At 57.3% G+C, this 60,948-nt stretch overlaps 4 protein-coding genes and 1 long non-coding RNA gene across 13 annotated transcripts; 2 read left to right on the forward strand and 3 right to left on the reverse strand.

Moving 5' to 3' along the window:
• Nucleotides 1-13,601: 13,601 nt before the first annotated feature.
• On the forward strand, nt 13,602-22,566 carry RUNDC3A (RUN domain containing 3A). Of its 5 annotated transcripts, none has more exons than XM_045836618.1 (11): nt 13,602-13,968; nt 17,406-17,521; nt 17,879-18,027; nt 18,221-18,306; nt 19,085-19,174; nt 19,258-19,338; nt 19,513-19,678; nt 19,801-19,958; nt 20,656-20,793; nt 20,902-21,008; nt 21,981-22,566. In XM_045836618.1, the coding sequence occupies exons 1-11, from the start codon at nt 13,862-13,864 to the stop codon at nt 22,121-22,123; spliced, it is 1,341 nt and encodes a 446-aa protein (XP_045692574.1). In that variant the 5' UTR covers nt 13,602-13,861; the 3' UTR covers nt 22,124-22,566. The 5 variants fall into 5 exon arrangements, with proteins under 5 accessions (XP_045692574.1, XP_045692575.1, XP_045692576.1 ...); XM_045836619.1 differs by having other exon boundaries at nt 17,891-18,027; XM_045836620.1 differs by having other exon boundaries at nt 17,894-18,027.
• A 670-nt stretch (nt 22,567-23,236) lies between these two features.
• Nucleotides 23,237-27,516, reverse strand: SLC25A39 (solute carrier family 25 member 39). Of its 4 annotated transcripts, none has more exons than XM_045836625.1 (12): nt 27,358-27,516; nt 26,352-26,451; nt 26,182-26,241; nt 26,018-26,062; nt 25,653-25,762; nt 25,221-25,288; nt 24,961-25,085; nt 24,612-24,785; nt 24,159-24,268; nt 23,904-23,985; nt 23,746-23,826; nt 23,237-23,658 (listed from the first exon to the last, which is right to left on the reverse strand). In XM_045836625.1, exons 2-12 carry the CDS (start codon nt 26,434-26,436, stop codon nt 23,543-23,545), a joined length of 1,056 nt encoding a protein of 351 aa, XP_045692581.1. In that variant the 5' UTR covers nt 26,437-26,451; nt 27,358-27,516; the 3' UTR covers nt 23,237-23,542. The 4 variants fall into 4 exon arrangements, with proteins under 4 accessions (XP_045692581.1, XP_045692579.1, XP_045692582.1 ...); XM_045836623.1 differs by having other exon boundaries at nt 25,653-25,786; XM_045836626.1 differs by lacking the exons at nt 26,018-26,062; nt 26,182-26,241.
• Nucleotides 27,517-31,745: 4,229 nt separating this feature from the next.
• On the reverse strand, nt 31,746-41,667 carry LOC123817445. Of its 2 annotated transcripts, none has more exons than XR_006785423.1 (3): nt 41,459-41,667; nt 35,520-35,657; nt 31,746-31,961 (listed from the first exon to the last, which is right to left on the reverse strand). It is a non-coding gene; the product is annotated as an uncharacterized LOC123817445 (long non-coding RNA). The 2 variants fall into 2 exon arrangements; XR_006785424.1 differs by lacking the exon at nt 31,746-31,961 and adding an exon at nt 32,738-33,552.
• A 201-nt stretch (nt 41,668-41,868) lies between these two features.
• Nucleotides 41,869-48,437, forward strand: GRN (granulin precursor). The gene is made up of 13 exons (XM_045837551.1): nt 41,869-41,979; nt 44,440-44,584; nt 44,704-44,829; nt 44,945-45,029; nt 45,498-45,610; nt 45,697-45,832; nt 45,947-46,041; nt 46,279-46,402; nt 46,676-46,773; nt 46,864-47,109; nt 47,334-47,567; nt 47,661-47,891; nt 47,978-48,437. Exons 2-13 carry the CDS (start codon nt 44,447-44,449, stop codon nt 48,113-48,115), a joined length of 1,764 nt encoding a protein of 587 aa, XP_045693507.1. The 5' UTR covers nt 41,869-41,979; nt 44,440-44,446; the 3' UTR covers nt 48,116-48,437.
• A 101-nt stretch (nt 48,438-48,538) lies between these two features.
• On the reverse strand, nt 48,539-58,664 carry FAM171A2 (family with sequence similarity 171 member A2). Its single transcript, XM_045836705.1, has 8 exons — nt 58,423-58,664; nt 54,598-54,825; nt 54,299-54,391; nt 51,882-52,040; nt 51,624-51,803; nt 51,409-51,525; nt 51,156-51,282; nt 48,539-50,557 (listed from the first exon to the last, which is right to left on the reverse strand). Exons 1-8 carry the CDS (start codon nt 58,538-58,540, stop codon nt 49,072-49,074), a joined length of 2,508 nt encoding a protein of 835 aa, XP_045692661.1. The 5' UTR covers nt 58,541-58,664; the 3' UTR covers nt 48,539-49,071.
• Nucleotides 58,665-60,948: the final 2,284 nt, after the last annotated feature.

Below are 60,948 nucleotides of genomic sequence, written 5' to 3' on the forward strand. Positions count from 1 at the left end.
ATCAGGAGCTGGAGCCTCAGCTCTGCCCCAGCACTAGCTCATTTCAACTGGTGCCTGGCCTGTGGTGCCAAGGGGCCTGGCCTGTGGTGCTGGGGGGCCCCGGGTGGGGTGGGGTGGGGAGTAGGGAGCAGTTTCTGCAGGGCCCAGACCCTTATCTCAGGATCCAGGGCTGTCAGCTGGGAGACTTGGAAGGGAACAACATTAACCCATCTCGCCTTGGAGAAAACCACTGGGTCTGCTATCTTTTGGATAACTGGAGGAAACGGGGTTTCTTAAGGCTCAACTTGGAGACGAAGGGGAAGTTAGTCCATGTGCTCATTCAAGTAGCTCCACGACATTTATTCTGCACCTGCTGATGTGTCAGGCAGGCACTGAGCTGGGTGCTTGGGGATACAGAAGCCCAAACCCCAGGCCAAAGGGCCTGAGAGCCTCCGAGTCTGGGGCAGAGCGCACAGCGGAGTCCTGGGACTGCGCGGAGGAAGGCAGTAGCCCACAACCTGGGGGAGCTTCACGTGCACCAAGTCACGCATCACCCTGGCCAGTGAACCCCAGAGTGAGCGGGGATTCCCTCCCGTGATTGAGCAAAGAAGTGCACAGGTGCTCTCGCGGCACCGTACGTAGGAGGTGTATCCGTGAAGAGGATGGAGCCGGCAGCTCGGTGGACCCCGCCAACCCTCCTCCATCTGAGACGAGTCGGCCTGCAGGGCAGACGCCAAGGACCGCCAGCACCTGTAACACACAGGCCCCTCCTCCTGCGGCCTCATCTGTGCGGCAAACCCCCAACCTTGCACGACCTCAGCGCGAGCGTGTCTCCTCACACCTGGGACTCCGCTGCTGAAGGACATTGCTTAGGTCAAAGGAAATAAGGTTCCCAGGATGACAGTGGCTTCTGTGTCCTGGGGTAGCAAAGAAAACCAGCAAAGGCGTCAGGGGCGTGCTCCCGTCCTTCCGTCCAGCGGGACAGTCGGAGCATCGGGAAGAGAAGGGTGATTAGGCGGACCTGATGTAAGACAGGTGTGGAAAGCGGGAGGGGGACGCAGGAGGGAATGTCCGGAGGGTCACAGGTGATTCTGACCAGGCACAGGCCTCTGCATACAAAGTGGCATCCTTGTGCCCGAGGGGGCAGAAAACGAAGGTAAAAATCTGGGCCGGGACAGGAGTGATCCCTCCACACGGTGGCTGTATGTTCTCCCTCCTCGTTGCAAGGAAGCCTCCGTCTGCCCGATGCCCAGACACAGTACGTTTGCAACCCATTTTATTTGGGGATGTTTTGCTCATTGGTTAAGGTGTTTAAAGTGTTCAGAGAAATCAGCCCTGTTTTCACCGTGGTGTGTAACTGTAGCGGCGTCTTCCTGGCCCAGGTGACTGAGTTCAACACTTAACCAAAGGCGTGACCTCAGCAGGCAAGCTGCAACACCTCTCGGCTTCAGTCTTCTCATGCAAAATAGGAACCAGGTGATAATAATAGCAGCCCCTTCTCGACGTGGAGAGGATTAGTGAAGGGATGCTCGGAAGCTCAGCGCAGAGTAACCACAACATTGAATGTTACCTCTTTTCACTGTCATTGTTTTGGTAATTCATGTTAAAAATGTTTGGAGGAATTCAATGTCTCAGTGTCTTATTTGGGTGCATATTAGATGTTTATTTTTTAAAGTAATATCAGTTATTGAATAGATGCAGGAGGCTGATCAACTGAACAGGAAAGCAAGCACAGTTAGAGGGGGAGGATTCCTCTCCATCAGCCAAGGCCTCTGCACTTGGAAAACTTGAATAAATCGCCTCTCCTCCCCCAGCTCCTGTTGTCTGCAGTGACGCCACCCGACCTCCAGGGGGCCCAGGCTGTTCCAGGCAAAGCCCTACCTGCCTTGAGCGCCCCGCCCCGCCCCGCCCCGCCCCGCACCAGGACTGCACACACCACTTCCGGTCTGCCTGCGGGTTTTCCCCAATTCCCTCCCTCTCCCTCTACTTGCTCCTCCCCCACAGCCCTGAGGAGCTACCCCATTAAAATAATCAATCTGCACCAAACCTGAGTGACGACCCTGCTCTCCTCCTCACAGCTCAGCTCCTCAGTGGGCAGTGCTCTCTCCTCTTTCCCACCTTCCATTCTCTCCTCTGCGCAAGACAACCCCGCTCTCCCCCGTCTCCCCTTGCCACCGATAACCCATCAGTTGCCAAATTTTTTGGACACTCCCCAGATCCTCAGCTGGATGTCTCTGTTGCCTTTGACACAGGCAGCCTCTCCCTTCTTGGAACCGTCTGCTCTGGCTCCACGGCTAATCTCTCCGAAGGTTTCTTCTCTATCTTCTTGGCTGGCTCGTCTTCCTGCTATCGCCTCCCCCCAGGTCGCTGCTCCCCCAAGTGTGTCTTTTCTCAGCTATCTTCTCCCTCCAGTCCGCAGACTCTCATAACTTGGCCCTCTTCCAAGGTGCCCTATCTGAGCCCATGACGCCCCGGTCCACCCCCATTGCTCGAGCCAGAAACGGGGAGTGACCGAAAAACTTCCACCTTATCTGGCCAACCACCAAGACGCTGTCCACTCACTTCCCTGTAACTGAGGACCTTTCTAAAGCCCAAATCAGAGCCCGTCACTCCTTGCTAATGTTCCAATCCCATAGCTCTGTCTGATTTTGAGTTTCGTTTTTTTCTCTTCACTCCCTCCACTTACATACTAACCTACATGTATGATTTGTATGATTTGCACAGGACATGGTGCATAGTAGGTGTTCAGTAAGTGTTTTGACTGCGTAAGCTGAAAGGTAAAAGTTAGAAGATGAGGAAATATGCATCGGACTGTTGCAGCTCCAATGGCCAAAGCAAAGGGCAATCCTGAAAAGGGAGTCACGTGGAGAAAAAGCTCCAGAAATAGGTGTCACAGTGAGCTCCAGGCTGTGGTTGGATACTGAGCCACACATGCGAGGGGGTGCCCGCGTCTGAGAGAGTCAGTGGCGTGCTGTGAGCTGAAGAACTGCCGGCGCTCACTGAGGGCTGGTACATAGTCAAGTTTTGACGACCCAGAGTGGAGAATCTTTGTTAAAAAATACCCAGGGCCCTCAGTAATGGCCTCAGAAAGTAACACATTAGTAGCAGGACTATTATAGCCTTAAAGGCAAAGACCTTCCCTAACACCTAAGAAATGAGCCTCATGTGAATTAAGTTTGTTGTGAATAAGTTGAGCAATCGCCTGTTAGACCAAAGTCTAGCATTTTGGAAAACGGCCGAATCCAGCACCTTGAGTCTTACGGCAAGTCACGGGCTGGGAGAAAAGTCTGCAACCCACACTGCCCCAGAATGTTTTACTTTGTTATGTTTCATAAAAGACTTGTATTTAGAATATATAAAGAACTCCTACAACTCAGTGATCAAAAAGACAAACAGCACAATAAAAAAAAATTGGCAAAAGACTTGAACACACACTTCACCAAAGAAAATATACAAATGGTTAATAAGCTCACAAAAAACTCAACATTAACCTGGCTGGCGTAGCTCAGTGGATTGAGCGCGGGATGCGAACCAAAACATCGCAGGTTTGATTCCCAGTCAGGGCACATGCCTGGGTTGCAGGCCACGGCCCCCAGCAACTGCAGATTGATGTTTCTCTCTCTCTTTCTCCCTCCATTCCCTCTCTAAAAATAAATAAATAAAATCTTAAAATATATATATATATTTCTAAAAAAAACCCCTCAACATTACTAGTCATCAAAGAAGTGCATGCTAAGTCTTCAGTGACTTATCATCACATGCTTGTGAAATGGCTAGGATGCAAAAAGATTGAGAACACCAAGTGTTGGCAAGGAGGTGGGGCATTGGAAATCTGACCCATTTGTACACTGGGCAAACGGTACAAGCACTTTGGAAAGTGGTTTGGCAGTTTCTGGAAAGTTAATCATATACTTGCCCTGACCGTCATGGCTCAGTTGGTCGAGGGCCATTCCACACAGTGAAAGGTCTCAGGTTTGACCCTCTGGCAGGATGCATGCCTGGGTAGCAGCCGGTCCCCGGCTGGGGCACACTGGAGAGGTTGCTGATCCATGTTTCTCTCCCTCTCTTTCTCCCTCCTGTCCCCTTTCTCTAAAAATGAATAAATAAAATCTTAAAAAAAATAAAATTAATCGTATACTTGTCCTATGACTCATGGATTCACTCCTAGGTATTTATCTAAGGGAAATGAAATATACATTCACAAAAACACTGAATGAGAATGTTCATGGACATTTTTTTCATAATAGCCCCAAACTGGTAACAGCTCAAATGTCTATAAACAGGAGAATGAACAGACAAATAATGGCATACTTCTCATCGATAAAAATAAACAAATTACTTATACATGCTACAATATCAATGAATCTCAAAAATACTATGCTGAATGAAAAAACGCCACAGAGCATTTATTGTACAATGCCACTGATATGTAGTTTTTGAATAGAAAAAGTAATCTATAGTTGTAAAAATCAGGTCACTGGTTGCCTCTGGGGCAGTGGGGACTGGTTAGGAAGAGGCGTAGGAGAGCTTCCTGGGGGGTGGGGGGTGGAAATGTCTCACTTCACGGGTGGGATACTCGAGTGCATATATGTGTTAAATTATTGAACAGCACACTTAAAATTAAAAAAAAATTGCTCTATGTAGGCCCTGGCTGGTGTAGCTCAGTGGATTGAGCACAGGCTGCAAACCAAAGCATCGCAGGTTCGATTCTCAGTCAGGGTACATGCCTGGGTTGCGGGCCAGGTCCCCAGTGGGGGCCACGTGAGAGGCAACCACACATTGATGTTTCTCTCCTTCCCTTTTTCCCTCCCTTACTGTCTCTAAAAATAAATAAATAAAATATTTTTAAAGATTGCTCTATGCAAACTGTATCTCAAGGAGGAAGAACTATACTGAGGTAGCACCACATACCCACTGGAACGGCTAAAATTGAAAAGAATAAAAATCCTGAATGTCGGCTAGCACGGGAAGCAATGGGGCCTCTCGTGCAGGGACGGTGGGGGTGTAAAACGGCACGGCCACTTTGGAAGCTTGGAAGTTTCTTATAAACTTAAACACATACTTCTCGTATTCCACTGCTAGGTATTAACAGCAATTCTAGTTCTAGGCAGTTACCCACAAGAAATGAAAATATTTGATTACACAAAAATGTGTATAATAACACTGATAGGAGCTGTAGCCATGACAGCGAACAGAGTGTGAAAAACAAACAGGACGCCCATCAGACAGGACTGGACAGACAGAACGTGGCCCGTCCACACGATGGACTACGACGCGGCAGTAACGAGTGATGATGACTCAGCAGCACGTGGGACAACAGGGAGGAGTTTCCAAGATGTTGTGCAGACTAAAAGAAGCCAGACACCAGATAATATGATTCCATTTCCATGAAATTCTTAAAAAGGCGAGTCCCCAGGGACAGAAAATAGACACATGGTGGCCTGGGGTCAGAGGTGGGGCTGGGATGGATAGGGAAGAGACACAAAGGACCTTTTCTGGTGACGGGGAATGCCCCGTCTTGACTGCAGGTGGATGCACTCGTCAAAACCCATTGACTTGCACAACTAACATGGATGTGTTTGTCGTGTGTACATTGTACTTCAATAATGTTGATTTTTCAAAATGGAGGAGCCAATGAACAGAATAAAAAACATGGGAATAAAAGTAAATAGAAGAGCCTTCGCTGATGTGGCTCAGTGGACTGAGCACGGGTCTGCGAACCAAAGGGTCTCCAGTTTGATTCCCAGCCAGGGCACATGTCAGAGGCAACCACACATTGATGTTTCTCTCCCTCTCTTTCTCCTTGCATTCCCCTTTCTCTAAATAAATAAATAAAATCTTAAAAATAAATAGAATACCTGAATTGTCTAAAACTATAAAAGAAATTGTCCCCTGGCTGGCGTAGCTCAGTGGATTGAGCGCGGGCTGGGAACCAAAGTGTCCCAGGTTCGATTCCCAGCCAGGGTACATTCCTGGGTTGCAGGCCAGAACCCCCAGCAACCGCACATTGATGTTTCTCTCTCTCTCTCTCTCTATCTCTCTATCTCCCTCCCTTCCCTCTCTAAAAAATAAATAAATAAAAAATCTTAAAAAAAAAGATATTCAAGTTTCTAAAAAAAAAAAAAAAAAAGAAATTGCATCAGTAGTCCAAGATATTCCCACAAAGCAAGTTCCATGACCAGAGAGCTTCATCATTAAATTCAATCACACATTCAAGGAACAAATACTTGCAAATATTCACAAATTATTCCAGGGTACAGAAAAAGAGGGGATACTCCTTTACTCACTTAACACCAAACCTGGCATAAATGGTACAGGAAAGAGAAATAACAGATCGATCTCACTCACAAACATACATTTTAAAATCCTGAGTAAGTGAAACATCAGCAAACTGAAATCAGTAAGGGTTGAATGATAGAGTACATCATGACCCAGCTGGATTTTCCCAGAAACGGAGCTTGATCGAAACAGAAAGATCAAGTCATGTGATCCTCCACTTGAACATGAATGAAGAATAATAATCAGCCCTGGCTGGCATAGCTCAGTGGATTGAGTGAGGGCTTCGAACCAAAGATCGCGAGTTCGATTCCCAGTCAGGGCACATGCCTGGGTTGCAGGCCATGGCCCCCAGTAACCACACATTGATGTTTCTCTCTCTCTCTTTCTCCCTCCCTTCCCTCTCTAAAAATATATAAATAAAATATTTTTTAAAAGATAGATTTCTTTAAAAAAAGAATAATAATCATATATTGATCTCCAAAACAAACAAACAAAAAAGCATTTGATAAAATTAACACTTAGAGCAAACTAAGAACAGAAGAGGACTTCTATAGCCTGATAAGGGATATCTGTAAAACACCTCTAGCAAACATCACACTTAATATTGAAATCTTTTCTTCTCAGGACAGACACAGGACAAGGATGCTTGATTTGGTGAGGAGGAAACAAACCTGTTATTTGCAAATGAACTAATTGTATAGCAAGAAAAAACAAAAGAAGATACGGATAAATTATTTCAATTTATAAAAGTGTTTAATGCATGAGTAAAATGAACTTAAAATTAATTGCACAAACAACCCAATTTGAAAAAAAAATGGTTAAAGGACTTGAATAGACATTTCTGCAAAGGTTTGCAAGTGGTCAATGAACACATGAAAAAATGCTCAGTATCATTAGTCGTTGGAGAAATGCAAATCAAAACCACAAAGAGATGCCACTTTGCATGTTCTGGGATGGCTGTTATAAAAAATAGAAAATTCCAAGTGGTGCTGAGGCTGTGGAGGAATCAGAACACTTGTGAATTACTGATAGGCATGCAAAATGGTTCAGCCACTGCAGAAACAGTCTGTTCCTTCAAATGTTAAACACAGAATGACCCCATGACACAGCGATTCCAAAGAACTGAAAACATGGATTTAAACAGATCCCTGTACACAAGGCTTCACAGCAGTGTGCTGAAGGGTGATGAGAATGTTTTTGAAAAAGACAGTGGTGAGGGTTGCATAACACTGGGAATGCAATTAATGTCACTGAGTTGTACACTTTAAAATGGTTAAAATGGTAAATTTTGCCCTGGCGGGCGTAGCTCAGTGGATTCAGCGCTGGCTGCGAGCCAGGCATCGCAGGTGCGATTCCCAGTCAGGGCACATGCCTGGGTTGCAGGCCACGGCCCCCAGAAACCACACATTGATGTTTCTCTCTCTCTCTCTCCCTTCCCTCTCTAAAAATAAATAAATAAAATTTTTAAAAAGGTAAATTTTATGTTCCGTAAGTTTAAACACAACATCAATTGCTTAACTATATCAGCAACAATTAGACAATTTTTTTGAACAAGACACCTTTTAAAATTGCACAAAATGTATAAATAACCGAGGCTAAATCCAACAAAACATGTATAAGACTTCTCTGGAGAAAATGATAAAATTATGGCAAATTTTAAAGACAAGGTAAAAAAAGAGAGAGAGAGATGTATTGTATTAAAAGATTGGAAGACTCAGAATTATAAAGATGTCAAATCTATCCAAATTAAGCTCTAAATTCAATGTAATCATAATTCCAATATAAATCCTATTAAAGTTAGTTTGTTTTTGTTGCACTTGTGAAGCGAATTCTAAAATTATTATGGAAATGCAAGGGGCCAAGAAAAAAAAAGACACCGGTAAAGAAGACAAGATGGGAGGACTCGCCCCTACCAGTCAGCAAGGCATTACAAATTTTTTTTAAGATTTTATTTATTTATTTTTAGAGAGGGAAAGAAGGGAGAAAGAGAGAGAGAGAGAAAAACATCAATGTGCAGTTGCTGGGGGCCGTGGCCTGCAACCCAGGCATGTGCCCTGACTGGGAATCGAACCTGTGATGCTTTGGTTCCCAGCCCGCGCTCCATCCACTGAACTGCGCCAGCCAGGGCGAATTACAGACTTTAAAGTAAAATAACATTATAAAACCCTTGCAAGGTAATATAAGAAAATACACCATAACCTCAAGCTAGGAAAATTTTCTTTTTTAAAAAATTTTTTCATTGATTGATTTTGAGAGAGAGAAAGAGATGGCTTCGTTGCTCCACGTACTAATGCGTTCGTGGGTTGATTCTTGCGTGTGCCCCGACCAAAGGTTGAACCCACAACCTTGGAGAGTTTGGACGACACTCCAACCATCTGAGCCAGCCAGCCCTGGCAGGAAAGATTTCTTGAAGAAGAGACAAAAACAGTGATATGTCACTACATTAAGATTAAGAATTTTTGTTCATGAAAAGATACCATAAAGAGGACCCAATGGCAAGCCACAGAATGTGAGAAGATAATTTGTAGCACATATAAGTGACAAAAGATACAAAGCAACGAAAAACCAATGCGAGAGCCCTGGCGGGGTAGCTGGGTTGAAGCATCATCCGGTATCCCAAAAGGCTGCGGGTCTGAACCCTGGGTTTGAACCTGGGCTTCGTTTGGATCCCCAACTGACGGGGGCATGGGAGGCAACTAATCCATTTCCCTCTCCCTCTCTCTCTCTTTCTCCCTCTCTCTACCCAATCGATGAACATATCCTCAGGTGAGTTTTTTAAAAAGTCCAAGAGAAAAGAAGCAAAGTGCTCTGGACAGGAACTGCATCGCAGAGAAAACCCCAGTGACCAACAGGCACGTGAAAATGCTCAGCTTCATGGACGAGCACGGAAATGCCAACTAGAATGCGGTGCGGAACAGCAATACTCACGGTCAGGGACCGAGGAGGTGGAAGCGTAGCTCTGTAAGATTCTAACCCTTTTTTCTTCACCGAATGAATGGCCACAGATGAGATGTCAGGGGGGTGTCCATCTGTTCTAGGAAAACTGCTGCATCACCTGGCACAGCAGCTAAAGCGGGGCTTTCGCTTGCTCAGGTCCACACCGTCTGGTTTCCGCCAAGGGTCGGACTGATGAGTGGAATGGAGACGTAACCGAGACCCCGACTGCTGTGTCCTTTGTGGGTGCCTATATTAACTATATTCCACCTGGGAAGGGGATGCCTTCTGAGTCACTGTCTTGGCAAGGGTAGGGACAGTTTCCACTCCTCCATTCCTACTCTAATAGCTCTTTTATCCTCACCCAAGGATATGTTCAGTGGAGAGAGAGAGAGAGAGGGAGAGAGAGAGATCAGTTGCCTCCCATACACGCCCTGACTGGGGATTGAACCCACAACCTAGGCATGTGCCCTGACCAGGACGACACTCTAAGCAGCTGAGCAGCCTGGCCAGAGCTAACGGCTCTTATTTTAGGAAATAAAATAACCAAGGTGAGCGTACTGCTGACCGTTCTGCAATAGTACTACCGGTCTATTGCAATTATGAACCCAGGGACCAGGGAAACACCTACCAGGTGGGTATGTGGGCCTCTCACGCCCACTGTGGGGTGGACTTGGGCCAGTCTCTTTTCATCACCTGGCCCCATTCTGATACATGTTCTTTTTTTTAATGAAAATCACTTTATTTTGTTTATTTTTTAAAAAAGATTTTATTTATTTATTTTTAGAGAGGGAAGGGAGGGAGATAGATAGAGAGAGAGAGAGAGAAACATCAATGTGCGGTTGCTGGGGGTTATGGCCTGCAACCCAGGCATGTACCCCGGCTGGGAATCGAACCTGGGACACTTTGGTTCCCAGCCTGCGCTCAATCCACTGAGCTATGCCAGCCAGGCTGATACATGTTCTTAATGGAATCGCTGGTCCCCTAGGATCAGCGTCAGCTCAGACCCTGCATCCAAAGCCTTGAAACATCCGAGCATCCCCCTTCCTCCGTGCACAGCTGCTCTGACAAAGGCTGTGAGTACCTATGGGGAAGGAGCAAAATAATCACTGTGACATAAGCTTTGCAACTTTTTCCTGAAGGCAACTGGCCTCCCCTTCAATCAATGGGCTTTGCAGCCAAAAAAAAAAAAAAAAAGTTTGGCCTGGATACTGGATGAAGGACCATGATTTTCCTTTGCAGTGGTGACATCAGTCCGCTGCTCACTCATTCTCGCTCCTTTTTTCCTGCTCTGTAAGTCAAGAAATGCCCTCACTGTCGGTCCACCGACCTAGAAAGCCATGGTCTGTTGGCCGTCACACCACATCCCAGCTTGCCCTTTGGTCTTCCTCCCATTACAGGGGCTACGTCCAGCATGGCTGTGGCGACTGAGTGGTGGCTGAGGCTGGACCTGGCCTCTGCCCTGAGCTCCTGTCACCCCCACTGACTCTTGGAAGTCCGGTTCCGCAGCAGCTTCTGCCCCACCGATCCGGGGCAGCAGAGAAGGGCCGCTAAGGAGCTGCAAATGGGGCCGGGGGGCTCCGACAAACTAGTTTCTTATCACTTTCTTGAAGGAGTTGCCCCTGGGCCCGCATGAGAAACACAGTCGGCTGGAGGGTCCCCTGCTCCTCTGTAGTAATAATTTCATCCTGGTGTGCCCACCCCTCGGAGCCTGTGGACCCCTTTCCCAGGGCTCTGCCGAGGAAGTTCCGGTATCTCCACCTCATTGGCTCTAGTGCGTACTTTTTTCCTAAACTTTGAAGATCTATTTGTATTGAAATGTCACACGCTGTACACGAGGTCTGTCCGGAAAGTATCCAGCCATGCATCAGACAAAGAGACATTTACTGAGGGAGATACAAGAAACACGGCACGCAGGACAGTGACGCCTCAGTCCCCTTCACAGTAGGCACCTTGGGACCTCGCACAGTTCTCCCAGTTGCCATCAGCTGCCCTGTCGTATTTTCCTGAGTCTCACTGATGGTGTGAAATCTCTTCCCTTTCAAAGGTGATTTTAGTTTTGGGAAAAGTCAGAAGTCAAAGGGCACCGAGCCTGGGCTGGAGGGTGGCTGAGTCACCTGGGTGATTTGATGTTTTGTCAAAGAACTGCACAAGACGTGATGCATGAGCCGGTGCCTTGTTGTGATGAAGCTGCCCATCACCAGCTGCCCGTAGCTGTGGCCTTCTGACTCACCCGAACAGTTTCCATGGAGGAGTGTTCAAGCTTAATGCAAAACTTGATGCAGATTTGTTGCTCTACTTGCTCAGTCATTTTTAATGCAACAGCCACACAGTACACATGCTCACTCAACAGTGTCTACCGCTCCCACTGACTAGTACAGTGAAGTCATCATTGTTCACGCATGTGCATTCCAGTCCGCTCTCCTTGGCTGCCAGGTTATATGATGTCGGGCAAACCATTCTCCTTATATTAATAATGCCTGGACCTTTCCCAGACTACACACACACACACACACACACACACACACACCCCTCACCCGATGACATGTTTTCATTGCCTTTAGGACAAGAGGAAGGGAGAGAGAGAAACATCAATGCTAGAGAGAAACATCAATTGGCTGCCTCCTGCGTGTGCTCAGACCTCAGATCATCCGTGCCTGGGAACGGGACTGAACCCGAGACCTAGGCATAATCCTGTCCAGGAATTGAACTTGCAGCCCTTTAGTTATGGGACCATACTCCAACCAACTGAGCCACATCAGCCAGGGCTAAACTATATTTTTATTCCTGGTCATGCAGATGATAAAACTATAAAGAAAGTCAAGGAAATGATTATCACGAAAGCCAGGACAGTGGTTATCTGTTGGCAGATGAATTAAGATGAGATCTGGGGGTTACATAGGGAGGTCCTGGGTGTTGACAATGTTCTTTTCTCGATCTCTGAGGTGACGACACAAGTGTTTGCTTTGTCAATGTTCTTTAAACCGCACATTAGTGTTTTGTGTGTTCTTTTGTGCATAAGATAAATCTTGCGATTGAAAAGCCAAAGAACATCATGATTGCCACGGGCCGAGAGTCTGGAGGCAGGAGGATGCTAGGAAGGGCTTCTAGAGATGAGGCAAGAGGGAAAAGGCAACCGAGGGACAGGGAAAACCAAGCCCGAGGCCCCGGAAGCCAAGAACTGAGGTTGAAGCTCAGTGAACATAAGAGAAGGGCCAGGATCCAGGACCTTCTCCCCAGCACCCAGGGAGTCAGACAACAGCTGGGAAGTTCTCTGTAGGCCTTGCATCTCCATCTCCTCTGTCTGTGCTGACAGAGGGCCGCTGCCTGCTGGGCGTGTTCAGATGCGGGTGCCCATCTGAACCAACGTGGGGATGTTGCCCATCCATGAGCAGAGTAGCCTGAATCCTCGTTGGGCAGAGTTGGCGAGTGGTTGAGAGCTGAGCGCTGGGACGGACATTCCTGAGGCCAGCCGGAGAGGAGTGGAGCCCCTTTAATCAACACGAAAAGGCTTTCCGTGGAAGCCCGGGCTGTCCGCAGGTGACAGAGAACAGGCGGATCGGGGAACGGGGCACGATGGAGCAGGGAAGCCAGGCTGCGCCTCCATGCCCCGCCCCCTCCCGTGAAAGATGCAACCACTTCTGCGGGAACCTCCTCAGCTTCCCAGAGAGGGTTGATGGCACCGCGCAGCAACGTTGTCGGCGGGGAGCTTAACCAGAAGCCAGACGCCCCTAGGGTGGGGTGAGCGTGTGAGACTCCGAGGGGAAGCAGTCTTGACACTGCTGGGAACCCGCGCAGAGCCCGGGCCCTTAGCTGTCTGTGTACGCCCCACTCACTGTCCTGAGAGGTTCCGGGCGCTCGGCTCCCACGGCTGACTCTGGATTCCCATCCCCCACCCCCGGAGCCGTAGACTCCACTGGCTGCCGCAGCCAGGTCGATCCTGAGCCCAGACAGATACGCAGTTTCTCTGACAGCTCCTTGGCCTCCTGAGTCAGCAGTGCAGGGCCCCCTGCCCTCTCTGGACACAGACCTGGCCCCGGTCTTGCTAAGAAGGTGGGGGTTGTGCCGGGGTGAGGGTACAGGAGATGAGGACCTCCATTCCTCAGGCAGCCGGGGGAGAAATCTGAGCTAGACACCGCTGAGCACAGGTCAGAAACAGGACAGGAGAGGTGCCGGAGCTCGGAGATGCAAGGCGGGGGGTCCCGGGCTCTGGGTGTGGGGGTAGAGCACAGTCCAGACGCTCCCTCTCACTCCTTCCAATCCCTGCCTCTTGTAGGGTCCCCCTCCGCCCTCCCTGGGGCCCTAGTCTTCTTCCCTCCCCTCCAAATCCTGAACCCTCTGCGGATTGGTCCCCGACTTTCTGGGGGCGGGGCCCCAGGGCCCTGACGTCACTGGCTGAGGTGGGGCGGGCGACTAGGGGAGGGGGTGACGGCCTCGGCTCAGCACCTCGGAGAGCTCCCTCCCCGGCCTTGTTTTGCTCCGGAATCACCGCCTGGGGAGGGAGCCAAGGGGCCGGGCACCCCGGTGCAGTGGCAGTGGGGATGGCCGTAGAGGGGACGAGGGGCCCCGACGGGCAAAGGGCCCAGCTGTGACCCGGCGGGGGCTGGGGGCCCGGGCACCAGGAGGGGCAAGGGGCAGCTGGCAGCGGCAGCAGTGGCTGCACATCTGGATGGAAGCGAGCTTTGTCCAGACCATCATGGCTCTGGGGCTGTCCTCAAAGAAAGCGTCTTCCCGCAATGTGGCCGTGGAGCGTAGGAACCTGATTACCGTGTGCAGGTGGGCTCCGTGGGCGGGAGGGGGTGGGGTGGTCGGGGAGAAGCGTGGGGTCGGGCTTTGGAAGCCGGGATGTGCGTGCCGGCGGGAGGATGCACAGCAGCCTTGGAGAAAAGGGAGGCGGCGTAGGGTTAAGAGGAGCTGGTGCAAAGGGCCAGGCCGGGGATGGGTTTGAAGGTCTGTTCTCTACCCTTCTAGGCCAGGCCAGGCCCATGGCCAGCCCGAGGCCTGGAAGGTGAGGGGTGTTTAATTGGTACTGCAGCTTCCTGTGAGAACCAGGAAGTGACATTGTGCGTGCGGGGGAGGGGCGGTGATGGCTGGCTCCCGTGCGGGGGGCGGGCAGGCAGTGGGCCTAGGAGAACTGATGGGGCAGGGGCATGATCACCCCCTAGCATACCCTCGCTCCTCCTCGACAGCCCAGCCTGTCTGGAGTGGGGCTTTTCTGGAAGGCTTGCCAATGCTCAAACCCTGAAGCAGGAATGGTGCCCTCCCTCTGTATGTGACAGAGTCAACCGGGCTGGTGGGCAAGGACCCTGATCTCATCCAGTGCAGGGTGAGGGGCGCTGCCCCTGCCGTGGGGAGGACTGAGGGCCTGGCCAAAGAAACCTGGGTCTCCTTGGTCCCAGGGGGAGGAGACTGGGAGGGCAGGCCCATGCCCCTGTGGGTGGGGCTGTTGCAGTGTTGGGAAGATTCCCCTGCTTTCTTGGGGCCCCCCAAGGTAATGTTCCCACCTCAGCCCTGCAGAGACTCACCCTCCCTTCCCTGCTCTGAAGCCAGGAACGGTCACTTGCTCAGCCTCTACTTCAGCCCCCACTATACTCCTCTCTCCCTCTAGGGGCCCCGTGCCAGCTGCCTTCTCCACCTGCAATCCCCCCCCCACACACACACACCACCTCTGAGGGCAGGGAGCTCCCAGTACGCATCTCAGTTGTCTTCCCTTGCCAGCCCCGCCTGCCTGCACCCCGCAATCCATGCCCACCTGATGCCCTGCCTACTGGGTCTTATGGCTCCTTCCAGGTTCCTGGGCACACACCCAGCCACACTCGAGTGGTGCCTGCCTCCCACCACTGTGCCCCGAGTGCCTAGCACAGTGCGGTGCACATCCGTAAAAATGCCCGAAATGTTACAGAAGGGATGAGTGCCGAGGGCCGGCCACCACCTCCGCCCTCACGCCCCAACTGCCAGTGCGGTGTAGACCAAAGATTGCTGCCTTGGGCCCAGATGGCCCTAGGTTCAAGCTCTTACTTCCCCAGTTATCAGCTGGGCAACCTTGGCGAAGTTTCCTCCTCATTCCCGGCCTTGGGTGCCTCATCATCCCCATTACAGATGTACCAGCCGCGCCAAGGAGTGGTAATGATCTAATCCACGCGGGAGCCTGGCCCAGGGCCTGGCTCACAACATACTCTGCCCCGATGATGCCCCTCCTGCCCCTCTCCTCCCCCTTGACCTCCGAGCTTCCTCTTCTTTCTCTGGCCAGCCAGGGCAGCTGGGCCGCTCATGCATGTGGGGAAGGAGGGAACGCCCCTTGGCCTGGGCTGCAGGAGCAGAGGTGCTGGTGCGTGGAAAGTGAACTGAGAGCCGCAGTGTGAGAGATAGGTTTGCGGGGGTTCAGGGGGCATCACAAAGGCTCAGAAACCCCTTGGGTTTCGGCTGCCTCATCATTGTCACATGGTTCGCTCCAGCTCCCAGAACAGTTCCCTTCAGCAGGTTGAAGGCTCCCCTGGGCCATGGCCTGCCTGTCTCCATGGTAACCTGCAGCAGTCGCTGCGCCTCCTACCAGGGAGCACACCATGGGGCTCCCCGGGGCGATGCCCAGCTCGGCAGCACCCCTGAGGACAAATGGCAGATGGCAGCCGCTCCGAAACCAGCCCCAGGCTCCCACTGCGGTCTGACCCAGATGACCAGAACCAGTCGTCAGGGTGGGAGCCGGGGAGCCGCATAGTGAAGCCCAGATAACGTCCCAACCTCCCCGTTCACGGCCCAGCTCCTCCCCGCCCCGGCCTGTGCGCACTCGCCTTCTCCCAGTCCTGCCTGGGATCTGAACCGGAGTTTAACGGGGCGTGTACTATTATTCCTGTTTGTGCCTCAGACAACGGGCCTCTGAGGGATTAAATGACTTGTCCGAAGCCACACAGGTGTCACAAGGAAAGAGGACGGAGTCCACCAGGCTGCCGCCCCCTCGTGCGGTCCCAACTCTGGCCCGGCTCGGATCCCAGGCCAGACCAACTCTAAGCCCAGAGGGAAGGGAGGGAGGCCCTTGGACTTAGCTGTGCCAGGGGCCTGAGAGCCAGGGAGGCCAGTGCCCCAGGGCTGGAGCCTGCAGAGTGGAGGCCAGAGGGGGCAGGGGCTGCTCAAGTCCTTGGGAATTTGACAACCGCCAGGAGGCCACAAGGTGCAGTAGAAGGAGCAAGGGCTTTGGAATCAGACATATCTGCTTGCATCCTGACAAGCTGCAGTGACGTGACTCTGAGCAAATCCGTCCACCCCTTATCTGGGAAATGAGGGTGCTGGTGATAATAGGAGGAACTACCTCCCGCCCGGGGCTGTCGTAAGGATGGGCGAGACCATACCTGCTGGGCACACTACAGGGCTCGATAAGCTTGGGGGGGAAAGGCAGTTCCAAGCAACCCCCGCATCTGCTCTGCCACCCACGATAGGGCAATCATGGGACACTGGGCGCCTGCTCCCTTTGTCTCTGAGAAGCCGGATGTCAGGGCCCCCAAGGCCCCTTTCCCAGATCTGCCGCCAGTGCTCGCCCCCACCCAGCGCGTCTGTCAGACCCACACCCCGCACTCCCCCAGCCCAGCTCTGCACCGCCTGGCTCCGGGCAGCTGGTGTGTAGGCGGCCAAGCTGGGAAGGAGACGGGGGAAGGGGGGCCGCCGGTGTGCTGAGAGCCCACCTGGCCACCACGCATGCCCACGCCCCATGTGCTTGCTGCCAGCTCACAGGCCCTGGCACAGGTGACCCTCCACCCCAGGAGGGACTGCAGGTTGTTCCAGCAAGAGCAGAAGATGGCTCAGGGCATGGGTGCAAACCAGCTTCTAACTCCTGCCAAGCCCCAACCCACACGCAGAGAGGATGCGGCTCAGAGGGTGGGCCAGGAGGGGCGGCTCTGGGCGCCGGGACTTTCTGCCTGTTGTTTCATGCCCTCTAGTGCTTGGTTCCCGAGGCTTCCTTTCTCTGGCTGTTGCATTTCCTGCCACCCACTTTGTCAGTTTCCCACCTGCCACCCTAGCGCTCCCCCCTCACAGCGCCTCTGTGGTCGCTATATTCTCACCTGTCCCCAACCTGTTTGCCCCTGCCACCCCGCCACCAACCATGTCCTTCATGACTTCTCTGCCCTCTGTCCCTTTCTCTGCCTGGCGCCCTTCCCCTGCCATCATCTCCCCACAACCTGCCTTCTCCCCTGACACCCCACTGCCCCCCGCCCGCCCCCCAGGTTCTCTGTGAAAACCCTGCTGGAGAAGTACACGGCGGAGCCCATTGACGACTCGTCTGAGGAGTTTGTGAACTTTGCAGCCATCTTGGAGCAGATCCTCAGCCACCGTTTCAAAGGTGGGCCCAGATTCCTGCCCCTCACCACACGGCCCTCCCAGCACCCACCTTCAGCTCCCAGCCACCCCGCTCTGATCTACTCTGTGGCTTTCTGAACCCCAATACTGACCCCGGTCCCAATTCTGGTTCACTCACAGAAGCTCACACACAGAGCTGGGAAGAGGGGAAGGGGTCTTCTGGACATGCGGTTATATGCTGGCGTGCCCTTTGTGCACGTGTGTGTGTGTGTACACGTTTGGGGTAGGCTGTATGTACATATGTATGTATGTGGCTTATACATATGCATGTATGTGCCCTATTACACGGACCCTCTCCAAACTCCCTTGTTTGCTGAGCCCCCTCCCTGCCCTGGCTCAGCCTGTGCCCCAGCAGGTCCGGTGAGCTGGTTCAGCTCGGACGGGCAGCGGGGCTTCTGGGACTACATCCGGCTGGCCTGCAGCAAAGTGCCCAACAACTGCGTGGGCAGCATCGAGAACATGGAGAACATCAGCACAGCCCGCGCCAAGGTGGGTGGCCCGCAGGGGGCGGGGCAGCGCCCCCCCATCCCCTCCCCCCGCTCTGGGCGCAGGGGAACTGCCTGCTTCTCGGCCCTCACCCTTGCCACGGGGACTGGGGAGAAGAGCCACAGGAGGTTCGGACCCCATAGTGTGCACCTGGGTCCCTTTCAGGGCGGCAGGTAAAGGTGAGTGTGCTTTCCAGGGCCGGGCGTGGATCCGGGTGGCACTGATGGAGAAGCGCATGTCCGAGTACATCACCACGGCTCTGCGGGACACCCGGACCACCAGGTCAGGCCCCCTCAGTCGGCTCAGGCCCCAGGCGCCAGGGTACCTGTTCACTGCCTAAGCATACTCCACCCTTAAGTTCCTGCAGCAACCTCCCCTAGCTGGACTACAATTCCCAGCATGCACCACTAGCTTTCCTTTCCTCCAGACAGTCCAGTCCAGACCATGGTCCTCAAGCACACCTTTGGCACCACCATCACCTGTTCCAGGTCAAACTCATTATCTGCCATCATTTCCCAGTACCAGTCTCACTCCCAGCTCTGCATTCAGACACACACCTGGACACGACGACGCACCATTTTACGTGACGTGCTGGCCCTGTTCCAGGACTCCAGCACGCAGCCCCGCCCGCCCCCAGAGAGCGGCAGCAGCGAGTGCGCGCCTGCGGCCCACCCGCACAGCCCCCACGTGCAGCCTCATTCCCGCACTCTGTCCGCAGGCAGGGCCACAGCCAGGAGGGGCCCCGGGGCGGGGGGACCAGTGTGTTTCTGGGTTTCAAGGATCGGGTGACCCAGTACTGGGGGGAAGGGGTGGTTCAGAGGATTGAGGAGAGTCTAGTCTCCGGGGGAACATTCTAGCAGGTGGGAGACACAGGTGCTGTTCCCAGCGGGCCCCAGGCCAAGGGAGACACAGGACCCACACCTGAGGGGCGAGCAAGAAGCAGATACCTCTTCCCTCTGGGAAACATGTGTCATAAGCCAACAAGACAGGCCCTGAGGGATGGGGGCCTCTGGGAGGACGCTGCACCATCAGTACCCCCCTCCCACCCCGGCCCCTACAGACGCTTCTATGACTCCGGCGCCATCATGCTGAGGGAGGAAGCCACGGTCCTCACCGGGATGCTGATAGGACTGAGCGCCATAGACTTCAGGTGGGGTCTGGGTGTCCCCCCGCGAATGTCCTCACCCCCATCCCCTCATGCCCACCCTAACCCTGTGGGCTCTCTGCCCCCAGCTTCTGCCTAAAGGGCGAGGTGCTGGACGGGAAGACCCCCGTGGTCATCGATTACACGCCCTACCTAAAGTTCACCCAGAGGTAAGAAGCCCGATTTTTTTTGCGGCGGGTGCGGGCAGGCTCCCGCTCGGAGGGGCGTGGATGGCGGCAGGGAACTGGCTGGGCAGGCGCGGTGGGGGGCGGGGGCAGCCCGGGGGGGGGGGCCGCGTGGGACGCCGCGCGAGGCGGCCGGTGCCCACTGCTCCCTCCCGCCAGCTACGACTACCTGACCGACGAGGAGGAGCGGCACAGCGCGGAGAGCAGCACGAGCGAGGACAACTCGCCGGAGCACCCGTACTTGCCGCTCGTCACCGACGAGGACAGTTGGTACAGCAAGTGGCACAAGATGGAACAGAAGTTCCGCATCGTCTACGCGCAGAAGGTGTGCGCCGCGCGGCGCGGGGGACCGGCCGCCGGGAGGGCAAACGGGGGGGCGGGGCGGGCCGGCCCGGCCGGCTGCCGGGACCCTCCTCCCGCCGCCTGGGCTGAGCCCCCGCTCCGCAGGGCTACCTGGAGGAGCTCGTGCGTCTGCGCGAGTCGCAGCTGAAGGACCTGGAGGCGGAGAACCGGAGGCTGCAGCTGCAACTGGAGGAGGCGGCCGCGCAGAACCAGCGCGAGAAGCGGGAGCTGGAAGGCGTGATTCTGGAGCTGCAGGAGCAGCTGTGAGCGCGCCCTGACCCCCGCCACCCCCGACGGCTTCGCCCCCGCTGACTGTAACCTCGCCTTTCCTGATACCCGCACCCAACTCAACCGGCCGCCAGTGCCAAACCACTGACCCCATCACCTCTACCCTGAGATCCCACCGGTGACCTTCAATCTGTAACATTATCCTCAACTAACATTCTGGGATCCCTCCCAAACCCACTCCCCACTTCCTCCTCAACTATCCACCATCAGCTAGAACAGCCATCCAGCATTACTCCAGGGACCCCAACATTCTCACAAGGACCTCTGTTACTCGGAGATGATCAACGTGATTGAATTATTTCCCTGATCTGCTACTTATGCCGACTGACTGTCATCACCCATGGTGACCCCTGACCTTTCCCCACCAATTTTTCCATCAGCCAATGACCTCCCAGCATGATGCCCCAAGCACTGCCCCCCATTACATTTCTGGGGTCCTACACTATTCTCTACTGGCACCCACATCCTCTGACTCCCTCTGGCCCCAACGTGAGCGCACCAATCCCCGTCACCTCCCTGACCCCCAGAATCTGCCCCACTGATCCTCCACACTGTCCCCCTTTCTGCTACCCAGGTTTCAATCCTAACCCCTCCCCTCCCCCCTTGCTGAGATCCCCTTCCCTACTTCCGCTCCCTCCTCTAGCCAGCCTGACCCCACCGTCCCCATCCCAGGACAGGTCTGATCCCTGGTGACCACGCTCCCCTGGCCCAGGGTTCCAAGGAGATCACCACCCCCCTGGTCAACCAATGGCCCTCCCTGGGGACGCTCCATAGGGCGGAGGGTGTCAGCGACCCCAAGCGCTACCGCAGGTAAGCACATCCAGGCCCGTCTGGGCCTGAGCGAGGGCTCCTCCTAGGGGAGGGGGGCTGGGGGGCGGTGAGCCTCTGCCTGTACCCCTGCTCTCCGCTCTGCCGCAGACACAGTTTCATGAGCACGGAGCCGCTGTCAGCCGAAGCCAGTCTGAGCTCCGACTCCCAGCGCCTGGGAGAGGGCAAGCAGGACGAGGAGCCCTGGGGCCCCATCGGTGAGCCCCCAATCCAGCACCCAGCCTCCCTGCAGGAAGGGCTCTGGCCAGGCCCTGGACATTGCCCTCGGCCCTCCTAGAGAGGCCGGCGCAGCAGTGAAGAGCGTGGCTGGGGTGTCAGGCAGACCCTGGTGCAAACCCCAGCTGGGCCTCCTCTGGCCCTCCTCACCTGTGGAACGGGGGTGTTGATTCAAGTGTCCGCCGGTGTTGGCATGCAGCGAGGGCTTAATGGCTTTCTGGTAACAAGACATCCCCGAGGGGTTCAGATTCCCAGGGAGTTCTCTGCCTCATTTGCTCGTATCTCATGCGCTCTGTGAACCACCTGCCTGACCCTTGTTTCCCCCTTTTCTTTGGCTGCCAGGAAGCTCAGAGCCAAATTAGTGGCTCCCTTCACGCGAGTGTCCCGGACTCCAGCGCATGCACTTTGTGTTGCCCGCCCCGTGGCCGCACCTGGGTTCCCCACCCTAGTTTTCCTGGTGCCCGGACCTCCTGTCTTTTCTTTCCAAAAACCCTCCTGTGCCGGACGACCCTAGATCCTAAGACAAAGGCGGGCCTTGGACAAGGGACCCTGCCACACTGTTTGTGATTGTCCGTGTGTCTGTCTCCTCACCAGACTGTGAGCTCCTTGGGGGCAAGGACTGTGTCTCGTCCGCTCTCTGTACCCCCAGTGCTTGGAACAGAGCGAGTGCTCACTGTCGTGTTTAATAAACGGACAAAGAGAGAGGATGAACCTCAGGGGGAGACAGAGACAGAAACTGACGATTACAATAGTGTCCCCAGCTCTGCATGGCTCGGGCAGGCGCTCGTTGAGGTTAATTAAAATGCAAATGCCGCGGGAATGAGGAAAGTCTCCTGGCGGCGGGGGAGGGGAGACCCGAGGGGCAATCCCTTCCCAGCCTGAGCCCACCCCGCACCACACACATGCACACACGCAGACTGGTTGGTCTGGCCTCACCCCCGCTCTCTCCCCAGGGAAGGACCCCACGCCCTCCATGCTGGGCCTCTGCGGCTCCCTGGCCTCCATCCCCAGCTGCAAGTCCCTGGCGAGCTTCAAATCCAACGAGTGCCTGGTGAGCGACAGCCCCGAGGGCAGCCCCGCGCTGAGCCCCAGCTGAAGTGCGGGCCACGCCGGCCCCGCCTGCCGGGGGCGCCGATGCCTGCCATCTTTTCTGAGCGCCCCAGTCCAGGCCTCCCTTCCGGAGAACGCTGCCTGCCCAGCCGGGGGTCCTTTTCTTCTGGTTTTAGCTTCCTGCCTGGGGAAGCCAGGACTGCCGAGGGACAAGGGTCTGGCAGTTAGGTGGGGCTGTGCAAACCACAGGGAACCAACCCTTGGGGAAGCTTGTTCCATTCTTCTGGTGATCGGAGCCTGGCTGGCTCCCTCCTGGGACTCCCCTTTTCCACCCCCCTCACCCGCCTCGGGAACTCGTGGCCCAGCCTCAGCACCTCCATCTCCCCCACCTGTCCGTCTGTCCCTGTACTCACCCCCTGGAGTCACTTCTCCCTCGGCCCCCAGGGCAGGGGCTCCGAGGGGATCGGGCAAATAAAAGCCAGAGGACTGCGGGAAGCCTGTCTGTGGGGGCGGGGACAGGGCCCTGTCCGGAGGTTAGCAGACCACGGCCCAGCCCGTGCTGGCACCCATAACCGACCTGACGTTGGGTGTTGTGTCGTGTGACAGAACCGATCAGGGGTGAGTGACTTCTGTACGAACTGTGCTGAGCGTTAGGTACACCCAGAACAGGACCAAGACGCGTGAGCACCCCTTCACCCCGAACTTGCTCGATTCCAGGTAGCGAAAAAACTGAACATCCTGGGATGCAGGGCGGGGGGTATAGGATGGAGGAGGCGGACCCTGCTAGGACCCTCTCCCTCCCACCCCATCATCCTGAGCGATCCTGCTTTGGCCCAAAGTTGCCGACACTTCCACAAGGCCAAAGCCTGGCAGTGAACAACCCTCCCTCCTCCGTCATCACTCCGAGCGCCCTCGGGGACAGAGGTCTCACCATCTCTCACCCCGGTCCTAACACTGCAGGGATACTGCCTGCTGAGCATCGCCCCCCGCCACCCCCCAACTCTGGGTCCTCACTAAAGTGGTGGCGGCAGGGTCCTCTACATGGGCATCACCTGGGCAGCCAGGGCCGACACCAAGGCCCCTCCCAGGCCTCCTGTGGGCAGAGCACCCACAAGCCCCCTCCCCCCAACGCCACCGCCCCGCAGTCACAGGCACTGGAGAGGAGTTCATCATCTTTACACTCACAGAACAGGGCGGGCCGGCCACAATACACACAGGGAAATGGGCGAGGGGGGCAGGTAACAGATTTGGTCTTGAACTTGAAAGGGGAGGGTGGAAGAGTGATGATCCCTGGGGCCTGGGACCGGCAGGAAGGCTGCCTGAGGCAGGCGTGGTGTGCCCGAAGGGGCAAGGTTCGAGAGAGGGAAGAAATGAGGCCCCTTCCCTGAGGACAAGGCACTTGGCTCAGTCTCCGCCCGCCCCGCCCCCATCCCTGGAGGAGCCGGGCCCCACCCCCTGGCTCCCCTCACGGGCCCAGAGGCTGCTCCAGGTTGAGCCTCTGAAAGAAGCTCTTGCCCAGCTCATAGGTGCTGATCATGATGGCGCAGGACGGGGCGGCCTTGATGATCCTTGGGAGGAAGCCTGCGGCGGGAGGGCAAGGCTGGGGTCAGAGGGCGGGTCCCAGGGAGCCTACCTCCACCAGGGCCGGGCACACACAGGGACACTCACCTGCGAAGAGCCCCCTGGTGCCAGACTCGGCCCGGATCCTCCGCAGCAGCAGCCAGGTGGAATCAGCGCGCGGGGGCGACACTGCAGACAGAAAGCCGGGCCCAGTGAGACCCCACCTGGACCCCCACGTGCGCCCGCGCACCAGCCAACCCCCTCACCTTTCACTGCCTCCACGGCTCCCAGCGCGACCTGGCGTTGAGTCTTCGCCACATCGAAGGGCAGAGTCAGGGTGGCCGCCACCTGGTGGGGCGGGGAGAGGGTTCACCTCCATTCCCGGGCCCCCATCCCTCGCATCCAGCCAGGGTCTGCCAGCCTTATCACCGGGGAGCGCGAGCTTGCTTCCCGACAGGCAGCTGACGCACCACCACGCAAGGAGACCTCTGCAAGCCTCACCCTCAGCCCCGGCAACTCACCGTCCCTGAGATGCCGCCAGCCACAAAGCTGATGCCCACGGACGTCTGGTCCTTCGGCCTGAGCCCACTCAGCCAGCTCTTCATCAGCTCGTAGTTGAACCAGTACAAGGCTTGTGGGCGCAGAGTACACTTATTAGACGCGGGGAAGGCAGAGGGGTGGGTCCACACCATCCGTCTTCCACCGAACGATACCATGACAACCGCTCCCTCCCAATTAAGAGGCCTTCCTGCTACACACCAGTCTCTCTAACGGGCTCTCTGAAGGAATTATCTCATGAAAACCTGGGCAAGTACCCTGTTTGCTGAGCCCATTTCACAGGTGAGCTAGTCAGGGCTCAGAGAAGTTAAGTGGCTTCATGATCAGTGATACCAGAGTTGGGACCTGGCTGTAGACCTCTCGTGCATCCTCCGAGGGCTGCCTGAACCCACCACCCCAGCACCCCTGGTGCCCACCTGAGAAGGGCACATCCCGGAGAGCGGTGGGGCCCCAGCCCAGCCACAGAGAGCGCCAGCCGCCCTGAGCCATGGCGGCCCGGACGCAGGCACCCAGCTCCCGGTATGACACGTGCTGAGCCTGCAGCTTCGTCCGCACCAGCTCCAGGGGGCTGATCACAGTCACGGTGCCCACTGCGGGGAACAGTGGGGAAGGGGTCAGCTCGCAGGTCCCGCCCCAGGGTCTGGGAGCCCAAGACACCTCCCTACCCCCTGGCAGGTGAAGAGTGAAGCTGGGAGCGAGGACTGAGCTCAGGTGGGGCGGGGAGGGGCAGTCCAAGGGAGACCAAGGGCCCAGGGCTGCGCTCACAGCGGGCCAGAGCCCCAGCCACCATGGGCGCGTAGAAGTCGGAGGTCAGGGCTCGACTGCACAGGAAGGCCTTGAGCTGGTCGTAGGCGGTGAAGTAGACGGCGGTGGCTGGCACAGTCATCACCCTGGGGGGTGAACACAGATGTCAGCTGGGACTCCCAAACCTCCCAGGCCCCCGCTGCCCCGCCCAGCCGGCCAGCAGGGGAGCACGACATCAGCAGGGCACACGGGAAGACCACAGGCAGGCCCAGGGCACTCACAGGGTGGCGGGGAGGCCGCTCCACAGGGTCCTGGTGCCCTCGTGTCTCACGATCTTCACAAAGGCATCCTGGCCAAGAGGACATCGGCCCAGGCAGGAAGGATGGACACGAAAAAGGCCCATGAGGGGCTGGCCTAGGCTGGGACCTGGCCTGATGCCCGCGCCTCTGCCCACAGCCCTGGGGCCTGCAGGGAGGCGGTGGCACCGTGGGCCTTCACGCATGCGACTCCCGATCTGCCTCCAGGGAGACCCCTGTTCACCTCCACAACCCCATGGAGGCATGACCTCTGCGGGGAACCCTTTCCCAAATAACACTGGCTGCCCCCCCCCCCCCCGACTCTGGACGCTTTGCAGTATCTATTCTTTCCCGGGTCTGCTGCCCAAGCCATCTGGATCCCTCGGGGATGCTGCCAGACCCACAGCCACTCCTCACCATGGTGCCGGTGAAGCGGGTGGGGTCCTGAAACCAGGTGGCGCAGCGGGCACCGTTTGGGCACAAATACAGAGGCTCCAGCACCCCATTGCAGTACAGGAGGCACTTCCCTGTGGGTTGGAGAGAGGCGGGCACTGCGGAAGGGGGGGAAGCATGAGCATGCCATGGCTCTGGAAGGCCCGCGGAGGCCAGGGTCCCTAGGCGAACCTTCTCATGCGTGACAGAGGGCTGGCTGATTGACACATGGAAGCCCATCCATCAGCCCGTCCTAGCCAAGGCTGTGGGACTCCCAGGAGCCCAGGGAGGGGGACTGGGACATGCCCTCCCAAGACCCTCACAGGCTCCCCGTGGCCCGGGGCACTTACATTTGGCGTAAGAGAGGCTCCAGAATCTGGTGGGGGGCTTCAGCTCTAAAACACAAGACAGGCCCCCAAGTCAGGAGAGCCTGGCACCTGCCCCAGGAATCTCATCGCTCTGAGACTGTTTTGCCTGGTACCACCCTCTACGGGCTCCAGGGTCGTACACTCACCGCTGGGCACTGAGGGGCGTTGAGACTGCAGGCGAACCTTCACCACGTCCAGTGGCGTCACTGCGGGAGAGGGCAGGTCCGCAGACTCCTTTTAAGACTCCACTCCTGACCCCTCCAATCTCTGATCTGCCCCGGTCCCCAGCTGCCCACCCCACCTCCCAGGGTCTTACTGAAGAGAGAGGTGACCACAGCCCCAGCACCCGAGGCCACCATTTGCTGGAGGGGGCTAATGCCCCCAGGATCCTGATCAGCCATCTTGTAGCTCCAAGTCTGAAAAAAACAAACAAACAAACAAAAAAAAAACCCAAAACCCAAAGCTCAGTCACCAACCAAAACCAGTGATTGGGGGAAACTGAGGCAAGGCTCTTTCTGACCACTCTGAACCCTCACCCCACTCATTGAGTATGATGAGTTCATTGAGTATGATGAGTTCAGCTGACCCTCACAATGACCTTTTACAGGAGGTACTGTTATCTCCACTTTGCCAACGGAGGTCTCTCTGTGGCTCAGAGAGATGAGGCGACCTTCCCAAGGTCACTTTGGGAGTAGTAAGGCAGGAAGCTGAGCCAGTCGTCGGTTGGTTAACCGGCAATCATGGCTCGCTCCCATTTCCTCATCGGATCCACACAGGCTTACTGTTCAGTCCTCAGCGAGGGTGCCCAGTTTGGCCCCAGGGGCCCAAAGATCAAAAACGCTTCAGCCACCCCTCTGCACCCCGCTCCCCATTCCAACACCCCGCCCTGGGACGGGCACAAGCAAGCCCAGAGTCACCGAACGTGGAGAGAAGTGGGATTGGGCAATGCGGGTATGGGTAAACAGATCTGCCGGCGCCTAAGGGTCCGCCCGCCTCTTCGGACGGCAGACCGGGCTCCCAGCCCGGGGTTAGCAGAGGGAACAATCGCTCTGCTCTCTCTCCCCAAAATTACACGCCGAGGGACTCGACCGAGAGAGCAAGAAGTAGGGATAGGGAGGCAGGGTCTCTTCTCGTCGCTCGGCTACACTCCCTGCCTCTGCCGCGCGCGAAAGGAGCGCCGAGTGGAGGCGCCTCGATCGACTCAACGGCCCGCAACTCCGCGCCCCCAGCCCAGCCCTGGCTCGGGATCCCCGAGACGCCCAGACCCCCGACTCCGGCTGTAGTCCCTAGCCCGCCCCTCAGCCCGGTCCCGCCCTACCCACCTGGCTCTAGGTCGGTACTCGTGCGGCGCGGGGCCCGGGGCCGGGCGGGCCCATCAGGGCTCCGCAGCCGGTGCGGGGTCCGCGCGCGCTCGCTCGCTTAGCTGCAAGGCTGACTAGAAAGGCCGCGGAGCAGGTTCGGCCCCCGGAAAACGCGACGAGGCCCCGCCCCCCAAGGACCGACTGGTCGCACGCCCGGAGTGACGCCGGCCCCGCCCACTCGAGGCCACCCCTGGGAACCGCCGGTCCCTTTTCCCTAAGCAGCCGGTATCCCGCCGGGCCCGCGCGCCAAGGTCACAGGTCCCCACGTTGCGCGTGACTTGTCGGCAGCACTGCATTGACAGCGTATTTTCAGGACTCCCACTAGTCCCTCCTGCGGCGCAGCGCTGCGCCGGGAACCCCAGCGCTCCCACTGACTTGCCAGCCTAGCGTGTGTAAATGCACTCTTTCTCCCTTCCTCAGTGGCCTAGTCTGCGTGGCGGCGGCGGGTTGAATCAATTCCAAAGCCACGGAAGGTCAGAAAATGATGCCTAACATTTACCCGCCGGGCTGGGTTTTTACAACTTCACGGGGGCCGCATCAACCAGGAATTATCCCCATTTTACAGATAATCTGATGGGACTCAGCTCCAAAAACACTTGACAAATTGTAGCGTGCGCGCGCGCGCGCGCTGGTAAGCAGCGAGGTTACACGAGTTTTAGCCGAAGCTAGGCAGGCTGGACGGAGAGGAAAGGCTGGCCCGGAAACCGGGAGCTCCGAGTTCAACCTGGCTTAACCTGGGCTCGGTCCCACCTCCGCGTGACCTTGGGCATTTCCGCACCGCTCTGGACCTCGGAGTCCTCGGCACAAGAGAGGATCAGTAGGGGAAAAGGGGACTGACATTTGTGTGTTGGCTAGTCTCACACCATTCTTTCTTCTAAGCCTCAAAACTTTTAGAAGTAGATTATTATTCACCCCACTCAATGGAAGGGAAACTGAGGCTCGAAGTTAAGAGCTCAGAATTGGAACCGGCCAGGTACTTCCCCCTGCCTCCCCGGGTGACAGCTGGGCTTAAATCCTACGCTGACGTCTCTGATCCGCCTCCTCATTTCACATTTCTCTCCTGGGCAGCCCCGCCGCCGAGTCCTCACTACCTGCCTTAACTTTAAAACTTTTGTGCAGCCTTGATATTTGTTCGAGCGGGGCGGGGGGGGGGAACGTGGTGCGAGCCTGCGCCTTTAAGAAGGGTAGGCAGCGATTTTTGACGTAAGTCGCCTCCCCGCCCCTCACGCTCAGATGCGACCCCTTCCGGAACTAGAGCAGCCCAGACTTTCTGCGCATGCTCCTCTAGCACGTGGCCGCCATGGGGCCTACCGTGAGCTTTCCCTGAGAAAAGGCGTTGCGACTTCCTACCGCCGGGAAGCCCGTATCAGGGGGCGTGGAGAGTGCGATCTGTGACCGTTGAAGTGGCAGCCTGTCTACAGCGCCAGAAAGAAGGCGCCTTTTCCATTTCCTTCCCAAACCAAGCTGAGGTCTGAAATAATACAAAATCATGTTATAAACTGTTGGTTCAGGCGAAAACCCAGCTTCTACTAAGGACTTTTACGACTCAGTTATGGTTTACCTGAACGGTTTCACAGCCTACCAGCCAAGAGACTGCTCTCTCCACGTTACAGAGGAGGCAGCTGAGGTCCTTTCCTGCAATGGTTCGAATGGAAAGCAGAACCCAGGTTTCTCCCATGCAACTTCCCAGTTACAAACGAAAAAACCGGAGACCCCAGAGATCAAACAGCACCGAAGTCACCCAAAAGAAAGAGCCAGAATTGAAACCCCACCTGCCTGAGTCCGGAGGGGCTCCCACCCCACCCCATTCTCAACCCAGGGCTCCCATCCCTGCAGAGCGACCTGCTCACCTGTTCCATCCAGCCAGGCCTGGGGCCCCAAGAACTCCAAGAAATACAGGGCTGTGCGGGGCAGCGCCGCTTACCTGCCTCAAGACAGGAGCAGTGGGGGGCAGGGACCTCTCTCTGTGTTCCTCCTGCCACAGCTGTGCCACCTCTAGCAGGTCTCTTAACGCCTAATAAGCCTCGGTTTCCCCACTTATAAAACGAGCTGATGAGGATAATAATGCACCCACCTCTCGGGAATTGTGTGAGGGTTTAATGAATTAATAACTGTAAAGTGCTTAGGCCATTGGCAAGCACTCAATGACGACGACGACGACGACTACTACTACTATTACTATTATTGATTGCTGTCCAGAACCTGTGGCACAGGAAGTTCTGGAAAGGGCCTTTAGAGCCACCAGGTTCTGTTTCTGGTCCTATCTGTACCTCCAAATGCAAGCACGGGTAGTTATAACTCCTTACAGCCCTTCCTCCCAGAGCCAAGTTCACACAGCTGCCAAGTAGCAGAGCCAGGAATCAAACCTGGTGACCTCTGAGCCTCAGCCCCCCCCACAGTAGAATGTGGGATTTTGATTTCAGTCCTGGTTTTCTTCTTGCAATAGGATGCCTTTGAGATTTGTCCCTACACCTCAGTTTCCTCATCTGAAAGTAAAGATGATGTCACCTGTCCTGCATAACTTACAAACTCTTGACTACGGTCATGTTTGTAAAAACTAGGAAAAGAGTCAGTACAGAATTCCGTGGCCCCTATCAGGGACCTGCAGCTAAGCAGATCACTGTTCTTGCCTTCCCCGACAGGTAGATGCTTCGAGACTGAGAAACCTTGAGGCATCGTCGGTGTGACCAAAGTCCAGTGCGGTGGTGGCAGTCTGGGCAGGCAGGAGAGGTGATCTGTGGGCAACAAGACACCACGAGCCAGTGGAGGCATCTCCCAAGGATGGTCGTGGTGGCTGCAGGGTGCAGCAGCAGCCTTGAGGTGCCCACGAAGCTCTAGAGCCCTGGCTAGACGTGCCTTCCCAGAGGAGCAAGCCTGGAGCCCTGAGGAGGAGACAGCCACTGTCCTGGCTGACCTGGCCACAGTTCCCACTGACCGCACACCCAGGGGTCCTTCCAGTGTCATCACTCGACCCCATGTGGCCATCACCGCCTTCCTCATTAGATGGGAAAACAAACTCCTTTCAACTATAAAAGGGGAGGGAATGGCACCAGCCCCAGGGGTTGTAGTGCGAACTGATGGACCAGTCCTTGCCCAGCACTGGGAGAGCAACACAAACAGAAGGTGATTTATTGAAGCTGAATTCTTGCGGGGCCAGCCCTGGGGCAGGGCCAGTGTCCCCTCCAGCTTGCAACCTAGGGCTTAACAAGATATTTTGGGGGCTGAAGTGAGGTTCAGATCCCTCCTGTGGACCCCATCAATGCCTTTGAGTTTATGGCCAGCACTGTCCCCACCTACGGCTGCCTTCCTGGGGGCAGGGCCAGGGGCTTGGGAACCACCAAGGCCAAGAGGAGAAATTGGGACTCCAGGCTTATAGTTAAAAGCCAAGTCAGGTCTTTGTTTGGACCCTGAAGGCAGGGAGCGGGGCGAGGTGTAGAAGACCGTACTGGGACAACTGGACAAAACCGAATGAGGCTGGTACAGTAGACATTAATTTACCGATGTTAAACTTCTTATCACCACACTGTGGTTTTGTAGGAAAACGTCCGTGTTCTTCGGAAATGCACACTGAAGTGTTTAGGGGTGGACGTCTGCAACTTCGTCTCAAGTGGTTCAGAAAAAAAAAAAATAATGCCAATGTAGCAAAGTGTGAACTGGTGAGTCCAGGTGAAGGGTATATGGGTGATCGTGGCGCCATTCTTGCACTTTTTCTGAAGTCTTTAAAGTTTTCAGAGCAACAAGTTGATGGGGAAAGGGATTTCCCCCTTTGAAATACGTGTGTACAGGGTGCGGCAAAAGTGAATGGACGGTTGTTCATACGGCAAATACCGTAATAACTAAGAAATGATAATACAAGAATAAACTCTGTTTAAGGTACTTGCAACTGTAAACCTACTTTTGCCCCATGCTGTATTACTTACAGAATCAGAAGAGCAACAAAACTGTCTTTTTTGAAGGTTAAAAAAAATTACTAAATGTAATAGCCAGGATCAACCTATCTAGGAAAAGGCCTTCCTACCTTTCCTTTGTCCATGGCCTGAGAAGGTGGGTGGGGAGTTTCTGGAGACCCAAGGCTTTACTGGGGCACCCTGGGTGTGGTCTGAGGAGGTGGCTCTCAGAGGGGAAGGGTCCCGTTAAGATTTCTCAGAACTGACATTGTACCCCACTGCAGGCTGACTCCCAGAGCTCTGGGGACAGCCCTCTCCTGCTCTGCTGGGGGAGAGTAGACTAGTCCATCCGCCTGGAAGGCAGTGTTTGGCCGTAACTCCCAAAATTCCAACTGCCCAAATGCTGTGACCCAGCCCGGCCTTTCTCAGAATTCCTCCACCCGTCGGCTTACACGCGTGCGAAATGACCTTTATTGTAGCCTTGCTGGTAACAGCAGAACGCTATGGAGGGGGGACTGCATGACAGTCCCTTCGTATGACGGAATACCACGCAGCCTTGAGAGGGATGCAAATCTCCACAGCGCGATGTGCAACAATCTCGAAGGTAGAGTTAATTCAAAAAGCAGAGCGCTGGAGACGGCGCCAGGCAGCTGTTCTCGACTGGAGCGCCAGCGCCCCCTAGGGGACAATTCGGAAATTAATGATGTCGTTTGTAGCGGTCGAAAGATCAGGACCCCTGGCATCTGACCCATGGCAGGACAGCGATGTTAAATATCCATTCTATAACGTGTAGGACGGTTGGACACATCAAGGAATTGTCCCGTACACCGCTCAACTTTCCCCTGTATTTCTGGGCAATGACACAGGTGAGAAGCCTGTTCACGACCTGACCTGGAAGCTAGCTCCATTCCACCCACATCCCTTTGTTTTAAATGGTTTTAAAATACATTGAATTTTCCAGGAATAAAACTGCCATGAAATCCTAGGGAAGATTTTTCTTTGTCTCCATTAAAACTTTATTGTCCAGCAGTGAGCTAGACAGAGGAGGGCAAAGGGGGAAAATTTGCGACAACTGTAATAGAATAAACAGGAATAAAAAATAAATAAATGAGCCCTGGCTGGTGTGACTCAGTGGATTGAGCATCGGCCTGAGAACTAAAGGGTTGCAGGTTCGATTCCCAGTTGGGGCACATGCCTGGGCTGCGGGCTGGGTACCCAGTTGGGGGCATGCAGTAGGCAACCAGTCAGTGTTTCTCTCCCTCTCTTTCTCCTTCCCTCCCCACTCTCCAAAAATAAATGAATAAAATCTTTAAAAATGTATAAACGAATAACAAGTTTAAAAAAAACTTTATCAAGGCTCCTTCTCAATTTGAAAACATTGTGTCCCCATGACCGCCTGGCTCATGCGACTGAGCTGCTAACACGACACGCCAACACACGTCCCCGAGTGTGGTTCTGGTTTCCACACCAGTGATTCATGTGCATTCGCAAGCTGCTGTTCCCACGTGGGGTTCAGCCTGAACTTTCACACACAGAAATACATACTATGTTTTTCTACGGTACTTTCTTTTCATTTTCCTCTATATCACCTTATACAGTATATACTACGTGTAAAATACTTCATATATATATTATATGTACAGGTATTACATGCTTACTATATGAAGTTTATATAGATTTCTAAAAATATTATGCATAGGAACATTATATTGTGCATGAATCTCATTTCTGAAAATTTCTTAGAGGAAAGTTACAAAATATATGCGTTCCTTGGTAAGGGCCGTGTGAGCTCAGCGAGCACCAGCTAGTGCCACGCAGTGTCCTTGCCCCTCAGGGGTGCAGGGTTTGCTTCTTAGTTCGACCGAGGCTGCCCAGAGAGTGTGAGCCACCTGCCCAGTGTGGCCGTGTCAAGGCTGAGGCCTGGTCACGGTGACCCACACTGAGGAGCAGCCCTCCCAGCTGGGCCGAGACCAAAGGCTTGGCCTGTCTCTGTCTGTCTCTGCCCTTTTCTCTCTCTTTTGATTTACTGCGCATTTCTCTCTCTCTCTCTCTCTCTTTTTTTTTTCCTTTTTCGTTTTTGAGTGTTTTGTGTGTGCCGAATACTGTTGTCGACACTTGGAGGCAGCGGCGAACAAGCCACACCAGGTCCGCGCTCACACTCTGTAGTGCAAGAAACACCAACGGATGAGTAAATAAGACACTGTCACACAGCCACGACACCTCTGAGGACAGCAGAACAGGTCACGTGACAGAGAAGGCCTGGGACCGCCTAGAGAAAGGAGGAAGGAGTGGGGCAGGGATTACCGCTGGAGATTAGCTCAAGGTGAAGGCCGAGGCAGGGAGGAGCAGGCTGGGATGAAAGGAAGTACTTGGCCGCGGCGCGCGAGGTCCCAGTAACTTACACGGAGAGAATATCGTGCCGGTTACAAACCCAGGCCCTCGGCCAGACCTGGATTCAGCTGCTGGCTTCGCGCCTTTTTCACTGCGTGACCTCAGCGAAGTTGCTCAACCTCTCCGGGTCTCGCTCCTTTCATTGTAAGACACGTGTAATCACGGTACTTACCTGGCCACAGACCCTGGCGCGCTGTGAATCTTAGACTTTAGCAGGACCCCCTTTTTTAAACACAGAAACCAGAGCGAATTAAAGCCTCCTGAAGTGCATTTAAGCACCGATTTCCTTGCTGACTTGTTGGGGGAAACGGTCAGCTTTCTGGGCCTTGGTTTCTTCATCTTTAAAGTGGAAATGCGAGTATTTCTGGTCCTACTTCCCCCTCAAGAGCTCTAGGTGTAGACAGATGGAAAGTTCCAAAACCGGGAAAGGGCGCCCGGAGGGCAGTTTCTTCTTCTCCTCCCCCTCTCCTGGCAGCTGCCTCCTCGGCTGCCCCTCAGGCTCCTGGAGAGGATGGCGCCCTGACCTCTCTGAGCTGCTGCGCGGGGAAGGCAGTCTCCTCACCTAGGCCCCGGCCAGTGCTTCAGAGCCAGGCCGTCCGATCAACCAGAGGAACCCCTTCCATGTCCTCATCGGGACTCCTCTCGTTTCCCACGTGCCCGTTTACAAGGTCCTAAGTCACCCGTCGGAGGAGCCTCACATCACTGCCCGGAGGGGGTGCGGGAGTCACTTGCTGCGCACGTCTCACAGACGGGGAAGCGGACCTGTCTACGTGACGCGGGGCAGGTATCTCTGGGGCCCTAGGGCGCCTGCATGGAGAAGGGCCAGGAGAGGTCAAGGTGGGCTGGGCGGGCTGGGGTGGAGGACGGGGCCGAGCCAGCATTCGGTAGAGCCTCGTGTTGTGAGCAAAAGGTCCGGGGGCTGATGGGCTCGGGCTCTGCTGCCAACACTACTGCTCAGTAGCTGGGAGACAAGGCCCTGGGGTCTCCTGCATCTGGGAAAGGGGGACAGTGCCCTGCGGTGTGGTTAGGAGGACTCGGCGACGTGTGCAGACTGGGCTTGCGACACGACGTTCTGATTCAGCTCACTGACATCCTGGCTCAAGCGATTAACTAGTAGTTCCCGCAGCCCCCGCCTGCTGCCCTTCCTGTCCTGTCCATTGCGCAACCTGTCTGCCGCTGCCCTTGACAAAAGCTGGCTCCAACTTCTGGAGTCCACCAGCAAGGCAGCCACAGTCTCCCTCCCCCCCCCCCCGGGGTCACAGCTGCCCTCCAGGGGTTCTCAAGGTCAGAAAGGGGTACAGTACTTCATCGCAGTCCTGGCTGTGTGTCTGAGTAGGTTGGAGTCTCCTCCCACTGTCGGGAAGGTTGTGGGTTTGATCGCTAGTTGGGGCTTAGGAGAAGGCAACCGGTCCATGTGTTTCTCTCTCTCGCCACCCCCCACCCCCGCCCAAAAGCAATGAAAAAATATCCTCGAGTGAGGACCAAAAGCAAAACCAAAAACAATTACTTCAGTAAGCCAAAGTCACCCGGCAGGAAAGAGGCGGAGCTGGAATTTGAGGTCAGCAGGCAATGATGCAGCCCCCCCCCAGCCCACCGCCCAGGTTTCCAGGGAAGAGTTGACTCCCCTTCTCTGCCACCTGCCACCTGCTTGTCCTGGAGGCCACTCTGGCTTCTGGGAGACGCGCTGGGGTCAGTGTTTGCTCCCACTGGGAAGTTCTTCAGATCACCCACTGCTCTCAGAATATAGGAAACCAAAACCAGGCCCTGGCCGGCGTGGCTCGGTTGGCTGGAGTACTGTCCCCTGGCCAGAGGGTCGTGGGTATGGTTCTGGGTCAGGGCGCATACCTAGGCTGTGGGTTTGATCCCAGGCACCTGCATTCCCTGGGCTCGTCCAGGTGTGTATGCTCCCCAGGGGCGTGTACGGGAGGCGACCCATTGATGCTGCTTTCTCACATTAGTTTCTCTCTCTTCCTTCCTCTCTCTCTAAAAAACAAACAGTGAAAAAATGTCCTCTGGTGAAGATAACAAACAAACAAACGAAACTCCCCAGAACTTGAACCCAGTGATGTGCTGTCTGTCTCTCTCCTGTAGGGGGCAGATGCTCCCACGTCTGGGTAGGAGAAGTGAGCCCAACACATCCTTCCAGGTACCCATCCCCCACCGCCCTGACCCTACCGCTGAGGGACTGGTTCCCCTTCTTCCACCTTTGCCTTTGTCCAGCTGAGGGGCCCTGGTGGTCCTGGTGTGAGGGGTGCCCTGCACGGGAGTCTGCAATGGGCCAGGTGCAAGTCGCCCCAAGATGGACAGAATTCTGGACCCCAGGCCAGCAGAATGGGAAGTCACACGGGGGATCCAGGTGGGGTGGGGGGACATAGAGGCCAGGGGTAGGGAGGAGAGGGCAAGGTGGGCTGAGGGGCAGGTGGGCAGTCTCCCCGGTTAAGGGCTGTGTGTGCGGTGGGTTGCTGAAAGACCCCCAGGGGAGGGGCCCCCACAAGGGTGGTGTCTTCACTACACCTGTGTGTGCGCTTGTCCCGGGTCCTGTGCTAGCGGCTCTGCGGGCATGAGCTCATTCCGTGGACGGGAGGCCTCGCCGCCGATGTCCTCAGTGTACAAATCAGGACAATGAGGCAGGCAGGACAAGTCAAACCACACAGCTTGTAAGAGGAGGGGGCCGAGAGGAGTGTTCTCACTAGCACCAGGTTACTGGTTGCATAGGAGGTGGTTCAGCCAGATGACAGGCCCTCAGACCTGCACCTCAGATCTCTGCGGCTACCAATGCTTCTTCCCAGGGGGAGACCTGGGGCTGAGGACCCTGGGCCAGAGGATCCGTTAAGGCCCCTCCAGCCAGGGCGTCTGCAGAGCCAAGCAAACCAGTTCCCTCCCGGGGTTCCTCTGACCTCCTTACCCTTCCCCACTCACCCCTCCCCCACCCTTCATTCCACAACCCACAGCTGCATTGAAAGATATCACCCAGCATCACTCTCCCTGCGGAGAGACGTGGTCCTGCCCCCAGGGCCCAGTGGAGTGGCAGCTGCTCACTGTAGACTCTGAGCCTCCCAGCTGGCAGGGAGCAAGCGAGTGCTCACCCATTGTGCAGATGAACACACTGAGGCCAAAGGCGAATCTAGAATTCTCGTCCAGGCCCTGGCCAGGTAGCTCAGTTGGTTAGAGCATCATCCCCAAATGCTAAGGTTGTGGGTTCCATCTCCGGTCAGGGCACATGTAAGAATCAACCAGTGAATGCATACATAAGTGGAACAACAAATCGCTGTTTCTCTCTTCCCCTCTAAAATCAATAATTTTTTTTAAAAAGCATTAAAAAAAATCAATTTTTTTTTAAAAAGCATTCTCATCTGCACGCCAGTTTACAGATGCAAGGGAAATTCGCAGAAGCAGCTGTCACAGGACTGGAAAGCGGCTGCCTAGAGTCGGAAGTGAGAGAGGGCAGAGTACTACTTTGTGTTCTAATTCGACTGAAATTTGCATGTTCCACTCTGGTAAAATTGTAACTAATTACAAAGCAACAACAAGGAAAGTGGCCTGCCCAATGGCGGCTGGAAAAGCTCAGGCCCATGCTGGGACAGGACTTGACTTTACCCAGCAAGCACCTCTGTTGCCAAACACCCCTCCACAGCCTCTGGCCAGGGCACTGGCCTGTTTCTGACTCCCCTCCCCCACCCCCACCCCCAGCAGACAGCCCCGAGGGCCGGGCGGAGCCGGCAGGCAGCGATCAGCCGCCTGAGGAACTGGGGCAACAGTTGCTCACTGCGAGGTGACTCAGGCAGGAAGGGGACAAGTCAGTACAAGGGAGGGAGAGGCCGTTTTCTAAGCCCCAGCTCCAGCCCTAGTCTTCAGGGCCGCCAGACTGAACGAGTAAAAACACAAGACATCCAGTTAAATTTGAATTTGAGATACACAATGAATATATTTTTAAAGATTTTATTTATTTATTTTTAGAGAGAGGGGAAGGGAGGGAGAAAAAGGGAGAGAAACATCAATGTGTGGTTCCCTCTCACATGCCCCCAACTGGGGAGCAGGCCCGAAACCCAGACCTGTGCTGTGACTGGGAATTGAACCAGCGACCCTTTGGTTCACAGGCCAGCACTCAATGTACTGAGCCACACCAGCCAGTGTGCATAATGCATAATTTTTAAGTGCAAATATGTCTCGCATATTACATGAGATACTCTTATACTAAAGAACATAGTTTCTAATCTGAAATTCAAATTTAACTGGGCATCTTATGTTTTATCTGACAACTCAAGATCTCAGGGGGAAAGGCCCACCTCCCCTCCCCCCCAGGCAGCCGACTCTTCTATGGGGGCAGAACAATAGTTCTGAACGAAGAAAACCCTGAAGGGGCGATTGGAAGAAACAGGGAGAGGCTGAGAGAAGCGGAAGGAAGAAGAGAGACCATCACCTCTGAAAGCAACCCAGGGACTGCCCGGGAAGAACCTCGTAGCCAGAGGGACACCTCTAGGGGCATCACCACAGGCTCCGGAGTGGGACCTCCTGTCACTTGTGGTGCCTCAATCCAGCTCAGGGCCGGCATCTACAGCCCAGTCCTGAGGGCCAGCCGGGGTTGCAGCAGGAATTGAAATGGACCAGAAGAACACATGCAAGTTTTTAAGCAAGGGGGGTGGGGGGCCGGGCGGCAGGTATGTGAAATGCAGAAGTCACAGAGGAAAAGACTGCTAGAAAAGGAAGAGGATTGATTGCTAGATTTCAGACGACACAACAGCAACACAATTTCCGACGACAAAGTGACCATACACAAAGAGGAAAGGCAAAGGACACCTGCGACAGTGTGACACGCGGAACGTAGAAAGAGTTCCCACCCTTCGACAAGAAAAAGACAAACTCGGTAGAAAAATGAACAAAGAATAGTAAGGGAGTTTTATCTGTCAACGTGGAGGGTGTTTTTGGATGAGATTTCACATTTAAATGGATGAATTTTGGCTACCGCATATTGCCCACCATAATGTGGGTGGGCCCTTTCCAACCAGCGGAAGGCCTGGAGGGCAGAAACAGGCCGGCGCCTCCAAGTCCCGGGCGCTCCCTCAGGCCTTTGGGCTCTATCCACTCCGCTCTCCTGAGCCCCCCCAGCCTGCCGGCTCACACTGCAGAGTCGGGACTTGCTGGCCTCCGTGTCACGTGGGCCAGTTCATTTTCGTAAGTCTCTTTCTATGTGCACAGCAACTGGTTTCGTTTCCCTGGAGAACCCTGCCTGATACAGACACGAACAGGAAGTTCATAGGAGAAATATACCAGCAGAGTAAGCTGGGCACGGATGCTCAGCTTCCCTAGAGATCAAGGAGATGCAAATACAATAACCATAGACTGTCTTCTGTCACAAGACTGGCAAAAAAACAAATATTAAAGTGGCATATCTAATGTCGGTGAGTATACGGGAAATATGTTCCTCCAAATACCATGCCTGGGCGTGTAAAGTAGAAAAATGTTAAGGTATTTTGGCATGGATATTTCAAATGAGCATCAATGTTACATTCAGGGATTCAACCCCCAGGCAGTGCATTCAGGCACATAGTCACAAATATTCATTGCATACTTATTTGTAACTTTATTTATTTATTTTTAGAAAGAGGGGAAGTGAGAGAGAAAGAGAGGGGAAGAACCATTGATGTGTAAGGGGAACGTGGATTGGTTGCCTCCCCCACATCCCCACCGGGAATCAAACCGGTGATGCTTTGGTGTGCAGGCCTGTGCTCAACCCACTGAGCCACACCAGCCAAGGCTCATTTATTTGTAACTTTAAAGAGTTGGAAGCACATAAAAGCTCATCACAGGAGACTGGTTAAGTAAACTGTGTAACGTTTATAGCATGAAATGCTTGGCAACTGTCAAAAGAAACTACTAAGTAACTGGAAAAACATCCCACGTTCATGTTAAGACGGCAACACACACCCAGACTGACCTACGGGTTCAGTGCACCACCTATCAAAATCTCAGCTGTCTTCTTGGCACAAACTGACCCTAAAGTTCACATGGAAATTTGAGGGATTCAGAATAACCAAAAAAAATCTTGGAAAAGAAGTTGGAGGGCTCCCACGTCTCCCAACGTCAAAACTTGCTACAAAGTATGGTAATCAAGACAGTGTGGTGCTGCCTTTCAGGACAGGCACACAGATTAGTGGGATAGAATTGAGAGTCCCGAAAGAAACCCTCACAATTACAGTCAACTGATTTTGTCAAAACTAAACATCGCAAAGCCTGGCCAAAGGGAGCTGCTGGGGCGCGGAGAATAGAGCAAATGGGGATGGACCTTTTGATGTCAGATCTCTTTGTGACTGAACATTTGCTTCTTTTTTGCCTCCCTGATCTCAGAAGGATTCTCCCTCCTTAGAAGCAAAAAGCAGAGGGAAAGAGATTCCTGAGCTGGAGGGTGTAAGGACACTGAGGGGTTTCTTGAGGAACAGGGAGAGTTTCTGCAGTCCTTGGGGCGGGGCGGGGGGGGGGGGGCTGTACCTTCTCCACAGAAGTGGAGGGTCACTGCAGGCGCTTTGACAAGCTGTTTAGTAAATGTATTTCACATTTCTCTGCTAGAGTAATCGGAGTGGTTACCTATGATTGCAATTTTTCTGAATGCTCAGGTTCATACCTTGGCTACTAATTACTATCCTGTGAGTTCTGCCCACATGGGCCACCAAGTCCTCCAGGACTGCTTGTCCCTGAGGTCAATATCCCCAGGATGCTGATTTCTTCTGACTCAGTGTAGTTGTGACTAACAGGTTCTCTTACTGATTTGCCTGACACTCTATTTTTTAAAAAGATTTTATTTATTTATTTTCAGAGAGGGAAGGGAGGGAGAAAGAGAGATCGAGAGAAACATCAATGTGCGGTTGCTGGGGGCCGTGGCCTGTAACCCAGGCATGTGCCCTGACTGAGAATCGAACCTGTGACACTTCAGTTCGCAGCCCCCTGCTCAATCCACTGAGCTACGCCAGCCAGGGCCTCCTGACACTCTATTAAAAGCTGTGCATGTGCATACACACTGGTGGTTGATCAGTGGAAGCCTAACTGATACCCCCTTGCTTCAGGATACACAGGAAGGTAAATTTAATGCACGAATATCGCCGGCGTTCGTAAAGGTCCCGATTCTCAGCAGGAGCCGAATCCACTGCCCGCACCCTCACTAGCCCCAGGCTGCGCATCACTGCCCCACAATTAATTCCTCCACTCCTGCCCTCCTCAGACTTGGATTTCCCCGACCCCTAGCCTCACCCTCAGCTCAAGCTCTTTGCTTAGCTGTCCATCCCTTCCTCCGAGGCCCAGCACCAGGCTTTCTCCGGGCCTCCCTTCTCTCCCGGGGCGCCTCCCATCACCCTCTCTGCCTGGGCCAGGCCCTCTGGCGCTGGGCAGTGTGGCTCCTATTGTTGGCTGATCTGTGTAGTACATTTTTCTCTCCTCACCAGCCATGTGAATTCCTGGAAGGCAGCGCCGTCGGAAACTACAAAGTCACTTCCACTTTGCACCCATCCCCTGCCCGGCCTTGTACCAGGCACCCAGCAGCTCCTCAAACCCCGCTACACTGAACTTGGCATCCAATCCTTGCCCGAGGCTACCCTTTCCATCTGGTTCCCTTATGCTCTTTCCAACACCACCAGTCCCGCCGCTTCTCCACCCTCTCCCACCGGCGTTAGAATCCTCCCAGACTCAACTCAAAAGGTGCCCCCAAGCTGGAATTAAATCTCTTCTTCCAGCCTAGAGCTAAGCTACTATCTTTTTCCTGCACGCATCCACGCACTTGGCGCACGACCATGTACCTTACAGAAGGATCTCTGAGGGCTATTTATCCTTGGCCTCACAACTCTCCTTCCAGCCAGAGTTTAATGTGAGTTTGTTGAATAGAACAGAAACAGGATGCGCAAGTGTCTCAGATCCCAAAGCGGACATCCTGCAAACGCTCTCGAACGCACCCTCCGAGGGGCCGCTCCGCTCCGGGCAGGCGCGGCCCCACCTCCAGCAAACTATCAGGCGCCCTCACACGGCAGGGAGCAAGCCGGGGCATCCATCACATGATTCTCCAATCACATGATCCCTAGAAATGGGGGTGGGGGGGGAGAGCGAGGCTGGGAGGGAGGAAAGTGAATTGAGTAGAAAAGCCTCACATTATTCCAGGATGGCCCCGCCTCTACGCCGACGAGTAGCCAACGGGAGCGCGACAGCCCGAACGCCTGGCCAATGGAAGCCGAGGTGGGTGGGCCATTGCGCTGCGAGGCCCCAGGTCGGTGAGCGGCGGAGCGGCGGCCACCCGGGGATCGCGGAGCAGGACGCACGTAAGGGGGTAGGTCGCACCGATCTCTCGCTTGCTCCTTCCCAAGGCTCCGGCCGCGGGCGTGTGGGAGCTTGAGGTTCCCAAGGAGTTGCATTCGGAAGGCTAGGGAAGACTCGCTTAGAGAACCTTCTTGGGCGTTTGCGACGCACTGGAGGGAGTTTTATGGAGGGTGGGAATAAACTGAATGGCAGCGACCCCCTCTCCCTTTACCCTCTAGTAGTCCCCGGAAGCTGCAGCCCCTTCCCCCTAAGCAGGGACCATCTGTTTTTGAGCCGGCTCCGCACCTCCTTCTGGTGGTGGTGGTGGTGGTGGTGGTTGTAGTAGGGTAGGTAGGTAGGTAGTGCCCGCGGCGGCTGGGAGAGGGAGAGGCGCCCCCCTGATCCCGGAGCTCGGAGGGCGGCAAGTGGGACTTGAGACCCTGGCCTCCTCAGAGGACTTGGAAGTGGTTGCGCCTGGCTTTTTCCTTACTTCCTCTCCTGCGGGGTGGGACAAGCCAACTTCCGCCTCTCCCAGCCACTTTTTTCCTGCTCACTCGCCTAGCTGCTGGGTTGGTTCACCTTTTGGGAATCTCTTGCTTCTGACACTCAGAGTTTGAAGGTGCCACCTAGTGGCAGATGACAGAGCTGGGGGGCTCGAAGAGGCTCCCGTCTTTCCGTCTCTGTCACGGCAGTGTGAATGGGGTGGGGTAGAGGGAGAGAGGCCGCCACTCAAAACCCTCCTAAGAGAAACTGGGTCCCCACCTCTTCCATCCCTGGCCCTGACTTTGTGTGTGCTCGCATGTATATTCAGTTACACGCATACACTAGACTTCCTAACCTCAGGATACCCAGGAAGGAAAATAAACAAATACATCACTAGGGCGCTGAACAGTCCGAGCTACATACGGTCAGGCACCCCTTCTGGCCTAAGCCAACAAGTGGGTGGGGCCGGCTGTACACGCCTTGCCTGGGAGCCATGAGTGTGGAGAAATGAGAGCGGCGGAGGCCCAGGACCAGCCTTCTTCACCCTTACTTGGCCTCCTGGCAATGGTCTTTGGGCCGTGGAGGGAGCACCGAGACAGGGGGCGGCTTCTCAGGCTCCCACAATCAGTGCTGGCAGTTCTAGGACTAGGAGCCAAGTGCAGTACCCAAGTGCAGTTCTGCTGCCCATGTGTCTGCCCTGCCTGGTCCTCCTGCCCAGGAAACGCTTCTGTCCCCCTCCTCGGCTGGGACCCTAGGCCTCTAGGCGCTTGGGGGTGTGGTCCATTCCCAGTACTGTCCATTTCGCCCCATGCCAAATGAACCCAGTGTACTGTGCTCTGGAGCCATCAAAGCCTGTCATCCTCGTGACGTAACATATGAGTGTGTTACTGAACCTCTCTGAGCCTCAGTGTGCTCCTTTGAAAGTAAAGGTAATAATTACTACTTTGGATGGCGGGTGCAAAGAAGGAGAATGAATTAGAGTGTTTAAAGTGGCTGTCAGTAGGCTCAGCGAACGTTACTGTTTCTGTGCCCCCAGGCGGGGTCGCGTCTCCCGGGCCGGCCCTGTGGAACTAGTGGGGCTGGCCGAGCTCGGAGGAAAGTTGTCTGGGGTGTGAAACTGCACCCTCACCCCGCCCCAGACCGAGGCGGGTTCCTTCTGCTGACGCCAGAGCGACCGCTGAGCACGCTCTTGTAGTTTCTCTTCATGTGCCCCGAGTTTCGGCTCCCGGACGGTGGGGGGTGGGGGGGGCAGGGGAGGAGGGGCGTGTGTTTGGGGAGTCTGAAGGGCCCTGGTGGTGTCGGGGGCCCTTAGAACACGGTGTCTCAAAGGCTGACCCTGCCTGTGTGTCCATCCCCCTTGGTGGGGAGGGGACGGTCAGCGAGCAGATGGTGGCAGACCTCTGGGGAGGGACGCCCAGACTCCGCTGACCGCTCTGCTTCCCTTTTCTCAACTTTCTCAACCTCGCGGTTTCCCATGCTGTCATGTGACGGCCCCTGTTCCCCCGACAGGCCTTAGCAGGGTGCAGGTGTGAGCACGGTACTGGGCGAGGAGGCATGCGGAGGGGCTAGCTGGGGAAGCGAAACCCTGGCTCTTGCTCAGAAGCGACTCCATCCTCACCCCCCAGCCGTCTCCTCTCACGGCTGCTGATGCCTCCCCCTACCCCCTAGAACACAGGGGGGCCCCTGCTCCCACAGATCAGACCCACAAAACCCACAAATCTCCCTGCCTCTTGCATGATCACATCTCTCCACGCTCACCCACAGAGACTCAGGTGCTAGGCCATGTGCTGGGGACACAGATTCACACATACCCATGTCAGCGTTCACGCTCATGGGTGCACACATGCCAGTGCCTGTGTGATAGACACAGGACACGTAGGAAGCTGAGTCACAGGCTGCGTGTCTTGCTCCCTCCCTGGACAAGGGTTGTGGGGGAGGCCCAGGTAGGCTGGAGGGAGACCGGCACGGACTTAACACCAGTTGCCAAATGCCTCTTGGTATTTTGCAGGTGGACCATGTGGGCCCTAGTGAGCTTGGCGGCCGCAGTGACAGGGCTGGTGGCTGGAACGCAGTGCCCAGATGGTCAGCTCTGCCCTGTGGCCTGCTGCTTGGACCCAGGAGGAGCCAGCTACAGCTGCTGCAGTCCCGTGCCAGTGAGTGCCCTCAGCCCGGGCGAGAGCTGGCGGCTGGGGTTTCCCGAAAGGTCATTTGGGTGGGATGGAAGGAGGGGCCAGACTCTGGTCCTTTGGTTTATCCTCCCCTCCCTTCCCAGGACACGTGGCCGCCAGCGCGCAGCAGACCTCTGGGCGGACCCTGCCAGATCGATGCCCACTGCTCTCCTGGCTACTCCTGCCTCCTCACTGTCTCGGGGACCTCCAGCTGCTGCCCGTTCCCAGAGGTGAGGCTAACAGTAGCTCCATGGAGGGGCTCAGGTCTGTGTTTGCGCGTTTCCCGCACTCTTCTATCCCCGGGTCAAAGGGCCTGGTCAACACGGGTGTCTCTGTGTCCCACAGGCCGTGTCCTGCGGGGATGGCCGCCACTGCTGCCCGCGGGGCTTCCATTGCAGCGCCGATGGGCAGTCCTGCTTCCAAAGATCAGGTGTAGTGGGGTGGGGGTGGGTGGTAGCAGACGGGCGGCATGTAGAGCCGCAGCACGCAGGGTCCCAGCTGGCTGGGTGACCCTGATCCCTGCTCTTGTGCCCTCATTCCTGGGGGCAGCTGTACTGGGCAAGTGGACAGAGGGCCAGCACTGCGGCTGGGAGGGGCAGGAGAGAATGCAAGACCCCAGGCTTGGGCCAGGCATTGGTGGGAGCGAGGAGAGGCCTAGCCGAGCTGGTTTTGGGCCAGCCCAGGCAGTGGATGCCCCGCCCTGTGCCAGACTGCTGAGGGGAGGCGGGGCTTGTGGGAGACGGGAGAGCACGGAGCCTGGGAGGGCACTGAACCTAGTGGCAGCCCCCCGTCCCCTGGAGCTGGGTCTGCAGGCCCTGGTGCCGGCAGCTCCTTGAGTGACGGGAGCAGTGACCTTCGCCACCTGGGCTGATGGAAACCCGGGTCACCCCATCCACAGATGCCAACCCTGTGGGTGCCGTCCGGTGCCCCGACAGCCGTTTCGAGTGCCCCAACTCCTCCACGTGCTGCGCTATGCCTGACGGCTCCTGGGGATGCTGTCCCATGCCCCAGGTACAGGTTTGGGAAGATGGGGGGCAGCAGGGGCGAATTAAGGGGCTGGAAGGGGTGAAGAGAGAGTTAGGATCATCTCTTCTCAGGCTTCTTGCTGCGAAGACAAGGTGCACTGCTGCCCCCACGGCACCTCCTGTGACCTGGCCCATGCCCGCTGCCTCACCACCGCGGGCACCCACCCCCTGGCAAAGAAGATCCCCGCACGGAGGACCAATAGAACAGGTGAGGAGGTGGGAGAGAATCGGGTTGGAGGTGGGGAGTGAGGAGAGGCTGGCTCCTAGCTGCGGGAAGTTCTCCCACACCCTGGCTACCCCTCCCACCTCTCTCCCCTTCCAGGGATCCTGTGCCCAGACGGACGGTCCCTGTGCCCTGATGATTCCACCTGCTGTGAGCTCCCTAGTGGGCAGTACGGCTGCTGCCCGATACCTAATGTAAGTGCGGGGCTACAGCCATTTGGGCCATGTGCCCACAGCCACCTAGCCCGGACATCTACCTTGCAGGGACTTCTGGGGAGGGAGGTTGGCTGACAGGTTGCTGGGAGTCCTGGCTGCTCAGGACTTATGCCACCCCCTAGTGGGGGATTGGGGTAGTGCCAGCTGTCAGCCCGGCTGCTCCAAGGGCTCAATTGAGATGGGAAGTCCCAAAGACGCGCCCCTGCCTCCACCCAGGCCATCTGCTGCTCCGACCACCTGCACTGCTGCCCTGAGGGCACCGTGTGCGACCTGGTCCTGAGTAAGTGCTTCTCCAAGGACAACGCTACGGACCTGCTCACCAAGCTGCCGGCACACACAGGTACCAGCGGCGGGCCGCAGACTTCCACCTGCGCCACGAGGTGGCTCTCCACCAGGCTGTCCCGAGAGCAGATGGGGGGGGGGCTGATGGCTGCATGGAGGGGCCAGGGCAGGTGCAGCCCCCTTTCCTCCACGGCAGACCTCGCCTCGTGATCCCTGCTGGGGGTGGCCCTCCATCCTCGACATCGGGTTCTGGCTGTGGGGTCGGCAGAGGGCGGGCACGGAGGGGGTCCCTGGGGCCGCCGCTGACCTGCCCGCCCTGCCCGACCCCCAGTGCAGGAGGTGAAGTGCGACGGGGAGGTGAGCTGCCCGGATGACTACACCTGCTGCCGCCTCCAGTCCGGGGCCTGGGGCTGCTGCCCTTTTGTCCAGGTGCCCAGGAGCGGTGGGCGGGCTGGGCCGGGCAGAGGGTGGCAGCCAGCTAGGCCCCTGTGCCCACTGTCCTTTCTCTGCCCGCCCTAGGCCGTATGCTGTGAGGACCACGTGCACTGCTGCCCAGCCGGGTTTAAGTGTAACAAAGGGAAGGGCACCTGTGAAGAGGAAGGCCGCCAGCTGTCCTGGGTGGAGCAGGCCCCAGCCCGCCTCAGCCCGTCACTCCCCCGTGCCGCAGAGAGGGATGTCCCCTGTGACAACACCACCAGCTGCCCTCCCTTCAATACCTGCTGTCGACTCTTGTCTGGAGAATGGGGCTGCTGTCCTGTCCCAGAGGTGCATGGTTAGGAGGGTCGCATTGCGGGGACAGTGCCCCGGCCTGGGCAGGGGGCCAGACTTCCGTTACCTGCTCTCTGCCTCGCCCACAGTGGCACCGCAGCTCTCAGACCCGACCTCACTGGAGGAACTGAGCAGGAGAGGCGGCGGGGCGGGGGGGTAGGGGTTCCATCCCACGTAGTATGGCTTCTTAGACTGCTCTTTCTGTCCCCGTCCCGCCCCAGGCTACCTGCTGCTTGGACCACCAGCACTGCTGCCCCCAGGGCTACACGTGCGTGGCTGGGGGGCAGTGTCAGAAGGGGAATAAGGTGGTGGCTGGACTGGAGAAGAGGCCTGCCCGCCGCACTTCCTTGGCCCAGCCCAGGGCCATGGGCTGTGACCAGCACACCAGCTGCCCAGTGGGGCAGACCTGCTGCCTGAGCCTGGGCGGGGGCTGGGCCTGCTGCCAGCTGCCCCACGTGAGTGCCCACCTGCCTGTCCCTGGAGAGGGGAGCCGAGTCCCGGGGGAATGGGAGGGGGAGCAAGAGCATAATGCCACTCTGTCCCTGCAGGCCGTGTGCTGTGAGGACCGCCAGCACTGCTGCCCGGCTGGGTACACCTGCAACGTGAAGGCCCGAACCTGTGAGAAGGAGGTGGATGCTGCCCACCGTGCTATCCACCTGACCCTCGGCCCTCCTGTGGGAGTGGGGAATGTGCAGTGTGGGGAGGGGCGCTTCTGCCACGACAACCAGACCTGCTGCCGAGACAGCCGAGGAGGCTGGGCCTGCTGTCCCTTTCCCCAGGTTAGTGCCACCCCCTGCCCTGGGGCTGGGTATGCGGCTAGGCCAGGTCCAGCTGTGTCTTAACTCTCATACCCTCTGACCCTCAGGGCGTCTGCTGTGCAGATCAGCGCCACTGCTGTCCTCTTGGCTTCCACTGTGGGAACAAGGGCACCAAGTGTTTACGCAGGAAGACCATGCGCTGGGACACTCCTTTGAGGAACCCGGCCCCCAGACCACTGCTGTGAGGGGAGATTGAGGACTGAAGACACTCTATAGCCCTCGGGACCCTGCTCACAGGGTACCCACTGCTCAGGCCTCCCCAGCACCTCTCCCCCACCAAACTCTCCTGAACCGCCCCCCAGTCTGAGTCCTCCCATCATCCTGAGAGGTGGGGCCTGGGTCTAAGGCCTTCCCTATACACGGGGACAGGAGGGAGGCAAAGCCACATCACAAGCTGCCATCCCTTCCCCCAACCTCTGTGATCCTGTGGCCAGGTGCTCTCTCCTATCCACAGGTGTGTGTGCGTATGTGTGTATGTGCTCTAATAAAGTTTGTACACTTTCTTAACTGTCTGATTTGACCACCCTCCCTGCCTTTCCCAGGAGCCCTGAGCAAGGGCCCCCACCCAGCACCCATGTTCCCTCCGCCCCACAGAGACACACACACAGTTAATCTCACCAGTTATATTTGCTGCCGCCCACACTGATCCCATCACATTAACTCCTGTTCCCCAGAGCCGCCCCAGCCACCAGCCAAGGTGACTTGGTAGCTCGGGCGTGGGCTAGTCGGCAAGCAGCACCCCTCCCCTCCCAGGGGTCGACAGAATGCCCTCTCCCTTCCCAGCCCTCACACTAGCCGCTGAGGCCTGGTTGCCCCTCCTGCTTTCCCACAATAGAACTTTCTATGTACAGCCACGTTTATACAGGCACTGCTTCCCCCCACCCAGCCCTCCTCCCCAGGACCTCCCAATGGGGGTCTGACTCCTCCCACCGCCCTCTTGGAGACAGACATGGGGCCCCCCCGAAGACGTTCATTACCCAGCACATACCACCGGACAGCTCCGCAGGCCCCAGGGTACCTTTCAAGGCCCCGGGCTAAGAGCGAGTACCCCCACTACCTCCTGGGGCACGCACCCTGGGGACGGGCCCCGGCGGACGGGGCGGAGCCCGCCCGGGAGGCGGCGCCAGGCCGGGAGGGGGCGCTACTTGACGTTGAACACCATCAGCGGCCGCTCCTCCCGCCGCTGCCAAGGGCTCTTCTTGTCGGCCCCCTCGTCTCCCACCTCCGCCCCCAGCTCGTCCTCCGGGCTGGTGAGCGAGTCGCGGCGCAGCTCGCTGGCGCTGCTGCGGGAACTGTCCCCGCGGCTGCGGCCCCGACCTCGGGGTACCGTGGCCGCCCGGCCTTCGGGCGCCGCCACCTCGTCCAGCAGCGGTGTCAGCGAGTTGTCCTCCGGGGAGCAGAGGCCCGTGCGGCTCTCGCTGCTGCTGGGCTCCGTGTCCTCGCTGAGCGCCAGGCGCGGAGGTGCGGGTGGTGGTGGTGGCGGCGGCGGCGGCGGCGGCGGCGGGGGGGCGGCCGTCGGGGCGCGCTCCCGCTCCTCGCGCAGGGGCCGCCGGCGCGCAGGCCGCGCCTCGTGCACGTCGACGCCCGAGTCCAGGCTGGCATCCGTGCTCCGCCCGCCGCCCGCCTGCAGGTCGATGTAGGAGTGGCGTACCTGCGAGTTGGAGCGGCCATCGAGGGACACAAACCAGGCGCGTGGGTGCGGCTTCACACCCAGTTCGAGCAGCTTCTTCTCCGTCAGGGCCTGCAGCTCCCCGTTGAGTTGTGCCATGGTGGACTCGTTGAACAGCACCGGGATGGTGACCGAGCCGCTGACCGGCGCCGAGCGCCCGCCCCCCCAGCCCTCGCCGCCGCCACCGCCGCTGCCCTCGCCTCCCGCGCCCGAGTGGCCCTGCATCAGTGGGCGCTGGGGGTCGGGCTGGGGAAAAGGGCGCGCTGGGCCGGGGGTCGTGCCCTCGGGCGGGACGGGCTCGTCGCCCGCCCCAGCGGCTCCCGCGTCGCCACCCAGGCGCACGTAGTGCGCGGGTATCACCAGGGTTGGCATGACGTTGCGGTAGACACTGTCCTTGAGGTGGTCGATGGAGCCGCAGAAGATGAGCTGCCCGGCCTGGCTGAGCGACGGCGGCCGGGCCAGCTGGTCCACCGACTGAGACAGCAGGAAGTCGGGGGTCTTGCTCTCGGCCGCCCCCTTGTGGCTCAGGTAGTGCTCGAAGGGCGGCGGCGGCGAGGGCGGCTCAGGCAGGAACGCCGTGGCCCCAGAGGGTCCCCGCCGGTACTCCTCTAGGCCTGGCTCCAGCCCGCCAGGACCCTCCGCGGAGCGGGCGCCCTTAAGCCCGGCGCCCTCACCCCCGCGGGCACCTGCAGGCTCGGCGGCCGGGCGGCAGGCAGAGCGCGGCTTGGCGCGGAAGAAGTCATCCCGGGAGGTGGCCAAGTCGCGGGAGCTGGAGAAGGCGGAGTGTAGGGGGCCTGGAGGTGGAGCCTCGGGATCCCCCGACGGGGTGGGCTCCAGGGGTCCCCCACAGATGAGGTGGAGCTGGGACATCGAGGTGGCCTGGTCTCGTTTGTTGCCGTCAGAGGGCCCGGAGAGCTGCAGCTTGCGGTGCTGTTGTCTGGGCTTGAGGCAACGCCTCCTGGAAAGGAGGGGACAGACGGAGGCCCTTAAAGGTGTAATGTCAGAGCAGCTCCCTAACCCCCGCAGCTCCCAATCCCCCTCAACATGAGGGACTGACATAGTTGGAGAGGTCTGGACAATGCCTGGGACTCAGAAAGCAGGGAAGGAAGGAAGGAAGGGGAAAGGAACAAAAGAAAAACTCCTGGGAGAGGTTTGTGGAAAGAGCCTGCCCATCTGCAGGAGGTCCAGCCAGCAGCTGTGCCCACTTGGGTCCCTCTCCAGTAAATTGCCTTCACATGTAGGAGGCACAGTGAGGACCTGGGAGGAGCCCCTAAGCCTGAGGTCCCGTGGGCGAGAGAGCCGGGCTGGCGGAAGCAGCTGCAGGTCGTCTGGGGAGGGGCCTGGCCTGCAGCTCCCACCTGCCCTCTCCCACTTCTCTCAAGCCACCAGTGTTTTCAGTCTGCATGTGCATGTGCCCTGCTTTCCGGTCAGTGCCTTGAGAGTCAGACTATGTCTTGATGCATTTTGGGGGCCCCAGTGCCCAACACAAGGCCAAGCACGGAGCAGGCCTCCGTCTGCACAGGATGGGAGAACGTGGGGGCCTAGGTGGCACTCACCGGCAATAGTAGATGAGCAGACATAGCAGAATGAGCACCAGCAGGGCCAGGGCTGCCAGGATGGTGAGCAGGAAGATGGTATGGTAGGTGCCGATGTCCTGGATGCCCGATGTGATGGTGACCAGCCCTGTGCCAGGCGAGGGCTTAGCGTCCCAGGTGCGGATGCCCTTCCTGCCTTTCAGAAGGAGTCCACTCTCCCAGCCTCCCCTTCCCCCACAGCCCCCCATCGCTCCTCCCTGCCCCACTTTCTCACCAGCTGTGGGGGAAGCCATGGCAGCCGCCCAGTACCCCAGCTGGGGGGAGACGAAGGTCCAGTAGAGCTGCCGGCCTTCCTTGCGGATCACACCAGTGCCGTTGCGCACCCACAGCCCTGGGAGAGGCAGGGGTCGCGTCAGGCTCAGGGTGCCCCCGTCTAAAGTCTCTGTCCCCCCACTCCAGGCCCAGCAACCAACCCCCGGAGACACTCACCACTCTTGGGATCAAACCTCCAGGCTGGAATGCTGGTGCCCACAGCAAGGGCACGAGGCTCCGAGGGCACAGGCAGCGACAGGTGAATGGGGCCTGAGAGCGGCACTTCCGTCCCATTGCCTGTCAGCAGGTGCACGCTCACGGCAGCCAGGGGCATCAGCTCCAGCCAGGAGCCATTGCCTGGGGGAAGGGGACACAGAGCTGAGGGCCGAATTCTCTGCGGGGGAACATCTCTCCCGTGCGTGGCAGCCAGCGTACCTGAACCGGAGGCCTCGGTGCCCAGGAAGGCAGGGAAAGCCCGCATTTCCTGCTGGGTGCTGGCAGGAGTGAGCGAGGCCCACAGCTGGCTGTAGGTGGAGCTGACGGGCAGGCGGGCAGCCCGCCGCTGGAACTGCACCCAGGGCTGGGACCGGGCACCTGGATGGAGAGAGGAGGAGCCGCCGTTGCTCAGGGACCAGAGCAGAAAGCAAGTGTCTGAGACAGGGAGCCACCGGGTCAGGCCACGTGGGAGGCCGGTGGGGGTGGTGGTGGGTGACTTGGGGAGAGAAGTGGGGGTCATAGAACGTTAGTTTGGAAGGGACATGGCTCAGAAATCCAGTCCTAGCTGTGTGACCCCGAGCAAGTTACTTGCTCTCTGAGACCGTGTCCTTATTAACCTATAAAGTGATGAGGTTCCTCAAACGACTCTTGCCTACCATGTGGCAGGCACTGTGTTAGGTGCTGAGGACAGGAAAATGAGTAAGACACAGGCCACCATCCCCTGCCTTCGAGCCCGCAGTCTAGTGTGGTGCGGTCCACCGGGGTACCCACTGGCCCTTTTCTGCTGTGATGGACGCGTTCTCCGTCTGGGTTATCCATGATGGTGCCCAACAGGCACGTGTGGCCATTCAGCACTTAACATGTGACTAGTGTAATGTGACTGAGGAACTGGGTTTACTTTTAATTTTTTAAAATGTAATGAATTTTAAATGTATTTACATTTAAACAGCTGCACGTGGCTACTCAGCTGTGGCATTAGAGAGCCTGGGTGGTGGGTGCACTTTGTGTGTCTGCCTGTCTTGGGGTGTGGGGGGTGTAACACTGAACTTGGACACAATCCGGGAACAGCTAACGCGCGTCAGGCTCTGACAGGCTGGGCGCTGTTCCAAGCAGCCCCTATAATTGAAACTGCTGCAATCAGCACAACAGCCCCTGACTTGGGGCCCTTTACCATTGACCCCAGTGTAGAGGTCCAGAAGTGGAGGCGGGACTGTTCGGTGACTTGCCCAAGGTCATGGTGCTGGAGCCTGACTGAGGCCCAGGCACCCACCATCCCATCCTGCCTCGTTCCTACAACAGAGGGGTGCAGGGTGCCAGGGGCGTCTGGCCCTGTGGCACCTTGCAGGATGAGCAAGACAGCCAGGAAAGACAGCGGGAAGGGACTTCCAGGAGGACTGCGGGGAGAAAGGCCTGGGGACACCGGGCAGCGTGCTGGCTGGGGGCCTGCAGCGAGGCTGTGGCAGGCCAGGCCCCAGAAGCCGGGGCTTTACACTGAAGCAGCAGGAGCTCTGGGGGGGCTTTAAGCTAGGGGGCAAAGAAGGGTCCCTTTGGCACTTTAGTAGCCTCCAAAGAAATTTTAGAAGCCTCCGGTTTAGGACCAGAGAGACGGTGGTGAGCAAAGGAGGAATTTGAGGACGAGGGCTCGAGCTGAGAGCATTAACTCAGGACGGGCTTCTCTAGAGGGGGGACAGCTCCAAAACCCAGTGCGGCTCCCTAGGACTAGCCAGGGCGGGGGTCCCCCCTCGGCCAGGCTTCATGGGCCGGGCCGCACCAGGCGCCCCTCCGGCAACGCCAGAGCAGAGCAGAGCAGCCCCTTCCGCGCCTGCACCCGCAAGACTGCCCCAGGCCTTCCTCCCCGGGGAAGGTGCCTTTGCTCCCGCTTCAGCTCCCAAGCGCATCCCGGCCCCAGCGCCCTTCACCGAGCTCTCCTGCCCTGCAGCACCCACTGGGCAGGGTTTTCGCAGTATTGAGCGCAGCTGCCCTCTGCTCACTCCGCTGTTCTGCCTGCTCTGTATTCAGTAATTATTCCAGGGCCTGTGACGATCTGTCTGTGTGTCTTCCTCCTTGACCGTGAACTCCACAGGCAGGGAGTGGGCCCTTTCTCCCTTACCATCGCTCCCCACACCTGACCCAGGGCCAGGCCCGGCCCAGGCACAGCAGTAAGTCTCAGCTGAGTGAGGCTGAGAGCTCGCGGGGTCACTGGGGCCGCTGCAGGGCTGCATCGGTGTTCAGTGCCTTGGAATGACCCTCTGGTGTCCCCGAACATGGCCAGGCACCAGGGAGATGCACACCAAGGATGGGGAGACCCACTGAAGACAAAGGTGGCAGGGAGCGGGAGTGCTCATGGCAGGAGTGGAGGGGGGACAGAAACCAACGAGAAGCCCCAACAGCAATAAACACTGACTGACCACCTCCCGTGCTGTTTTTTTGTTTGCTCGGTAATATTTGACCCTTCCCTCAATTTGATGATGTCGATACTATCAATACCCACATCTTAGATGGACAGATGAACAAACTGAGGCTCAGAGGTTCAGTGACTTGCCCAGGGGCACCCAGCTAGGCTGGGAGAGCACCGCTCCCTAGACCCGGGTCGGGGGTGAGGAGGGGGAGCGGCGGGGGGGCTGGGGGAGCCTTACCAGGAGAGCCCAGGAGGATGTGCACCAGGTCCTCATAGAGGATGAGGGTGGCGGGCCGCTCCGGGAGCAGGTAGAGGCTGACGGACGCGTACACTGCGGGAGGGGCGGCCCGTCAGCTCCAGAGAAAGCCCCTCCCACCACCCGAGTCCCAGTGACGTCACCCTCCCTCAGTTCCCTCCACATACCCCAGCCCAGGCAGCAGCTGCCGGAAAGCCTGCCCCTCTGCCCCCCAGGGCTATCTTGGGAAGGGGCTGATGGGGTCAGCTGCCGTCCCCCCCTCCACCTGCCCCTGCACTCACAGGGCAGCTTGTCAACGCGCCAGGGCACGGAGTTGGTAAGGAAGCCGGAGCGGGCAGCAGTGACCAGCACCCAGGTGCCCAAGCGGTAACTGAGGGGCAGCGTGGCCACCCCCTCCGAGTCCGTGGTGCCGGCGGCCAGCAGCATGCGGTTCCCGAACACATCCACCGAGGCCCGGTCCAAAGGCACCAGCTCCCCGCTCACGTACACCTGCACCTTGATCAGGATCTCTGCGGACAGGACGGGCGCGGGGCGGGGGGCGGTGAGGAGGCGGAAGAGAGAACCGAGGGGAGCCCCGAGATCAGAAGAGGAGAGGACCGCGGGCGGGGAGCAGCTTTGTGTCCAAGCCCAGACAAGATGTTATAAAAGCCGGCATGTCGCGGAGCCCTCACACTTCACATCAGCCTCTGTGAAGGCGGGGGGCACTACTACCATCGAGTCTAACACGCGCGCTTTTCCACATTTGCACATTTCTGAACCCCGGCTATGCCTAGGGTCGAAGATGTCATAACTATAACCGGCAGCATTTCTTAATTGGTGCATGAAATAATGGTCCATCTTCCAGTCAATGGTGTATTAGACTTGCTAAAACAGGCCCGCAGCCCATTTTACAGATAAAGAAACTGAGGCGCAAAGAATTTATATACTTGTACTACATTTCAGTGGGAGATCTGGGAACCAAACCTGGGAGTTGACCTCTAGGCCCAAATTCTTACCCACTGAGCCCTGCAGGCTTGTGTCAGGGAGTAGGGAGGGAAGGGAGGCTTTCTTGAGGAAGAATGAGTCAGCCCTGGCTGGTGTGACTCATGGATTCGGCCCTGGCCCGCGGTGCAAAAGGTCACTGGTTCAATTCCTAGTCAGGACACACGCCTGGGTGGCCGGCCAGGTCCCCAGTGCGGGTGTGTGAGAGGCAACCACACATTCACGTTTCTCTCCCTCTCTTTCTCCGTCCCTTCCCCTCTGTCTAAAAATACAGACATACAGACATACAGACATACATACATCTTTAAAAATAAGTGAAGAACCAGGGGCTGCAAGTAGGAGAGGTCAGGATTCAGCCATTTGGAAGAGAGGGTGGGGCGCTTGGCCAGAGTTTGGGTTCTCAGGAAAAAACTAAGACGGGGACAGTAGGGAATTGGTCATTCCCTTCATCCAGCCTCTTCCTGGAGCCCTTTCCACGAACCTGTGTCCCTTCAGATTTAGGGGTTCATCCCAACCCGGAAGCCCAAACGAGTACCTCCTGACCCCTCCTCCTCCAGGGTACTGCCAGCCCCCTCCAGGCTGGTCAGCTACAAGTCAGTCACCATGGCAACATCCTCTTTCCTCCCAAGAGATGGGCAGGGAGCTGGGGCCCTGGCAAGGGGAAAGGGAGGGGGAGGGGAGTGACCCAGGCCCGAGGAAACTGGTGTGGAGGGTGCTGGGAAGGGAAGTCCTAGTCCTTTGCTTTCCAGCCAAACCTGCCCTTAGCGCATAGAGGGCCTAGTGGGTGGGAGCCTGCAAGGTGTCCCCATCTCAGATGGGGTGACAGGGGGCGGGGGGGGGGGAGAACCCAGGCCCAGAGTTGTTCTCACGCGTTCCCTGGACAGCCGCTCCGATGCAGCGCACACTCTACCCCTTCCCACTCAGCGCAGCCCCACCCTCAAGATCACGCCTCGTCCCCCCCTTGTGCCAGTCTCAGAGGAGGCGTCATGTTTGGAAGGGTACAGAAACCTAACTGGGCGCCCCAGGAGGCAGGTGAGGAGTGGGCTGGGTGCTGGGTGCAAACCCGGGGAGTCCGGGCACAGAGGAAAGAGCCGGGCACCGAGGGGCTCAGGGCCACAGGGCACGGGGCGGTCAGGGGGCCTCGTGGCTGGAGTCGGATACTCAACAGTGGCAGGTGTCTTATCTCAAGCTTCCAACCCCAGGGCCCGGGCCAGCGCCACGCCTGCCCCTGGCATCCCATCCAGCTGTTCCTGAACCCAGCACCCCGTCCCTTCCCAGGCCAAAGCCCAGCACTGTGGGGCGGGTGGATGCCCTCCACCCGCTCCTGCTCTCTGCTCTCTCTTTCTCCAGGGAACTGGCAGCCTCCCCTCCGCCACGCCCGCCCCGCCCCCCCGGGGGCCCCCAGTAGGAATTCTGAGAAGCTAGAGGGGGCTGGCGACTCCCTACCCCCACCCCAGGCTCAGAGCAGCTGGATGGAGCAGCTGGGAAGAGGGAACCCAGGCTCGTGGACTATGGTCATTTAAGGGAATGCCTCGGATTCGAGGGCCAGCTCCTTAGAAAAGGGCAGAGAGCCCCGGGATCAAACCGGGTGGGCAGGTAAGGCCCGGAGGAGTGGTGCCCGGCGGAGCGGGGGAGGTGCAGGTGCCTAGCCGGCTTCTACCCCCGTCCCCTCACTGGGGCTTCCAGCCAGCAGACTGGGAGAGCCCCGATCCGAGCTCTGTTCCAGCCAGTTCCCTGGGCCCCCTTCTTCGGGGTGCAGGACCTGGGAAAGGTTTTCTGAGCACCGAGGGCCCATGCCTAGCCATCAAGGCTCGTCTGGTCTGCGCCCTCGAGTGCAGGGAAGGCTGAGGCCACAGGAGACCCTCCCCGTGCCTCAAAGCCTGACATTCCACGCAGTATCCGCTTCTCCTGGCCGCAGCCCTGCCTCATTCCAGGCGGAAATCCGACCCCCTCCCTTCATCCGGACCCCACTTCCCTCATCGAGTGCTCCCACCCGGCTTTTCCTGCCAGCTTCTTGGTGGGGAGGTGAGGAGCGGAGAGCCACCGGTCGGGGGTCAGACAGGGAGGGGGCCCAGGGACTGGAGAGGGGACAGCAGGAGCTGGGTGGTGGGGCAGGAGGCTAGAAGCGGGGTGCGGGCCTGGAGTGGGTTGAGAACCCAAGCGAGGGAGGGAGCCGTGGTCTAGCTCTTCCACCCTCTCCCGCAGCAGAAGCCGACCCCACCCCCACCTCACACACCCACCTGGGCCCGGTGAGGCGCTGGGAGGGTCGCCTCCACTGCGATGGAGAAGTGAGGTGAGGAGGGGGTGATCTGGGAGCAGACTGGGGACAGGGGTGGCCGGAGGCCTGCTGGACAGGACCCAGGCACCTGCCTTCCCAGCCCGCACTGCCCACCACCAGCTAGCCAGTTCGGCATGGCTCCGCCACCCCAGCCCTGCCATGCGCCAAGCTGGGAATCACAATGTACCCCTTTTTCAGAGCCCCCCCCGACTGCAGCCCCTTCTCCTTAATTGGCTGAGCAGCGTTTCTTAGGTGCACCCCAAAACCTGAACCTGAGGGGCCGGCTGGAGGCTGTCAGGCTCCAAGGCGGAGAAACCCCATTCGAACAGTCAATCCGCCCACAGCCTCACCCACTCCCCCTTCTCCCCTCCCTCCGTCAGACCCAGCTCTAGGCGCCCAGCCCCCGTCAGGGCCCAGGGTGGCAGCCGATGCTGCGCCCCCACCCAGCCGCGTTCTGGAGCGAGGAACCCGCAGGGGGCTGCGGAGCGGGCGCCCGCCCCAGCCCGCCCCTGGGCGGGTGTCTACGGCAGACAATGGCTCAGGCAGCAGCGCCTCGCGGACCGGGAGGGAGAAAAACAAGGCAGGAGGGGGCGGCGGCGCAGAGCCTGGGGACCCCCACCCTCCCCATTTGTGTCTCCCCGAGACCCCCTCCCCGGCGGTCCCCCTCTCGCCTGTAAGCGCCGGACCCAGGTCGCTTATCTCCCCCACCCAAATCCGGGGAATAGAATAGCCCCCAGTTCACGAGCGCCGCCAAGAGGAGGCTGGCGGGCGGAGGCCCGGTGGGGGTGGGGGTGGGGGTGGGGGGCGCAGGCCCGCGATCGCTGCCCCCACCCCGTCCGAGACTCACCCTGCGGGCTGGGGGGCTCCGGCGGCGACTTGCCGGGAGCCCGGGAGGCGCCGCCGAGCAGCAGCCCCAGCAGCGGTAGTAGCCGGGCCAGGACGCTGGGGCCACTCGGCGGCGGCATCGCGGGGCTCGGCCCAGCCCTAGCGGCCCATGGCTTCCGCCCGGCCCCGCTCCGCCGACCCCGCTCAGCCCCAGCTCCGCGCCGCGCCGCTCGGGCTCCCGCTCTGGCTGCGGCGGCCGCTCAGTGCGATTGTCTCCGCCCGGAGCCGCGCCAGCGCCCCCTGCAGGCGGCGTCCCACCCCCGGGGCCTCCGGGCACCGCCCCCTCACCGCCCCGCTCCGCCCGCAGCCCACTGGCCCTGCCAGAGCTCAGCCCACCCCGCAGCCACCATCCTGCGCTCCCACATTCAGAGCTGCAAAGGAGTGTAGCGAGGAGGGTCCAATCTCCACGGTGCTTGGAGTTCTGGAGTCCCCGAAATCTGGTGCAAAATTTGGGGTGAGGGAAATGGCTATTGCTTGCAACATAGTCAAAGGGGTGGGTACCGTCATAAGGGTCTCCAAAAAGTGTAAGAACTGCCCTGATTTACTGCTCCCTTTTCTCCGCACAAACATTAGGGCAGTGCTGGGGAGATAAGGCCCAGCCCCCTGGGAGTCAGTCCCAGGTTCTTGTCTAGCTCTTGCGTCTTGTTAAGCTATGACCTTACTTTAAAGTGAGAATTGTAATCTCTACCTCGTGGGGGCTGTTGTAGCAAGGAAATGAGATAATGACGCACAGGGTGTAACACATCCCTGACCCGGTGCTATCGTTGGCCCAGGTAGTAAGATCCATTGATGGGTTATCATAATGGTCAGGAAGTCCTGGAGGTGGAAACAGCCGGTCTCCCCACCTGAGAATCACCGGTTGGTCCCACTGGTTCTGGTTCACTGATGACCATCTAAGTCTCTTCCTTCTTCCTCGGCCATCAAGCCCATGTTTGAAGACAGCTACTGATCTGTCCTCTAGTCCCAGCCAAGCTCTTTCCTTCCAGATTCTGGTTGTCATCACTCCTCCGCTTCTGGGTGGCCAAATCCTCATCTAATCTGGCGTCCCTCTCCTGGTTCTCGCCGGCTTGTTACCCTTTCTTTCTCAACATGCAGTGCCCTGCAGGGGCCTGGATACCTAGGGCAAGGACCTCAGCCATGCAGGCCTCTCTTCTGGTGCTTCTCTCCTGGCTGAGTCTTCGGAAATAAGGGAACCTTGTTTTCGGATTGTGGACCAAAACCAGCAAACTTTTTCTTTCTTCCCTCCCTCCCTCCCTCCCTCCTGTCTTCCGTTCTGCCTGTCCTCCTTTCCTTTCTTCTGTTCCTCCTCCCCACATAAATTTCCACCTCACCAGATTTCCCAGTCCTATTCTTATGTAACCAAAATTTTGGAACCTCAGCACAGGATTTAGCGCTCGTCCCTGGTGAATTTCATCTTGTTGGTTACAACCCAATTTTACAATCTGTTAAGGCTGCCTGGAAGGAATCTGCCTCAGCCACCCATTGTCCCGGAGCTCCCTCCAGGCCAGCAGCCATCACCCGCAGGATGGAGGGACTCGTGACCGTGCCGAGCCGCCCAGGGTTAGGATGGAGCTTTGGGACACCCCCGTAGAGATATCCTTCAGCTGTACCAAAACTGTTCAGTTTTCAATCCAAGTCTCTTCCATCCAGCTGACGTCTCTGTCTTGTGTACAAGGACAAATGCCAAATGCTTTGCTGGGTGGGGACAAACTGAGGCTGTCCAACTGTAATGGTGGTGGGGGAGGGTGGGTTTGGCTGGTGTTCAAGGATCATGGCTTCATCTTTTCCTAAAAATATGCAGTCACCCGACTAGAAACCTGTTCTGGAACTTGCCATGCATGGGTGTCAAATTGTTCTGTTCTGTTCCGAATTGACCTTTTCCCCTCCAGGTAGCAGCTCTTGTGAGGGAAGCCTGCCCCTTTGTGGCCTCCCCTGACACTTAGCGTCCAGCCCAAAGTCCTCCCCTGGGTCACAGGCGCTGCCTGCCCGCCCTGCCCCCCAACCTCATCCCCCGACTCCTTACGGGTCTCTGGCCCCTGGGCCTCTGTGCTTCTGCACGAACTCGCCAAGCCTGCCCCCGCTTCAGGGCCTTTCACCGGCTGCTCTTTCCGTCCAGGATGCTGGGGCCTGCAGCCGCTGGCTCGTTCACCCGCTTCTCTGCTCACCTCACCGGAGGGGCCTTCCCTGACCACAGCCTGAAATGTCAGCCCGCTGCCGACACCTGCGTAATTCTGTCGCTAGCTCCCTACCCTCATTTCCATTCCCACCACTGAGCACCGCTGACTAGACACTTATTTATTTTTTTTAAAGATTTTATTTATTTATTTTTAGAGAGGGAAGGGAGGGAGAAAGAGAGAGAGAGAGAGAGAGAAACATCAATGTGCAGTTGCTGGGGGCCATGGCCTGCAACCCAGGTATGTGGCCTGACTGGGAATTGAACCTGCGACACTTCGGTTCGCAGCCCACGCTCAATTCACTGAGCTACGCC

This window comes from Phyllostomus hastatus, unplaced genomic scaffold, assembly GCF_019186645.2.
Source record: "Phyllostomus hastatus isolate PE091 unplaced genomic scaffold, TTU_PhHast_1.1 phas_contig_210, whole genome shotgun sequence".
NCBI classification, from domain to species: domain Eukaryota; kingdom Metazoa; phylum Chordata; class Mammalia; order Chiroptera; family Phyllostomidae; genus Phyllostomus; species Phyllostomus hastatus.

Coding starts and splice junctions, on each gene's coding strand:
- FAM171A2 (XM_045836705.1), bottom strand. CDS start 58,540: ATGCCGCCGCCGAGTGGCCCCAGCGTCCTGGCCCGGCTACTACCGCTG. Junction 54,392..54,597: donor GCGCGTTGACAAGCTGCCCT/GTGAGTGCAGGG, acceptor CCCCTCCCGCAG/TGTACGCGTCCGTCAGCCTC. Junction 50,558..51,155: donor CTGCTCATCTACTATTGCCG/GTGAGTGCCACC, acceptor CCTCCTTTCCAG/GAGGCGTTGCCTCAAGCCCA.
- SLC25A39 (XM_045836623.1), bottom strand. CDS start 26,436: ATGGCTGATCAGGATCCTGGGGGCATTAGCCCCCTCCAGCAAATGGTG. Junction 24,786..24,960: donor GGCTGGGGCTCTGGCCCGCT/GTGAGCGCAGCC, acceptor TGTTCCCCGCAG/TGGGCACCGTGACTGTGATC. Junction 23,986..24,158: donor CTGGCGGCATCTCAGGGACG/GTGAGTTGCCGG, acceptor CCGCCCCACCAG/GTGGCGGCCACCCTGACTCT.
- RUNDC3A (XM_045836618.1), top strand. CDS start 13,862: ATGGAAGCGAGCTTTGTCCAGACCATCATGGCTCTGGGGCTGTCCTCA. Junction 17,522..17,878: donor CCTCAGCCACCGTTTCAAAG/GTGGGCCCAGAT, acceptor GCCCTGGCTCAG/CCTGTGCCCCAGCAGGTCCG. Junction 19,959..20,655: donor CTGGAGCTGCAGGAGCAGCT/GTGAGCGCGCCC, acceptor TCCCCATCCCAG/GACAGGTCTGATCCCTGGTG.
- GRN (XM_045837551.1), top strand. CDS start 44,447: ATGTGGGCCCTAGTGAGCTTGGCGGCCGCAGTGACAGGGCTGGTGGCT. Junction 45,030..45,497: donor GTCCTGCTTCCAAAGATCAG/GTGTAGTGGGGT, acceptor CCCCATCCACAG/ATGCCAACCCTGTGGGTGCC. Junction 47,892..47,977: donor CCTGCTGTCCCTTTCCCCAG/GTTAGTGCCACC, acceptor TCTGACCCTCAG/GGCGTCTGCTGTGCAGATCA.